The 60,948-nt window shown below is 31.1% G+C and overlaps 3 protein-coding genes, 1 non-coding gene and 1 pseudogene across 15 annotated transcripts; 4 read left to right on the top strand and 1 right to left on the bottom strand.

Moving 5' to 3' along the window:
* The first annotated feature begins 17,804 nt into the window (after window positions 1-17,804).
* Window positions 17,805-20,131, top strand: LOC137821684 (GATA transcription factor 21). The gene is made up of 3 exons (XM_068626395.2): window positions 17,805-18,605; window positions 18,861-19,241; window positions 19,589-20,131. Exons 1-3 carry the CDS (start codon window positions 18,432-18,434, stop codon window positions 19,952-19,954), a joined length of 921 nt encoding a protein of 306 aa, XP_068482496.1. The 5' UTR covers window positions 17,805-18,431; the 3' UTR covers window positions 19,955-20,131.
* A 4,245-nt stretch (window positions 20,132-24,376) lies between these two features.
* Window positions 24,377-29,312, top strand: LOC137821374 (uncharacterized). 10 transcript variants are annotated; one of them, XR_016515272.1, is made up of 12 exons: window positions 24,377-24,659; window positions 24,748-24,795; window positions 24,890-24,941; window positions 25,021-25,094; window positions 25,187-25,314; window positions 25,736-25,862; window positions 26,015-26,163; window positions 26,275-26,579; window positions 26,672-26,824; window positions 28,019-28,144; window positions 28,367-28,434; window positions 28,894-29,312. XR_016515272.1 is itself a non-coding variant. In XM_068625927.2 (12 exons), the coding sequence occupies exons 1-12, from the start codon at window positions 24,635-24,637 to the stop codon at window positions 28,946-28,948; spliced, it is 1,320 nt and encodes a 439-aa protein (XP_068482028.1). In that variant the 5' UTR covers window positions 24,377-24,634; the 3' UTR covers window positions 28,949-29,312. The 10 variants fall into 10 exon arrangements, 8 of the variants coding, with proteins under 8 accessions (XP_068482028.1, XP_068482030.1, XP_068482034.1 ...); XR_016515271.1 differs by having other exon boundaries at window positions 28,944-29,312; XM_068625927.2 differs by having other exon boundaries at window positions 26,265-26,579.
* Window positions 29,313-31,756: 2,444 nt separating this feature from the next.
* On the top strand, window positions 31,757-38,081 carry LOC137822779 (uncharacterized; annotated as a pseudogene). The gene is made up of 2 exons (XR_016515273.1): window positions 31,757-32,343; window positions 37,567-38,081. The product of XR_016515273.1 is annotated as an uncharacterized LOC137822779 (transcript).
* An 829-nt stretch (window positions 38,082-38,910) lies between these two features.
* Window positions 38,911-44,349, bottom strand: LOC137822778 (vesicle transport protein GOT1). 2 transcript variants are annotated; one of them, XM_068627774.2, is made up of 8 exons: window positions 43,949-44,312; window positions 41,547-41,754; window positions 41,259-41,343; window positions 40,217-40,308; window positions 40,029-40,109; window positions 39,830-39,927; window positions 39,671-39,752; window positions 38,911-39,408 (listed from the first exon to the last, which is right to left on the bottom strand). In XM_068627774.2, exons 3-8 carry the CDS (start codon window positions 41,287-41,289, stop codon window positions 39,370-39,372), a joined length of 423 nt encoding a protein of 140 aa, XP_068483875.1. In that variant the 5' UTR covers window positions 41,290-41,343; window positions 41,547-41,754; window positions 43,949-44,312; the 3' UTR covers window positions 38,911-39,369. The 2 variants fall into 2 exon arrangements, with proteins under 2 accessions (XP_068483875.1, XP_068483874.1); XM_068627773.2 differs by lacking the exon at window positions 41,547-41,754 and having other exon boundaries at window positions 43,949-44,349.
* Window positions 44,350-52,972: 8,623 nt separating this feature from the next.
* On the top strand, window positions 52,973-59,607 carry LOC137822780 (uncharacterized). Its single transcript, XR_016515274.1, has 7 exons — window positions 52,973-53,098; window positions 53,386-53,501; window positions 55,549-55,860; window positions 55,956-56,607; window positions 56,702-56,901; window positions 57,271-57,512; window positions 58,141-59,607. It is a non-coding gene; the product is annotated as an uncharacterized LOC137822780 (transcript).
* Window positions 59,608-60,948: the final 1,341 nt, after the last annotated feature.

The following is a 60,948-nucleotide window of genomic DNA, read 5'->3' on the forward strand; positions in this document are numbered from 1 at the left end:
AAATGGTCTCATTACTCAAGAGTGTCCGCTTGAAAATACAAACCTATTATTTCTACCCTTAATATCCATGGATACCCACAAAATGGTTTTTTATTTAAAAATTACTTAAAAATATAAAGACAAATTAAATTATTATCTTAGAGTATAATCGAAATAAAAGTGTTTAATGAAATATTAGTACAAATATGTTTTTTAAAAAATATATAAATTTAAACAAAAATATGTTTAAACATATTTTTAATTTCGTAAATTTCATAAATTTATATAAAATCCAAACTCTAAACCATTATTTAAATGTTAATGTTAATAACTTTAATAATAACAAAACTCACTAACAATAACCAAAGAATATATATATATAGGATTTTATGATACCTATAATGTACTAAATGGAAAAGTAATAAGATTGATGGGTTAAAAAAATGATTATGTTAAACTGAACTCTAACCCAAACACACCAATGTGACAACAAATCTTAAGATTCGGAGAGAAAAAGCAACTACCACCCATTTGGATTTGAGGAAAGAGACTTTTTAAACCATAATAAATGAAGGTTTAAGCTTTCATTAAAAAAATGATATTGTGTATTTATTTTAAGATCATGGTATCCCGTTTAATTACACTTTATTTTTATGTAAGATCTATTAAGCAAATATATGTACTGTTAGCTCTCCAAGATATAGATATTAAGAAAGGAATGGTTAAATATAGATGTTTTTTTTTTAGTTTTTAGCAGATTTTTGGATGTTGATTTGGATAATTAAAATTTGATATAGAATTAGTCTACATATTAGGCTATAGAAAGATTATCAAAATTTAAAAGGTTATAAAATGATTCAATCTAAACCCTAAAAAAAATCATGATTTCATGATTTCCATTTTGTAGAAATAAGTCTATGTAAGCTTAACCTATTTGATATTATGTGACATGATTTTAATTAATTTTTTTATCAGTGATAAAAAAAAAATCATGGTTTCCATTTTGTAGAAATAAGTCTATGTAAGCTTAATCTATTTGATATTATGGGACATGATTTTAATTATATAGATGTGAGATTTAGATATGCAAATTGATGTTTAAACCATATTTTGGATATTATTTTAAAAGAGAATATTTGTACCATATTTTGGATATTATTTTAAAAGAGAATATTTATGAAAAAAAAAAGCAAGTTGCAAAGGTGAGTGAGTGAATGAGGATGAGGATGAGAATAAGATGAGATTGCCACGTTTGTGAAGGAAGTATCCACTTTGATAGCTCATATTAATGCAAATGATAAACCCTAACATCTATCTTACACTTCTCTTTTCTCTTGATAGAGATAGCAAGATAAAGTGTATGTGATCCTTTAATTATCTATTTATATATAATTTTTTAAATTTTGATAAAAGAAAGTCCTCTCAAACTTTTCATTGATATTCTTTTGTACCAAACATCATTTCCTCAAATGATCCTAGTCACCACTCATCTTTTCTAAGACTAAAAAGCTGTCGGAAACTCCCTCTCTAGTGTTACTCACCTTTTCTCATAACATTCTAAATTAACCTTTCTCATACACTATTCCTTTATGGTATATATACAATTTCTTTCTCATGCTTTAATCAGGAAAGTAAATAACATTTCATAATAAAAAGTTAAAAACCCTTTATATCTTTATATATACTTCTTTATATTTCACTACAAATAATGATTAAATTAGAGAATATTCTATAGATTAAAAATGTTATTGATTTCTAAATTAGTTTCTACTATTGATAAATAATTTATAAATTGGTATCTAATTAGCTACCAAGATTTTAATCACCAATTATTTAGATTCTAAATTTAGTAGCAAAAAACTCGGTAGTTAATTAGATACCAATTTAGAAACTTTTTATAAATAATAGAAACAAATTTAGAAACCAATAATTTTTTAATCTTTAAAATGGTCTCTAATTTAATCACTATAACATCTAATTATTTTTTGTCTCTAAAATTAATTTTTATTTAATAATTTTTTTTTAATGTTTTTCAGGAATAATTTTATCTAAATTATTAATTATTAATGAATTCTTAGTATTCATTTGTTCATTTGGATAGAGATAGATACAATATCACAGGTTAGATTTGACTTTATTGGGTAAAACAATCGTCCACTAATTTTATTACAGTATTGAGAGATAGAAGAAAAACAAATTAGAACAATTTATTTTACCATCAATAAATACATAATGTTATAGGAAGAGTTGAAAGAGGGGTTTAGACAATAACGTTGAACAATTGATTAATTTCCGTTTATGGTGTTTTTTTAATGTTTAGATTTTGATTCTTAACCAAAAATTATTAGTAAAAGATTATTCGACATTTAAATAAATATTTAATATTTTGGTGTAATTAATGTTGTAATAATTATGTATCCTTACCTGATTGTTACACCTATTTATATATCAGATACCTCACATAAAGCGATTAACATTTTATATTACTTAATTACGGTATGATTTACAGATAAATTATGATGAAAGTTTAAACTCTAAAACAAACAATATTTTAAATACAATAATTAACTCTAATAATATTATTTTGTGGAAAAGTTAGTATTAACAAGTACAAATCCAATAAAAAATGATAATTTTATCCAAGGATATGTTATTAGTGATTATATGTGTACTATATTATATTGTCTGTTTCTGCTTTATTTCTTTCTATATATACATCTTTTTTTTGTCCAAAGAATTTAGGCTCACGTGAGCATATTTTGATTGTTTGATCCTTTGTGTCTTTGATCGATGTTTCCCAATTTGACATCATCGTAAAAGATTAAATAACCCCACACCTACGTCTCAAATTATTTAAAACAAAATTTGGATGCATTAATGCACAACCAATATTGGTTTATTTTACTTTTAATTTTTAAGCTAAAAGTTACTTCTAAAGCATCTTCATTAAAGTTTTAAATTAAATCAAATACTTCAATTCCTGCATATTTTATTACACTAGTGAAATTGCGTGTCAGAATGATGAGTCTCACTCAAGGATAAGCTTAAAATATGAGCCAAGATTATTGTACATGCTTTAATTTTTTAGCATATGCTTCAAATTGAAAATTATGTATTACTTACCTATCCGTTTTAAAATTTAGATCTATGATACAATTTATTTTTAAAAAATATTTCAGTAAAATGTATATAAATTATAATTATATTCCATTTTTAAAAATGTATACACACTAAAAAAAATCATTAAATAGAAATCAATTTTAGAGATAAAAAATAATTAGTTGCTTATAGTGACTAAATTAGAGATCATTTCAGAGACTAAATTTTTTTATTTATTTTTAAATTAGTTTCTATTATTGTTAAATGATTTCTAAACTGATATCTAATTAGATACCAAGGTTTTTGTTATCAAATTTAGAATCTAAATAATTGGTAGTTAAAACTTTGATAGTTAATTAGATACCAATTTAGAAACTATTTAACAATAATAGAAACTAATTTAAAAGAAAAAAAATTAGTCTATAAAATGGTCTATAATTTAGTCACTATAACAACTAATTATTTTTTGTTTCTAAAATTGATTTCTATTTGATGATTTTCTGGTTGTCACATAGAAAGTTTATATGTTTGATAGGATAAGATATCCACACTAAAAATTTACAATTAGGAAACAATATAATTGATAAATTGATAAAATAAATACAAATAAGAACTTTTTTTTTTTTTATCTTTGAAAGGATAATATATAGATACTAAATACCTCTATGTTTTTGTAATTACAAAACAATATGATTAATTAATAGTTATTTATCGTAAATAAGCTTGATTGGAATCAATCAAAATGTTTCTTAAAAGGAAAAATGATGTATATTTTTGTGTGTGTGAAATAATAGTAGTGAATAATTATGACTCCCTTTAAGGCTTAGCCCCACATATATATAATATCTAGAAGGCCTTATAAGTCTTATCCATTTGTTTTAAAATTGAAACGAGAGGACGAGATTCGTGAACACTACTTTGCAAACATTGAATCTTCAATCTTTCAAATGAAAACTTTATTCCTCAATGTGTAAGGCCAAAAACATTCACACATATATATTTTTTTCTTTATTATTGAGACCACCAAGTAAATATATTCTTATTGCTTCATTCATCTCAATACGCTACACTATTAATTATGATTCATGACTATGCAATTTGTGTTAAAAAATCACTTTCCCATACCCATGTTCAGTCCTAGAATATGTATGAAAAATCCCAAATAAAAAATAAAAGTATTATCTTTATTTTAAAATTTGAATACATATTCATCACATTTTTCTTATCTTATTCTTATTGACACTAAAACTCCAAATGACTCCATCCAAATAAATGTCATATATGTCAAGGGAATGAAAACAATTAAAATGACATTTATAGGTGGAACGTACATATCACAAAATAAAATAAAATTAAGTGAAACATATATTTTGCTGAAAGATTAGGAAATTTTATTATATTTATCTTTTATAGTTCACGAAATATACAGCGAATATTATCTTCATTAATTTATTTATCCAAACCATGTGAAAAGGATATATATAGGGTAATGTTTTCCCCATAATCATGTTAATTATTATTCTTTATATGAATTCCAATAATTTAATACATAGCATAACCATTGAAAACGATATTTGACTCCGTTGTTACGTGCTATTCTCCATAGAAAACTTACATAATAAAGTCTTCATTACATATATAAAAATGTTTCTTTCACTATCAAAACGTAAAGTTCCACTAAGCTTAAAATTAAAGCTAATCATGATTCAATGCATTGTAGAGTTTTCCGTGTTTGATATATCTGTTCTGTTTCGCGATTTGGATACTTTTATTTTTCTCTCATAAAATTGGTAAAGTTGAATACAGAGACAAAATGAACCAGACATAAAGCTTAAACAAATTAAGGAAGTCTCAATGTTATGATGTCCTTCAGGTAAAAGGAACACATACAAAGGTTGAAGTTCAACAAACGTACTTTTTCCTAGTTAAAGGGGCACCATCACCAACCATAAATTTTCATCAAATAACACTCTCACATACTATCATTACAAAAATATCAATATTATAAATATATCCCTATTTATATGTGTAAAAATATTACAGATTTCACTTCCACAAAGTATAATATAACAGTCTAATGTAAATTACTATAGTAATTTTTAGTATTGTCACCACATTAGAGTTTAACCATCAAATTTGAAAAGGATTGGTATGATTTCTCTCCGCTTAGGACATTGGAATATCGAACCGTAAATAAAGAAAGGCATGAGATAAAAGCAAACACATTGGTTATTCATCGTGAGATCCTAATTCTTGACTAGAGAGGACACCAAAGTCTTTTGTCCTTCTATCCCTTGGATAGATTTTAAGTATCATATAAGCAATTAATTTGGGTTTGAAAAAGTAGAATATGAACAAATAAAATGAGCAGCACATTATTAAAGATAATGGAGTGGGAGATTATGGTTTCAAACTGAAATAATTAGGTGCCAAAACAGATTCGACAGTGACATCATGCATTAAGAAAACTCCATGCACATTGGTTAGTGATATAGCCATTGACTCACGAACAATACTTTATTAGGTATTAGTTAAAGAATTGAACTTTGAACCAACATTAAACTTGTCCCTTTTTCTACTACCCATGCTTCCTTCCTTCAAGTCTTCATAATTATTGATCAATACCTTAGCGGATTAGTTAAGAACCGTCCTTTGTTTTTATTTTTGGTGAGTTGTATTCAACAAATGACACTTGTTTTCCTCATTCCCACACAACAAAAACTAAGTCCCCAACCAATCTTGACTAAAACTTTTCCCTCAATTTTTTGTTGCATTTTTAACACTTGTTAGCAAGCAAACCTACCATCATATCTCTCACCAAAGTATCAATAATTTTCCTTGCCAGAGAAAGTCGAGTGGTCCAAAGCTGAAAAATACAAAGATTTTTGCTGAATTTATGGGACCATGCCTCTGCCTTGGAATTTCATCAATAACCTCTTTTCTAGTCTCTGCCTCTGAAGCACTATTGATGGAAACCACCGATCAACTATAGGCAGTTTTCTATGTTTTGTTGCGTAAGAACCTCACTCACTCACTCACCCTTGTTGGTAATTGTGGCTCAAATTTTTTAGTTAACAAGTTTGCCTTCTAGTTTGGTCAATAAATTCAAAGTAACTTGTTTCTGTACATCCCCCAAAATCTCATCTGGTTTAATAGTTTAGGCTAAAACAGATAACCTTAATGATCATAATAATAATACCATCACACTTAAAGTGAGAACACAGTTAGTATACTAATAGGCCTAGGACTAAGTTAACTCTTACCAATTCAAAAAGTTGTAATTGAGACTATAGTATTGTGTTAAGTAACAAGTTTCAATTAAAGTAATATTATGCAGACCCTTTTGACTGTAATGCACAATCAATAAAACTGTAGTCATTCAAAGCCATTTATCCCAACTAACAGAAATTTCCATTACTTAAACTGAAGTCTGAACCATAATGGATTGATGTGATCTAAAGAAATTACAGCATCATGAGACAAACAAACTCTATCAGTTTTTGTTGGAGACCATATTTAACACGAATCAGATACACACACTCATCCACATCTCTTAGTTTATGTGTATCTTAATCTAATCAATTGTGTTATGATATTTGAAAAGGAGAAGCCATGCAAAAACTAGAAGCAGACAAAGGTAGCTTTCCTTTGCGAAATTGTCGGAAGATGAGGTGTGATGTTTAGTTACGACTTATCTGTAATGACTTAGATTCAATCCAAAAAACCATTATTTGAGCCACAAAACTTTAGAAAGAGAGGAATTTCGTTGTCACCACAAAAACACATCTAAACGAACTTTGCTGGCTTTTGCTGTGGCCATCTGCATAAACGGCTCCACGTCTTGTCATAATGGGGTTTCATACTTTGTTTTCCTAAGTAACTTTCATCATAATCCAATATAATAGTAACCAGCAAGATCAATTCACACTTCTAGATCAGACTTTATGCTATGTTTTTATTTATTTATTATGTTTTGTGGAATGATTGGGATAACACGGAAGTTCTTAAGGTTGAATCATGTTTAATTGTTTGCACTTACTTTTAATATACGCAAATATTTTTGTTTATTCTGGTTTGGTGGGAGTGTAGTAGGCAAACACATTTTTCATTCACCTTCTTATCTATTCCCTACCAATTATTATTATTATTATCTTGTTTGATACACAATTAATCTATTGTATAGCTTATTTTATTCATATGAAACATGCTTGTATTTTACCAATGATTTTTGTAAGTTGACTGAATAAAAAAATTAATTTCACCAGTGTTTAGCTGCTATTAACTCATGAATTGTATTTACAAACTTTGTATTAATTGTTCGAAAATATTGAGATTTTAATGAAAGGTGTATGAGAAATTTTGATGTTTGACTAGGTGGTGGTATTTATGATTGTGGGTTGGAAAAGAGAGTGGTGGGACAATGAATAAATTTGAGTTAGGTGATGAAGAGGAGTGAAGAGAAGTGTTGCAACTTGCAACATCCTATTCCCATCAAAAAGACCTCACAAGTCAACAAATAATAATGCACCATTGCAAGTTCTTATGAATCTTCTAATTTCTTATTTGCTACTTTCTAACATATCTTTGAAGTGGGTGCGGATTAGAAACCCAAACATTCTTCCACAACAAGCCTGATAGTGATTTGGGTTCATATCTATTCAAAGTTTGGGTATTTCTTCCTGCACCCCTAACTTTTCTTCCTGCACCCCTACATTCTATGAAATATCAGAATTATCTTTGATAATTTTAGGTGATTCTGGAATAGGAATTTCGTGAGAAACAGGTGTTTCTGGAATATGGTTCCATAAACAAAGTGTGTTTCCAGAATAGGAAATTTGGAAGACAAAAAACCATTTCAGAATATTTTTTTGGAAACACATTTTTTTAATTTTTAATTTTCAGAATGATAAATCTGAAATTCATAAAATTTGTTCCATAAAGTATGTTTTGGGAAAGAGTACTCTGGAAGTCACTTTTAAAAGGGATACAATGATCTTTTACGAAAAAAATGGGGTGCAGGAAGTGATTTGTTGGAGGTGTAGGGAGAAACACCCTCAAAGTTTTCTGAGTGCTGCAAGATATTAGGCCCAATATTTCATTCAATTTAGGTTGCACCTCTAAAGTTTCTTCCCCAATCCCATAACAGACAATTGTTTCCTCCACAATAAATTTAGATCACTGATACGAATTACCAAAATACCCTCTGTAGTTTTTCAAAATCCAACATATTTTTTGGATTTTGTTTTCTGAAATTATTTTTTGTGTAATTTTTAATTCTGAATTTTTAGATTTGAAATAAAGAATAATTTTAAAATTCAAAAAATTGATTGTATACAAATCTAAAATCATTGGGTGCGGAAGCAATTGCCCCGTAATATAAAAAAGAGCAAGGTGAACCTCCCACAATACTTTATCATCAATTTAGAATTATATTCTGGAATATAATTTGAGACACCTTTAAAATATTCAGACCATGACTATGTTATCTAATTTAATATTATCATATTTTAGATGATGTAATCTAAAATTATATTTTAAATTGCATAATTTTATTTTCAACATTATCCAAAAACAAGATTACATAATTCTATTTTGTATTGTCAATTTAGACTATTTTCTGGATTATATAATTTAAAAATATATTTTAAATTATGAAATTTTGTTTCAAATTATTCAATTTAAAATTATATTTTAGATTATATAATTTATAATATATTTCAAATATATCATGGTAAGAGCATATAGGTAATTTTTTATATTATGGGAGTGAGAGAGGAAATAAGAAATAACTTTCTTTATGAACGTAACCGCGTAGTGATTGGAGTGAAATCGTAACAAGGTAGTCGTACTGGAAGGTGAAGGTGTGACTGAATCACCTTCTTTCTAGGGAGAGTTAATGTTTGTTGGGTAGTTTGATACTGCTTCACACAAAAAAAGAAGCGAGTTATGTCTGAATCAAATTTGGAGATGAGAGTCTTCTTTCGTTTTTGAAGACTTTAGGCAATTTATTCTTGTACTCCTACATTTTTTTTCTGCACCCCACAATTTTTTAAATCTCGAAATTGAACTTCACCATTTTTTTTAAATCGGGATCTGGGAGTGTGTAATGGATTTGTCAATCCGGAAGTGAATCATGTTGCTTTCCAGATTAGGGGGTGTTCCATAAGCAAAATTTGTACAAATTGTTGATTTTCAAATTGCTGAATCTGGAAGTCTAATTTCTATTACGAATTGGGGGATCCAGAATTATTTTTCAATTATGGATTTTTGAATCTAGAATGCATATTTTGAATTACAGATTGGCGAATCCGAAATGGTTTTTTTTCTCAATTATGGATGCTCTGCATTTTTTTTGTTTTGGATTAACACTGTCATTCGTGTACTACTAGAAGCACCAATCCGGGAGGTTACCGGACGCGCCAATCTGAAATTTTACCAGAAGCGCCAATCCAAAAATTTACCGAATTTCATAATCCAGAATAAAAAAATAAATATACAATTTTATATTAGGAACAATTTTATCTTTTACACAATATTGTAGGGTACAGGAAGAAAAATATAAGAATGCAATAAGAAAAATGTAGGAATGCAATAAGAAAATGCTGCTTTATTGGGCTTCCACCCTACTTGATAACTTTTCTTTTTGGACTTTATGTCTGCTCTTTAAATTATGGACAAAATAAAACAATGGGTAATTCTTCCCGACAGTAGAAGTAAAATAACAGTTTTATCCTTTTCTTCGTGTCTTCCATTAAACACCTCTCTTCTTCTTCTCAGTCACAGTAACTTCCACCTCCAACGCTACCATTGTAGCAGCCCTCACCTTCAACATCACCACCATAACAATCCCCACCCTCTAACGTTACTGTTATAACACCTCCCACTTTCAGTGTCTCCGCCACAACAAGAAATAAAAAAAACCTCACTCACCTTTGTCGCTTAAGTACAAACTGTGACAATAACAGTAGAAGTGGAAGGTGTTGTACCAGTGATGCTAGAGATGACGGACGAGGTACTATGAAACTGGCATAGAAGTGGAAGTTCCTACAGGAAATTATGTTTTTTTTTAAAAATGTTTTGACATTTCAAACAAAGAGTTAAGTTGATATTTGAAATAACAACAATCATATATCATATATAAAAAAAAAATATAAAAAACTAGATAAAAACTTTTATGTTAAAAAAATATACATAAATAAATTATATTTATTTATAAATAATTATAAAAATAGAGTATGAAAGCTTATTATACCACTATAAACTATAATTTGAAACATAGTTCTTTGATCAATTACCTATTTATATAAATCTAGAATCCAAAGTAATGGTGTCCCTAGGACGGAGTCACACGTTCATGTGTTGTCCCTTTCCCTTTCTTTCCATGTCCACTCATATCCCAAATATCACTATTTTTCAATCTTCCTACTTTAACAACTTTTTCTTACACCCTTCAGATTATGTTAATTAGTTATTTTTTTCATATTTATATTAAAAATTACACATCAATTATAAATAAGGATATTTTATAATATATATAATAAACTTAAAATTTATTTCCTAAATTTTTTTATATACATTGTTATTAAGTAAAAAGTATCTTTTATTTGAATGGTTAGCACAGTATTTTACCGTTTCATACCTCAGTCATACCCAGATATATAAGGAGAGAGAAATGGAGGGGGCCACAGACAGGAAATGAAAAGTACCAAAACTTTGGACTTACTTCGTATTATTACAGACACCAAAAAACGGTTTCATCACTGTCCCTTTCACCCATTGGAGTAGTGATTTACAACTCACATACTGAGCCTACTTCACTATCCTTCAAAATACCATATTATCAATTTCTTAACACATCTCAACATCATGCTTCAAATTAACAAAAATCTTCTCCCATCTTTCATACCTATCAAGAGATGCAAATTCTTTAAATTAGGTATGTCGAACGGTCAATACCATGTCTTGGTTTCCATAATTAAGTCGATTGAGAGTCCAATGTCCGTGTGGACTCATCCACACTTTTGGTTCAATTACGTTAAACAAGGTCAGTGAAGTTAAACGGTCATTAAGAACTAAGTAATACACCTCTAAGCACGATCCACCTCACTAATCTGACTCAACAAGGTATGCCCATTAAAAGAATATAAATAGCGCACATTCCAAGAAACAGGGACGTCATTTATTATTGTGCTCTGACAACTGAGTGTCGTACCCCTTTGCTAGCGTCGGAGTGCCTTCTGCAGGTATCTTTCCATTCAGGAGTAGCTGAGGTTGGAAGGAGTAGCAAGAAATTTGGAGAAAAAATCAACCGACCACTCGATAGAAAAGAAAAAGACGAATTCTCTCAATAGTTTTCTAGGTATCATCTTTCTAACAAGGAGAACATTGTGCATTTCACTGGCATTAAAATACAACACAAGAACTTTGTTGTGTTGTGCATAGCTCAATTTAGACTAACTAAAAACCTAATATGCAGACAAAATTACTAACTTTGAACATGCAGGGCATCAAGAAACAAGAGGCTTCAGTTCTTAAGGTACACGACTCCTCATTGTCAATATCATGATTGGAGAGAACTACACACAAGAGACACCAAATGCTACATGGTTGAATCAAGTTTTGCACACTAAAATCAACATTAAATACCAAAATCACACTTCATTTTGAATTGACACTTAATGGAATAAGATAAGGTCATTAACTGAACACCTATCCAAGAGGTCTTTTAGTCCAACAAGTTTATTTTATCCTAAATGAGAAAACCAATCAATTTAATATCATAAAGAAATTCATTTTAAATTTAATTCAATATTTTAAAATCGGTTCATATTTTTTTTAAATATTATCCTCAAATTTTGTTCAAGGTATTTGATCTTACTTGTTACTAAGATTGATGTATGAAGAATATAATCAGTTTATCTTAGGGTAAAATTAATACATCCCTGTATCTAACTTTGTACTTTTCCTTATGTGAAATACTTCCCCTGCCTGAGTACAAATTATTAACTTGTGTTCAGTAAAACAATTATTTACACAACGTATTTATACATTAATTTTACTTTTTAATTTTTTAAAATTTTAAAATTTTAATATTTTCTTCTCCAATAAATTGTCACTACAAGAAAATCATGGAATAAAAATCAATTTTAGAGACCAAAATAATTAGTTACTATAGTAACTAAATTAGAGACTATTTTAAAAATTAAAAAAAAAATTATAAATTAGTTTCTATCATTGTTAAATAGTTTATAAATTGGTATCTAATTAGGTACCAAAGTTTTCACTACCAATTATTTAGATTCTAAATTTGATAGCAAAAACCTTCATTGCTAATTAAATACAAATCTAGAAATCATTTAACAATAATAAAACTAATTTAGAAATCAATTTTTGTTTAATTTCTAAAATAGTCTATAATTTAGTCACTATTAAATAATTATTTTTTATCTATAAATTAATTTTTATTTAATAATTTTGTTGTTTATACCATACAATTTTGAGTATTTATTTCTTCATCTAACATCTTTTATTTCTCTTGTCTCTTTCAATTGTATAAAATATGAATTATTGTGCAAATATATTATTTCCCTAAACCATAAGTTTTCATGATGATAAAATATCAACTTATAATTTACCTTATTTATTAACCATATTCATCAACCTATTAATTGTTTTTAACTCGTAAATGTTAATTAAAAAAAAATACAAACTCAAGATTTATCTTTCTCCTTTTTCAATTTTATTCTAACTCAATCTTTTATATATATGTATATATTCTATAAGTGGATTTTTAATGTAATTATATTACAATATACAAAATTCAAAACCAAATCCCTTTGTTGTTAAGAAATACTTAAAGTCAGAAAAGGAGATCACCATTTTTTGTTTATTATTTGTTTTCTAGTCAGAAATGATGTATAAACATGAAAAAAAAAAGAAAAAAAAGGGTTATTATGGAGAGTTGATGTTAAAAGGTTGTGTCTGACATACCCCACAAGATTCAGAAAATCTTGTGGCGCAGGGACCATGCTTATGTATGATCAGAAGAAGGTGTTTTCATGCAACTCTTTCTCCTCACCCCACCATCACTACAACAAAACTAAATACACACAGAAAGACAACCAAATGCAACATCACCATTTTAATATCAATTTTCCCATATCATTCTTTCATCCCTTCCTTCATGCAATCTTCTTTTAATATATATATATATATATATATTAAGAAAATTAGAATGAATGTTTCGTTTCTGTAAACTATTATATATGGTTTTCTACTATATATTTTATTTATTGGAATGGTTAAATTTTTTATCTTTTACTATTCTTTATATTTATTTTCTTTTAATGATAATAATATAAATGGATAAATTAATGAAAAATAAATTGAATGTATAACAGACCAAATTATTACTAAAATAATATATTAATACTATTATATTTAATATTTGGTAATAACAGACCAAATTATATTAACTGACTAAATTATGCATCCTCCTTGTAGGATTGGGTTGTTGTTGTTAGTAATTGGTTTTTTTTACTCGGCTTGCTACAAATATATGGTTTAGTTGTTTTGATGTTATGTCTTGTATTGGTTTGTTGTGCTTGACACTTGGGTACGGTACTTCAACCTGTTGCCAAAGACTATGTTTTAGTTGTTAGATGTATTTAGTTGTTGGGTATATGTTCTTGATTGAGGGTGTGACATATTTGGTGGGGTGAGGTAACTGTATTTGTTGGGTTTTTGTATCTTGTCTGAAATTTTATCTTTGATCTGTAGTGTAGTGTCTGTCGGATTCCTGGTTGGCAGGGTACTAGAAAACTTGGTTTTGGGGTTTTGTACAAGGGTTGAGACACCCCTGAAGTGTCTCATTTTATTTTATTTATTCTTTGCTGATAAAAATAATAATAAAAAAATACTATTATATTTCAATCCAACACCTAAAAGAGGGAAAAAAGCAGGATTATTTTTATAGGATAAATGAACATTGTTGTAGGAGACATTCAATGTTTGCTTAAAAATAGACCTTGTAGATCAATTTAAGATTGATATTATATTATATATATATATATATAAATAAAAGATTGTTCTCTGTGGTAATAAAGAAGGTAGTTTACAGTCTTGTGGGGAGTGGGTTAATGATAGATGGGAGTGGAAGTTAATTTGGAGGAGAGGTCTGTTTGATCGGGAAATATGCCAGGAAGTCCAACTGTTACAAGAAGTCCAACTGTTAGTCTTGAAAGTCAACGGGCTGTACAGGTTGAACCACCCCTTAAGTGGTTCCTGTTATTCAACCTTTTTGCTGATAATATATATATATATATATATATATATATATATAAACTAAGATCTAAGTTTTTTGAAATTACAGGTTTATTTGCAAAAGAAAACTTGTATACATCTCCTACCAGAAAATCATTAAATAGAAATCAATTTAGAACTTTTTATCAATAATAAAAATTAATTTAAAAACCAATATTTTTTATATTCTTTAAAATGGTCTCTAATTTAATTACTATAGCAACTAATTATTTTTTATCTCTAAAATTATTTCTATTTAATGATTTTCTTATAATGATCCTAGAGCTCCATCTATAACTATCTATAGTTATATTCACCTACCTTGTAAAGGTTGTATTATCCTCCACAAAACAAAATAAAAATAAGAGTTATGAAATAATCTACCAATAGATATATATGTAGAGGATCAGCGGAGCGTGTACATTGTCTTCATCATTTGCTCCACCTACCTTCTTCTTCCATTTCTCATAATAAGATTTTCCATAACTTTGTTATTGCTACTCCACATACTTTCCATGAGATCATTAAATATATTTTTTATCAACAAGAAAAATTATAATAAATGTGATTCACTTTAGGGGCGATCTAACTCTCTTACAAAACAAAAGAGACATACAATTCAAACAAATTCTGACTGCCTACGTGTCACAACTAGCTAAAAAGCGACTTAAACTTCAAAAACCAACCTCGTCACCCTATCAGCAACTATTAATTGAGTATATACATACCAGGAGTTTTAGGCATCAATCAGAGAATGAGAAACTCGCTGAAAGGTACTTTTGACGAGATTCAAGACCAAACCTTAACCTGTGCCAAGGAGAAGACTTCAAAATAGTCTATCACTCATCCGTTGAATAAATAATTATTCTTATGTCTCCAAATCTCGTTTATCAACGCAATCCAAACATGACCTAAAATAAGATCAACTGAAGTGGTCGCATAAAGAATTTAAACCGTTCGAAATGTGACCCAGGAGAGAAAAGATTTACTGAATTCATTCCTAACCAAGCATAACAAATATTCCAAACTAGCTAAGCGACTCTGCAACTGAAGAATAGATGACTTGTCGACTCATCTGACACTCTACACAAACAACAAAGATTGCTCTCAACCTGAACCTCTCGTCTCTCCAGATTGACCTTGGTAGCAATCTTGTTTTCAATCACCCCAAACAGTGACATGAGCTGAAGGAAGAGCCTTAATCCTCTAGAAAAAGAATAAACCTGAATAACACTGAACATATAAAAATAGGCAACCAAAACACAATCCTAGACCAAGATAAGTGTGTCAAATTCCATACTAAGTTTACCCATAAATACTAACCATTATTGCTTTACCCCCACACCCTATCATACTTTGTTAAACAATTCACCTACTCAACTATATTCATTAACAAACTCCTAAGAAACTACACACTTTGTTGTGACACCATTAAAATACAAGGCCTATGACTTAGGAACCATCTGAATATGAAAAATGAGCATTGAGTACCTTATTAGTGATCAAGTCTAGGTCTTGTAAACTATGCAGTTTTGCCTGCATAATCTGCAAAATAGTGTCCTTCATCTTAGTTTTATTTTGTATTTTGTTGGTTTGTAATGCTTTTAGATTGTAAGTTAGGAGGTATGGTTTTGACAATTGTATAAGGGTTGAAACATCTCTGAAGTGTTTCATTTAATTTCATTTATTATTTGTTGACTAAAAAAAAGAGTCTAGACCTTGATTTGAACATTTGCAAATATTTCTTCAACATTTGTAACTACATCCCTTTCTTATTTACCTATAACTCAATAACTAATACCCCTCGACTCCTGCTTATCCAATAAAGATACAATTTTCGGTCTTTGCTTCTTGACATGTTCAAATGTTAAGATGTAGTAATTTGTTGGCCTTCCACTCATTATCCCATAAGAGTCATATAATTTAGAATAAATTATTTACTCTTATTTGTAAGGTAGACAATAATGTTGTAACTTCTCCCCAAAAGTAATTAGGCAATCCATCTCCTAACAACATGCACTTCACCCTCTCCAAAATGGTTTTGTTCATCCTCTCAGTTAGTCCATTTTGTTGTGGTGTATCTGCAACTGTCTTATGTCTCCTTATACTTTTTTTTCTAAAAAAAGTCAATAAACTCCAGTAAAACAAACTCCAATCCATTGCTTGTCTTAAATACTTTGAGTTTGGTTCCCTGTTGATTACTGATTATAGTGTGTCACTCCTTAAATCTTGAAAAGTTTTAGTCTTACTTTTCAAGATATAGATCCACACCCCCTTGAGTAATCGTTCATGATAATGAAGAAATAAGACCTTTTACCATGGGTTTGATCTCGTATTGAACCAAAGGTCTACATGAGCATACTGAACAATTTGTCAAAACATGCTTACTAGTCTCAAACTTCAGCCTTTTGATACTTTCTTAGTATGGAATGATCACATAACTCTAAAGTTACTCCATGAAAACCCTCTTATTTATGTGTCAAACCTCAGCTGTCACAACTTCAATCTTATATCATTTGACTAGCTATAAATACATAAATACATGCACAATCATTATTGAACACTCTAATATATAAAAATCCTTTTTTTTTTACCTTTTGACAACTATAAACACACCCTTTAGAATCATTATTATATCTTGTTCAATTTTTATTGTGAAACCCATAATATTTCTCCTGACATAATAATAATAATAATAGTGCAAACTTAAAACTTAATATAAAGAGTAAATCTCGCATACTAAAATTATTATAGAATTATAAAATGAGAAAACTAATTCATTCATTATCATAAGCTACAAGGTAAATCTACATTGCAATAACTGAAGTTTATACTTTCCTTTTACAAGGTTCTATCACTCAGGTCAAGAGAAAAAATCTTCAAAGAAAATAAAACTAGAAACTAGTCTAAAAATAACAGTCATATGGTTTTTATTTTAGACTTAACATTAATCTGACATGGTAAATGAAAGTTAATTTTTTTAAAATTATTATTAAATTCAATATTTTACAATTGATTAAATATTCTTCTCTTTAGGTTCATAAATGTCCTAATTTATTTCTTGAAGAGATGTTGGACACGGGTTAAGTTAGGATTCACTCTAGTGTAAGATAACTGTGCATTTTTTGTGCATATGTGTCCATAAATAAAAACTATACGATCATATAAAACATAGGGACTAAATGCATCAATGTTGACTAAAAGTTCAGAATCCCAAACATATATTTTTTTATAATTTATTTACTAATAATAACTATTTGTGATAAATTAAAAAACAAAATTGTCTGATGAATAATAAGAAATTATGATATTTAGAGTTATAATAATTGCTTACATCACAACCAATTCAAATTTCTGATATTCATTCGACATGTTCAAATGGATTTGAACCTACATAACTGACTGATTCTGTATCTTCATTTTACAAAGAGCAGATTCTATATATGTCAAACTCTTCTCAATAATAGTTAGTTATGTCCTAGGTGACAAAACTTATATATGTTTGGTGGAAAAACATTTGACTCATGCCACAAGTTTATTCTTGTGACCAAATTATTGTTAGTGATGTGTGACTACATTATCTCTAAATCATAATGTGTGGCTACCATATCTCTTCCATGGTTTAAAGGTTCATCCAGACAGTGGTAAAAAAGAAAACTGTGCAATTAGGGTTTTTGTCATACTGCTGGGGTCAGGCGAATAGCAATCCACACTCTCCTGAATCAGTTTGTCTTTTCGATTTGTCTGCTTTCTATGTTTCCAAGTCACGTGAATGTCTTATAGTGATAGCTCTAAGGTGGTGCTAGGCTGTAATATCAATCTTCTGTTGACGAGTTTTACCATGGCTCGTATACCAGAAACGTTCAGAATCAGAACCTTTTTGCCTTTTATTGCTTTTTTTTTTTTCTTCTTTCCTTTTTCTTCCTTTTCCTTCTCCGACTCTTTCTTTAATATAAACTGGACAAAAGTTAGGCTTTGCAGTGGCTCTGATCTTTTGCTCGCCCTTCTTTTTTTCTCTCTCTTGACTTGGTTTGTGTGCAGTGCATGAACCAATGATACCAACTTATCGTTATTCAGTGTCTTCTCCTATGCTTATAGATCTTAATGAAGAAGATCATACACACAAGCAACCCTCTTCTTTATCTACTTCTATTCTCTTCAACCCAGATCAAGATCAAGGAGGATTTTGCTATTGGGAATCAAAACACTTTCAAAGTGACGAAGAGGTATGAATCTATATACAGTTTTTATTTGTTGAAGCTAGAATATATTCTCTTATGTATACACATAGATACAACAAGAAGCTTGTTTCTTTGTTAGATCACCTATCTGAAGTGGTTATTTTGTATATATTGTTTATTAACAACAAGCTTAACTTTTCTTATTTATAGTTATACATATAGATAGAGTATTATAAGTAGAACATATCATATTGGTAATCTATATCTTTGTTTTGATGAATTTAATCATGTGATCTATAGGCCCAGAAGATTGTTCCTTCCAGTGGATCATGGGATCATCCAGTAGAAAAGATTGAAAACAGAAGTGATCTGAAGCTGAGAGTTTGGAAGAAAGAAGAAGGCTGTGACAATCTTAAAGGTGAAGATAGTTCAACGATGTCTTCAAAAATGAGAATGGTGCGGAAAATGATAGTTTCAGATGAAACAGATTCTGATATAGCAGACATCTCCAGCTCTAAGCAGATCAAGTATAAAAAGAAAAACCCAGAACTGTCACCACTAGTCACTGATGATAGTAACTGTAATTCTTCTTCAAACCAGAACAGTGTCCCTCTTAGGGTTTGTGTTGATTGCCACACTACTAAGACCCCTCTCTGGAGGAGTGGACCAAAAGGTCCAAAGGTACATATTTTCTCTATTTCCCTCTTCAAACCTCTAACAACATTCTTTGCATGTAACTTTCTCTAAGCTTTTTCCATAACTGTGTTCAATCATAACTAAACTTTCTATGATGTACAACCAAGAAAATACATATACTCTTTAATTTGGTTAGAAACTAAAAAATTGACAGTTATTCTAGTAATGCAAGTTTTTTTTTTTATCACATAAGAAAAACTTCAGTTTCAGGTGATCAACCCATATAAAAAATTGACAGTTATAGTAGTAATGCAAGTAGAATACTTTGAATTAAACAATGGATCTTAAGAAAAACAAATAATTGATGTTGAAATTTTAATTTGGTGTTACAGTCACTTTGCAATGCTTGTGGAATTCGACAAAGGAAGGAAAGGCGCGCCATTGCTGCAGCTGCAACTACAGCAAATGGAAGCAACAGGTTGAAGGCTGAGAAATCTGAAATGAAGAAGGGGAAGAAGTTGCATAGCAAAGGGAAAAAGTCCAAAACTGAGGGTGCACCAGCACTGTTGAAAAAGAAGCGTAAACCTGCCAAGAATAGAAAGAGGTTTCGTGCATTTGAGGATTTGACAGTAAGATTGAGCAACAACTCGGCTGTTCAACAAGTTTTCCCTCAGGATGAAAAAGAGGCTGCAATCTTGCTCATGGCTTTGTCTCATGGATTACTTCATGGCTTCCCCTCAGATCTTTATATCACTTAGATTTATGAAAATGTTCAGTGTTAGTGAGGTTAGTACGGGAACTGATAACATGATGATGAGGTGTGGTTTTCTCTAGTTATTTTTTTTTTATATGATGGATTTTGAGCAAGAAGACAAATACAAAATAAAAGTGTAATGTGTTCCAATAATTTGATTCATCATGAACTCTTACTTTTAGTTTATTTTGTTATGGTGAAGTTACTATATGAGGAGTGACTAAGATTTCAAGCTTAAAAGTTCCTAACAGTTAAAGGTGACGTTTAACGACATTGTTATGGCAGGCTGCAAGATCTTCAGATGAGAAATCAACAGATTTATTTTGCTCCCTTTCTCTTCTAACGTTATCTTCGAAGTTTTCAATTTCATATTCAGCTAACAGATTTCTCAATGACAGTGAAAATTCATGTTTGGGTACAACTTTCTGTGTCCCATGAGACCTTTAGAGGATTGAACTTCAGATTAGGACTTCTGTCTGCATTCAAAATTAATGTCAGTAGTCTTGACTTTAGAGGAAGAACAGTACTTAACAGAAAGTTTCTTATGTTTACCACAAATATGAATCTTTACTTTACAAATAAACTATATTATCTATCACTTAGGAACTAAAAAGAACAAGTTGGTCATTGTTATTTTTATATGAACAAGTTCAGGTTACACCAACAATGTAATTATATCAAAATTAAATTAGATAAATCCTACATTAGTTTGAGATGTGTTTAAGATGAATAATGTATAACTACAAAGAATTATAAACCTTTTTTTTTATTAAATGATAGTTTATGATCTACTGTTGCCAAATCCCTTTTGAAAGACTCATGGTAATTGGTTAAAACAATAAATTATGTAATATATATGAAATATCAAAATATTACAAGAAAATCATCAAATTATAGTTAATTTTAAATATTAAAATAATTAGTTACTATTGGACTAAATTAAAGACTATTTTAAAGACTAAAAAAAATTATTGATATCAATAGTAGTTTCAATTATTAATAAAAATTTATAAAATAGTTTTTAATTTGGTATCTAACCATTAGTTACCAAAGTTTTATCTACTAATATTTTATATTCTAAATAGAGACTAATTGAGACCAATTTAAAAATTATTTTATAATTTTTTATTAATAATAGAAACCACTTTAAATAAAAATATTTTTTTAATATAGTGACTAATTATTTTAGTTTCTAATTTTGGTTGCTATTTAAAGAATTTCTTGTAGTGCAATTTAAGAAAATAAAATAATTAGTACTAGAAACATATATGTAAGGATTTTAAAGCTAACAACTATTTTCTCAGAAACAAACATAGCCTCTAAAAACCTATTTTAATCCTAATATTTTCATTTTTAGCTTATAAAGTAATATTTAGTGATAATGACCGAAAAAAATCACTTTAAAATGTTATAGATTTAAGAGTAATACATTTCTTACAACTAAAATAAATCATAATTATAATTGTAGATATTCATAGACAACTTAAAAAAAATTAGAAGTCATTTAATTTTTTTAATTAGAAGATTTATTATGTAAAAATCTTATAAGGAACACTTAGATAAAAAAATTATTCTACTTTAAATAGGTTTTATACACTACAAGAAAATCATTAAATAATAACTAAATTTATAGATAAAAAATAATTAGTCTCTAAATTATAATTTAGAGACTAAAAAATTATTCGTATCTAAAGTGGTTTCTATTATTAATAAAAAAATTATAAAATAGTTTCTAAATTTGTATCTAAATTGGCTACCTAAATTTTAGCGACTAATAGTTTAGATTCTAAATTAGTCTCTAAAAGACTAATAGAAACTAATTTAGAATATAAAGTAGTAAGTAGTTAAAATCTTGGTAGCTAATGGTTAGATATCAATTTTAAAACCGTTTTATAAAATTTTTATTAAGAATAAAAATTACTTTAGATACCAATAGTTTTTTTAGTTTATAAAATGATCTCTAATTTAATTAAATAGTAACTAATTATTTTGGTATATAAAATTAGTTTATATTTAATAATTTTCTTGTAATAAGTTTATAATTTATAATTTTGTTATTTACCCTTCAACTTTTTACACCATAAAATATTTTAATTATTTAACATTTTTATTGTTAAGATTTATAGTCTTGTATAAGATTCAATTATTAATTTAAGACCTGAATCTTAATTACATTCCTTTTTGAAAATATCTACATTGAGATATTTAATTGAAATACTTTTTTTATAGATTAACACCAAGATTATAGATAAGAGTACATTCTTGATTTGAAACTTCACCATGTCATATTACTTTTCTAAAATGGGAGTTTCTTAAAAGATCTAAATTATAAGTGTTGTTGTCATAGTGTAATGTTTGAAAATATTGTGTTATCAAGATGAAGGAGCTTTGTAGAAGTCTCACAGGATAAATAATTTTTTATTTAGCAAGCATTAAAGTTTTGTTGTAGTTTTGAGACGAGTAAATAAGAGTTATTATATCCATGGGGAATTATTGATCAATGTAATATCCTAATAAAATAGTAAATGTAAGTTTTGTTTGATTATAAACTTTAAGTAAAACAAAATATAATAGTTAAAACTATTTAAGTAATATACATTTTATAGAATAAAAAATAAATTAATAATTTTAAGGATTTATGAACAAGTAAAACATCTCCTATCAAATATTTATGTAACATAATTCTAAAAGTCCTTTATTACAATTCTTTGTTAATAAATTCTAAGAATATTTATTGAATATGTTTTTTTATATGTAGCAAATATTCTATCATTAAATATCATGTTATAACAATCAATGTATTAAGATTCATATTTAATTATTAAATATTTCTTCTATCGCACGGAAATAGATGTTATGATGGATATTAATATATTTAGTATTAATCACAAAAAATCACAAGAAACACTTTCCAAAGTTTTTTATTTAAGATTCTAAGGCATGCTTTTGAATTATTCAATAACTCAGTTTTAAATAATTAGATAATTTTAAATATTAAAAAAAAATATTAAAGAGACAAGATATGTATTATAGCTTAAGTTTCGTATCTCATTTGAGCGTCAATAGTCATTCAAACGTGATGCTTGTTTAAAAATGTTAATATTGCTTGAGTGAATGTTGAACAAGATGACTTGTTAACATAAATTCAAACTAATTTTTCTATCTATTATTTGAACATGAGTACTTTACTAAAGTAGGGATAAAATTTATGTGTCATAACTACAATTAAAAAATAAAAAAAGTTAACATTTCAAATATCATGAAAAAAGGTATGGTATAAAAATATAACTCCAAGTCAAAGAACATTTTGGATTAATAGATACAATTTTTTCTAGAACATTTTGGAACTCGAATGGAGAGGTTACTAGGTCTCTTATATTTCTCTTTTAATTGTTTCAAAATATGTTTCCATTGCAATGTGAAGGCAAACACTAATGGTCAATTAACTCAATATTCAAAGTCAAAATTGAATTAATCAAGTAATTATTTTCATAATTTTGTACTAATGTTTAAAAGATATGCAGAAGTTGTTAAAAAACAACTTTGTGTTTGTTTGGTTTTTTACCATTTGGGGATTTAGGGATTGGTCAATGTCTAACCAAATACGTTGTGAAGGAGCATTATAAGTCTAAAGTTTAAGCTCTAGGTAACAATAAGTCAATATGTTGGTCATAAGGCACCATCCCTAGTAGGTTTAGGGAGTTAACAAGAATGATGATTTTGTTACTGAAACTTGGTTAAAAGACAACTCTGTGTTTGTTTGAATTTTGTATTATCCTAAACTTAGGGATCAGTTAATGTCTGACCAAGTACATGATTTTGTTTGATTTCTATGTTACATAATAAAGTTTAATTCACACACTTTGCTTCAGTTTAGAGGGGAAACCTCCATGATTCTTGTTTCATTAGTTGCAGCTGATCTCGTTTTCTTGCTATGGGAAACATGAGAGACTGAGTGGAGATTCATGGGAGGAGGAACAGCAAAAAAGTTAGGGAGAGAAAGGGTAAGCTGTGTTAAAAGTTAAAATCCCTCTTGAACCCATCACAGTTTTGTACCTGTCACAAATTTGAAGTGCCATTTTGTGACTACATGCTTCAGTTATTTGTATTTCGTTTCTTAACAGTTTATATCATGACAGTAATACACTCTCAAACACTCATTTCAACACAATTTTACTTTTATAAAACCATGAGTCCTATTGAATAAATGAGTGTCATTCCTTTATTACTGAACCAACATGAATGTTAACAACCAAGTATGTAAGAGAAACACTGTTAAAAAGTATGGAAATTTTTATTGACAAGCTTGTTTCAGTCATAAAATTTTAGTTTTTATATAAAATAATAAAAAAACTCTCATTTTGAATAGTAAAAGGAGAATAAAGGGCTTACAAATTAACAAACAAGACAAAATGGGATTTTTTCTATCAAGCTTATATGGCTAATAAATATTTCTAAGGTTGCAAGGACCACACAAGCTGTTTTCATTGGATTCTAACCATATCCATTCTTCCATCACTTAACCGACAGAGTCAATGAACACAATGCTTTGCTTCAGCACTCAACCTAGATCGGAGTCTAGAGTTGAGAATAGTGACTAGTGTCAAGCAAATCTCTCTCTTTCTTTCTCTCTTGTTCTGTTAACTTAATAAGTTACTGTATTTACTGAATTCTTCTTCCTGCAATGCCAGGAACCATCATGGTTTCAGGTACTAGCTTTCATTTAGAGTAGTAAAGCAATATTTCAAGCATTGAATCCGAGGTGGTTTTTTCTAACTTCTCTGTTCTTTTTTACAGTACTGGAATTCATGGATCTTCCATTATCTTCAACAACATCCATAAGGGGTATGCTCTTGCTTTTGAATTTGTTGCTATCTCTCTCCCCTTAAGCACATTCCTAAGGCCAATTATAACAAAGTTCAGTGGTGAATGCATGCAGCTTCATTGGGGAGAATAGAGTACCAAGTGAATGACAAGGAAAACTTATCTTTGTAAGATTGTATACCTTGTTTATGTGATATGGGGCCATAACAGTTTCAAGGTTATAATCTGCTCTGTTGTATTGTTCAGCCCCTTAACTAGCATCCGTGATGATTTGATTTTCAAAATTCAGGATGCTGAGGGGAATGAAATATCACGAACAGGTTTTTTTTTCAGTACACATCCTATTTGAATTGGCCTTTTCAAAATCAGACACGGAAAGTTCTTCTAATGGGAACTAAAAAACAAATGGCAGGTATTCAGATAAAGTTGATATTAGAAAAAGGTGTTTTGGAAGACAAATTTCCACTTGGGGGTGGCCATCTGCGTTTGAAGTTGCAATTCATCCTTAGTGATGAAGAGCGAGACAGAATTCGTTCATTGGTACTCATTCATTTTTCGTACACAGTTTGGAATGCACTATGCTTATGAACTTTCTTCAGCATTTCATATTAAATGCCTCAGTCAGTTATTGCTTTGGTACTAATTATATCCTAATTATGATTGTTGTTGGGCCTGTGATGTAATCTATTATCAAACTATCCATGAATATTTAGTTTCATATCCTAAATGTCTAAATGTTTACTTTCTTACATGAGGAGATGTGTTAAAAATGCACAAATATCATCTTGTAAGTCAATTTCAAAGAGTTGAGTTATATCTAAATCCACATTCTAGAAAGATAACCACATGTTAACACACATATTTTGCAATCTTTGAATGTTATTAACTTGTAGAGACAGTATTTGAGGTTGTGGTTATTAGTGTTCCTCCAAATTAACTTGTCACATATTTACTTCTGCAGAGACAATCTGCATTAAAGAAAAAACATGATGAGCTTCTTAGTAGTGGCCGAAGAGGAGCAGAAAGCAACAGCAGAGCTGTTCTTGGCAATGCTGCATTACCCTTCCGCAGAAATGATGAGGTCTCAGGTTTGATCTTACTTAGCTGATTAAAGAAGCCATGAAAACTGAAAGCAGAAATGCAATAATAAGAGGATTTAGTGAGTAAAATATACAGAAACTTAGTAGTTATTATGAATGACATCCTACATTCCCTCAAAGGCTCTTTCCTGATGTTTTAGGTGCTCCATCTTCTCAAGAATCACCAAAGAAAAACCTTCAACAAGAAGCCGTTTCTCGATTGCAAGATCTGGCAGGTTCACGTGAAGAGAAGGAATCTGATACTAGAAATGTAGCTGGGACTCAGCTTGACCAGAAACAGCTAAAGCCAGTTAAGGATTAACTGATTTGCTTGAGTCTATTTTTATCCCAACAAGGATACACTGGAAAATATACTGTTTTTTTGTTTAATGGTCATTTTACATGTTTTAGAACATTGCAGATGAATATAAGAAGTCCTCATCCACAAAACCTGTGTCAGAAACTGTTACTTTTACTCAATCACAACACAAGGGTAAGAAGCCTGCTGATCAGTCACCATCTGAGAAACATCCTCAGAGAGCTATTGGTTCAGATAAAATTGCAATTTTGGTTGGCTCAGAAAAAAATGATGCCCCGGCTAGTAATCTGATACAACCAAATCAAGAGGAAGGTGGCCTTCAATATTCTGAGAAGAGAGCCTCACTTGGGAAAATTCCAAGTAATGTGAGGAAGATGATAAGTGCCTTTGAAGGTGGACCGGCTCAGGTATAGTCAAAGTTGTGCTTTAACAGTATCATCACCATATTATTGAAAACTCTTCAGCAAATGGAGTTCACATGGAACTTGTCTTAAAACAGGATACCAGATCTCAGATTAAACCACCTCCAACAAAACAGCAAGAAAGTTCAAATGAAAGAAGAGATTCATCCAAGACTCAGCATTTGGAGAGAGATAAGTCAAAGAAGACAGAGCCAGCAGACTTGAATGAAAGGGTGAAAAGTGCATCCCTGGTAAGAGACTTGAAACATGCCCCCACCATATATTGGAGAAAGATGAGAGTAAATTAACCTGCTTAATTATGTATCTCCTATTGAACAAACTTACTCAGCAGGCAAAAAATTCATAGTATATAAAGTACAATAGAAACATGTAAAGTGGAAGAGAAAAATAAATAAAACAATTACATTTCTTGTAAAGATGCATGAGAAACATTCAGATAACCATCTTTACAATCTATTCAGTTCCAAGCAAGATTCTGCATGCATAAAATAATAGGAAGAGAAAGGAGGGGAAATGTTCAGTGTTTCACCACAAAAATTTGATTCAGTGTTTTACCATGACAACAAATATTATTCTCTTTGAAAATTCTGGAGTCTGGATATTACCAAATGACTAAGAATGATTTTTTAACAACTAATAGTAAATTCATTAAGATAAAATCACCTCATTTAAATTATACTCTGTTTTGAAGCTTGGAACTTATCACTGTTTAGTTCTTAAAGGATGCAAGAATGTGTATTTAAATTGTTTTTGTCCTTAATTTCTAAACGATGTGAAACAATTGAGCGTACCGCAATAAGCTCCCAATCGAAGTCTAAGAATGGAGATTTGTCTTTAGATCCATTTTTCCATTCTTCCAAGATGAGGACTAAGAGGAACTAGGGTTCGTCTTCAGGAAAATGAAAAAGTGATTTTAAAACAAATCTCCGTTCTTCTTATATCTCAATTGGAGTTGTTCCAATATGAACAATAGTTTTACATCGGTTTAAAATCAAGATTACAGACACTTTAAATACATTTTCCTCCTTAACCTTTTTATACGTTTTTTAAAAACAAAACCATAATAAAACTATAAGCTTCCAAATCGACAATGTCTTCTAAATGAACAATATCTCAGATACAATAATTGTCACATATACCATAATTGAGTTTAATCATTGACTTTAATTTCAATATTGCTGATGTGAGACAGATATAGAAGTATATTTTGATACATTTTGGTTAATTATTGTCATTGTATGCAACCTTATTCTTACCCTTAGAAGATGCAACTTTACCTTTGCGCCAAGGCTCACCCTCAAGTGGATTTCAACGTATAAACTGGAAATTAGACTAATAGAATCAAATTATGTATTTTCTTCTTATATTTTTGTGAAATAGAATCAATTTGACTACATTATATTTTGTTTATTTTTGTATAACAGAAGGAAGCACATGTTGGAACTGGAAGTGAGGGGAGCAAGCATGAAAAGATAGTGGAAATCAAAGAGTCAGAGCCCAAGACCTCTGATAACAATGGAGATGAAAATTCTAGAGGACCATTTAATCAGGTTATTATCTACTTTCAATTAAGAAAATCTTTGTTGTCTAGCGTGAAAATTTTAATTTTAGACCTTGGAAGTGGTACTCCAGGTAAATTATCACTATTTTGATATTTGTATCACAGCTCCCGAGTAAGCAATGAGTTTCAATAAACAATGTTGCATTTATCTATTTTGTACCTCTATTTTACAATATGCTTATATGTCCTTTTCCACATCTTCACTTTTCAGGTAGTGAAAGTTGCAATCATTATAGGATTTGGATTACTTGTTCTACTAACCAGAAAAAGAAGAAAGAGGTATGAAAACTAGGCGATTTCTTAGCTATATTTCTTTTACTTTGATCCTGTTAATTATATCATGTTATGAACCTCTTAGTTTTATTCTATTTTACCCTGTTTGCTGGCACAATTTATGGATTTTGTTAAAGAAATCATGCTTCATAGCATATTACTGTGGTCTGGAGCAACCTTTTGTGACAATTGTTTCTAGTTATGCCAGCATACTCCAAATTGTTCTGCTTCTTCCTTTTGTATGTTGACAAATTCTAATAGAAATTAAGCAAGAATTATGGACTTAGATTTACAATCATCCTACATAGCTAGATGTAGATAATCTTAGCAAGGATCATAGATGTTTGAATCCTTCCTCTCTAACATCCATCTTGGCAAAAAGATGTGCACACTGAGTTTTTTTAAGAAATTATTGTCCATAATTCAGTAAGAACTTCTAAGTGCCTTTATCTCTGTATTATGTAGTAATGGAGAGAGGCAAAGGGATGATGTATTTAACTTTCTGAATTTACCAGAATGAAGAAGAAGAGTGCCTGAGAATCAGTTCAAGAAATATCAATTCTCAAATTCTTCATTTGTTGATATATCACAAGCATCTACAGGCTGCAATCAAGTCAAAAACTTGCAAGTTTCAGATAATGAGCCAAATTTAAAGCAATCGAATCCTGCTTGATGAACATCTTTCATATGGCATTGCTGAGAGAGGTGCATAGCAACTAAATGTTAAAAAATTGCAGCATAAACATTCATATTCAATTTCGTTGAGAGACTTAAAGGAAAGTTAGATTCATTTTCCACACGGATGGAGTAGATTTCAATTACTTTGTTCTTTTATTGAAAAAGATTCGCCTTGTTCATATTGAATGCTTATATATCTTTGCTCATTTTTATCATAGCATCCATAGTTAGAGGAATTTTTGGACACTCTTCTTCTTCTTTCAAAATTGCACCTATCTTCCTAAAATTTTCTCATGGCATCATCAAACTCTTTAATTTCTCTTCTTCTTCTTTTTTGTCTGTCTTCCATGTATAATTCTATTTTCAATTGTTCATTTTCAAACATCAAGTTTGTACAAGAGGAGAAGAAGATTTTGACATTGTATCTAAAAATATTTCACAAAAACAAGAACTAAACAAACAACAATTATATTTAATATTGATTCTCGAATTATTAATCATGAGAGTCATATCTTCCATGAAAAATTGTAAAAAAAATTATTTATAATGAGTTGGAAGTACATATTAAAAATATTTTTACTATAGTGTTTTTATTTTACTTATGTGAAATATTTACAATAGTATTTAAATAAAAAAAAAGGATGATTACTAGTTTTTTTATTTAATATAATTGTAAATATTCAACACTAAAATATGTATTGTACCGGTATGGACGAGGCTGGGACCCACCTGGCTGCCCGAGGCCGAGTCTACCTGACCGACACTTGGGGAACCTGGCTGAGGCTTAAGAGCTTTGGCCGAGAGGACGAGGCCGACGACCCACTTGGCCGAGACCTTAGAAGACTTGGCCGAGACGGCCGAAACCACGAGGATTAGGCCGGTGGCCGACCAATACCATGGGAACATGGCCGATGGCCGAACCATATTACAATTAACGTTCAAACCATCATCAAGAATTAGGTAATGCAACCCTAAGTGATATCCACCTCGATAAACGGACCCAACAAGGTAGGCCCATTAGAATAATATAAATAGCGCACATCCCAAGGAATAAGGTATGTCATTTATTACTGTTCACCTACCAGAGCACCATCACTCGCTTTACTGACTTGAGTGTCGGAGTGCTTTCGCAGGTACCCCCACCATCCGGTGTTCGCCCGACGACTGAGTGCCGAAGGAGAAGCAGGAGGACGAGAAGAATCCCAACTCATCACCCAGTCATCTGCCCGACCGAAGGAAGGAGAAGAAGACTATAATAGTTCTCTAGGTCTCATCTCCCTAGCAAGAACATGTATGATTTTCAATCCCATAGGATAATTATGTTGATGAATAATATTGTGAGAGTTATGAGATTATAGTATAATGAAGTTTCTCATGTTTTGTGTGATAGAGTTTCAAGTTTCTCATTATTTTACTATTATCTTGTTTTGTAAACCGGACCTAAACTAATCACACCAGTGAACCAGTTAAATAATGAGTGTAAAGAAACAAAATTACTCTGAAGAAAAATTAATAATTTTTTTGAAAAGTAGTCAAAATTAAGTAAAATTGGTCAAAACTAATAAAAAACTGATAATTAGAACAAGGTTATTTTAAAAAATAAAATGAATCCAAATTTTTTATTTTTTATTCTACATATAAATTTATTATTAATTTTTTTTAATGTAAGTAACATTTTATTTTAATCTTTATATAATTATAAATATTAAACACCTATAAATTTATGTTTTATTTTAGCGACAACACATATATACAATTTTTTATTTTTATTATTTATATATATCTATGTTTAATATATTAAAATTTGAATGAACAAGTTATTCGCACACTTATATTAATATTTGTACACTTATATTAATATTGATTATAAATTTATAGTTTATTTTAATAAATATAGATATATAAAAAGAGACGTAAATTATCTAATTACACCCACATATATTATAAAGAAAATATATCCAAAATTATAACATAGAAGAAATAAGTAGATTGGTATTAAAGATCTTTCATTTCCCTTTTCATTTAAAAGTCTGCATGTTTTAATATTTCTCAATGCTTGTGTATTTTATTTTGTAACATTTTCTAAAGCAATGTGATTTTCAAACTTCCGAATAGATTATATAAATCAGTATTCATTATTAAGTTATTTCTCAAGATGCCATTGATGAAATAATATAAAAACTAACTATTTTGTTCCCACACTTCTTGGTGTGTCCCACACTCCTCATGAAGAAATGGTGTTGAATTAGTGGTGGTTTTGTGGTTACCATGTTCCCACACACATTTTTCTTTCTTGTTCTTGCATTCACCTCAGAATATGGTTTAGCAGATGAAGTACAAGTAAGTTTAATCGTGTTCTAATCTAACACTAACTATGAATTAAACTTCTATTCTCAAAGTTTTCTTTTTTTCAGAAAAAGTAATAAAAAGAATCAATTCCCCTGTTCCTGTAATTTTTTTCATTTCAAGCTCAAGGATGTGTACTGGAGTCTATTTGTGCTTATCTTGAAATGGGTATGTTCAAGTTTTCTTCTTTTTAAAAAAAAAAGATAATAAAAAATAAAAGGGTGTTTTATGAATCAAGCATAAGGAAGAAAGAAACCCAATTCTTCCTTTTCTTTGATTTTTCATTTTAAAGCTGAGGAATGTGTACTGAAGTGTATGTGTAGATATATTTAGAGGGGTATGTGGAAGTTTTCATGATCTTTGGATATAGATTTTAGTTTCTGCATTTTCATAATCTTTTGTGTGCTTTGGTGATTCTAGTTTTGTTCGCCATGAACTTGGAGTTTCTTGGTAAAATCCCTTGGTTTAATGCTCAATTGAACCCATATTCGATGACTAATTCAGTTCCCACCAAACTTTAACTGAACAACATAAAGAAGAAGAATCAATAAATGAACCCAAACTGCCCTTCCTTTCATTGTTTCCTTGGGGAGAGAGTGCTGCAGACAAATTTCAAAGGCCATCTACTATCAATAAAGGGTTAAGGAGGAAGGCACAACGTCGGGGGAATGGTGTCGGAGAAGATGGTGAGGCTATACCTTTGCAGTTCCGGCCGTATGTGTGTAAGGTTCCATGGCATACAGGGGTTAGAGCATATCTTTCTCAGCTGTTCCCCAGATATGGACATTACTGTGGACCAAACTGGTCAAGTGGGAAGGATGGAGGATCTCTTGTTTGGGACAGGAGACCAATTGATTGGTTGGATTTCTGCTGTTACTGCCATGATATAGGGTATGATACTTATTAAAGGAAAAGAAAGAATAGGGTAAATCCCTTGTGTATATTGAACACATAGGGTTATGTTTATATAGGAAAAAGAAACATATGGGCTAAGCCCATTACATAAATATGAGATATCTAACAATATCTATAATATCTCATATTATCAAATAATATCTAATTATATCTAATAATATCTAACACTCCCCCTCAAGCTGGTGCATATAGATCATATGTACCCAGCTTGTTATAAATGTAATCAATCCTAGGTCCTCGTAAGGGTTTAGTAAAAATATCTGCTAATTGATTATTTGAATTAACAAACTCAGTCTTGATATCTCCTGATATAATCTTTTCTCGAATGAAATGACAATCAATCTCAATATGTTTTGTCCTTTCATGAAAAACTGGATTTGAGCTAATATGAAGAGCAGCCTGATTATCACATATCAGTGTCATTTGAGTAACCTCTCCAAATTGCAATTCTTTAAGTAACTGTTTAAGCCAAATAAGCTCACAAGTAGCCGAGGCCATAGCTCTATATTCTGCTTCTGCACTAGATCTTGCCACAACACTTTGTTTCTTGCTCTTCCAAGAGATCAAGTTATCACCAATGGAGACACAATAACCAGAAGTTGACCTTCTATCAGATGGAGATCCTGCCCAATCAGCATCTGAATAACAAACGACTTTAGTATGGTTATTATGACCATATAACAAACCTTTTCCAGGAGAGCCTTTAATGTACTTCACTATACGAATGACTGCATTCCAATGATCTTCACATGGAGAATTAAGAAATTGACTCACCACACTGACTGCAAAGGAAATATCAGGACGAGTAACAGTGAGATAGTTCAATCTTCCAACTAATCTCCTGTACTTCTCAGGATCTGAAAGAGGCTCCCCCTGATTGGGTAGAAGCTTGACGTTGGGATCCATGGGAGTATCAACAGATTTCGAATTCATCAACCCAATTTCCTCCAAAATATCTAATGCGTATTTTCTTTGAGAGATAACAATACCAGTATTGGATTGTGCTACCTCAATCCCCAAGAAATATCTGAGTTTGCCAAGATCTTTGGTCTGAAAGTGTTGACAAAGGTGTTGTTTTACTTGTGAGATGCCATGGTGATCACTGCCTGTAAGAACAATGTCATCAACATATACTACAAGATAGATACACCCAGCACTCGAGTGACGATAAAAAACTGAATGATCGCCTTCACTACGAGTCATACCAAATTGTTGAACAAAATTGCTAAATTTTCCAAACCAAGCCCTAGGAGACTGCTTGAGGCCATATAAGGATTTGCGAAGACGACATACCAATCCAGAAGACTCCCCCTGAGCAACAAAACCGGGAGGTTGCTCCATATAAATTTCTTCCTGCAAATCCCCATTAAGAAAAGCATTTTTAACATCCAGTTGATAAAGAGGCCATTGTTGAAGAGCAGCCATAGCTATGAATAAGCGAACAGAGGCCATCTTTGCTACTGGAGAAAAAGTATCACCATAGTCTAAACCAAAAATTTGGGTATAACCCTTAGCCACAAGACGAGCTTTGAGACGATCAATAGTACCATCAGGACCAACTTTGATAGCAAAAATCCACCTGCAACCAACAACAGATTTCCTAGATGGTAAAGGAACAAGTTCCCAAGTTCCATTATTCTGAAGCGCATTCATTTCATCAAGCATGGCCTGACGCCAACCAGGATGGGCTAAGGCATCACCTACAGATTTTGGAATGGATACAGAAGAAATAGACGAAAGGCAGGTATAAAAGGGTTGAGATAGTCTATGGTAACTCAAAGCAGTATAATGTGGAGAGGGATTACGAGTAGAACGTATACCTTTACGGATAGCAATAGGAAGATCAGGTTCAACAGTCGGAGGTTCAACTATAGGAGCCGGAGGGGGATGAGGTGTTGGCACCAGAATAGAGTCTGCTGATGGACGATGAGACGGTTGACGACGACTATACACCTGAAGAGTTGGCGGCGGTGGTGAATTGTTAGGTGCACTAGGCACAACAAGAGGAATATTAACTTGATTAGATGAAGAAATTGAAGGAGAAGGACAAGACTTAAAGTAAAGGGAAGATTCACTGAAGGTGACATCTGCTGAAATAAAATAACGGTTTAAAGACGGTGAGAAACATTTATATCCTTTTTGTGATCTAGTGAACCCTAAAAAGACACATTTGTGTGACTTAGGAGATAATTTATCAAGACCAGGACTAAAATTATGAACAAAACATGTGGACCCAAAAACTTTGGGAGGTAAAGAGTGGAGAGGGTCATGTGGAAATAAAATAGAATGAGGAATTTTGTTATCTAAAACTGAAGATGGCATGCGATTAATGAGATAACATGCACTAAGAACAGCATCACCCCAAAAACGCTGAGGAACATCACCATGGATTAAAATAGTACGAGTTGTTTCAACAAGATGTCTATTCTTGCGCTCAGCTACCCCATTTTGTTGAGGTGTATAAGCACATGAAGTTTGATGAAGAATACCATGAGAAGCCATAAAATTTTTAAAAGAATGAGAAAGATACTCACGTCCATTATCATTGCGCAAAATTCGGATGGAAATTCCAAATTGATTTTTAATTTCATTGTAAAATATTTGAAATATAGAAAACAACTCAGAACGGTTTTTCATTAAAAATACCCAAGTACATCTTGAATAATCATCAATAAAAGTAACAAAATACTGAAATCCTAAATTAGACTTAATACGACTTGGTCCCCAAATGTCAGAGTGAACTAAGGCAAAAGGAGATGAAGCACGTTGTGAGACACTACGAGGAAAAGAACTACGAATGTGTTTCCCTAACTGACACGACTCACACGATAAAGTAGACACATTAGACAAACTTGGAACAAGCTGTTGCATCTTGGCAAGACTAGGATGACCCAACCGAGCATGAATGAGAGATGGAGAATCCATAATTGCGCCAACATGTGCAGAGATCTGTAGTTGATAAAGTCCATGAGACTCACATCCGGTGCCAATCATCCGTCCCGAACTCCGGTCCTGTAAAGTAACAGAATCTTTGGTAAAAGAAATAACACAGTCAAGGGAACGAGTGAGACGACTAATGGATAATAAGTTAAATGGAGACCCAGGGACATAAAGAACATTATCAATAGATAAAGATGAAAAAAGATTAATAGTACCAACACCATGTGATGGTACCCTATATCCATTGGCCATGGTAACTGAAGGTAAATAACCCGTAGTAGATAGGGAAGAGAAAAAAGATTTATTACCAGTAATGTGATCAGTGGCACCTGAATCTAGAACCCAAGGGCCATGGGGAGTGGAGTGAGTGAGGCCAGCAAAAGATGTACCTGAATGTGCAACAGAAGCCGTGGAACTAGGGTTCTGACGATCCTCATACCATTTAAGAAATTCATTGAAAATAGCAGGCTGGCTTGGGGTATCAATTGAAGTATGGTCCATGGTAGAAGGTTGCACAGGGGCAATTTGAGCAACCGCAACAGATTTAGGAGGACGACCATGTAAGGCATAACATCTGTCAATTTTGTGGCCAAGTTTGCCACAATGGTCACACTTGTGACGCCCTTTGCCCGGCTTGTGAGGGCGAGTACGATCATTATGCTGAGATACTAAAGCAGAAGAGTCATCAACATGAGACGTTATATCAGCGGTGTGTTTACCTGGCACGCGCAAAAGGGTAGAACAAGTGGAAGTAAAATTGGGCACAATAGGAGATCCCAAAATTTGATCACGAACGTGAGAATAATCATCAGGAAGACCATGTAAACCCAATAACATGAAGAACTTGGATCTTTGTTCTAGTTCTTGAGAAGGAGTAGAGGCAGGAGGTAATAACTCATTAAAATCATGAAGAAGAGCATGAAGTTTACCTAGATATTCTGCCATTGTACCATCAAGACGTTTGGGAGCAACAATTGTGAGAAGATTTTGACACACACCATAAAGACGTTGAGTATCATTGGTGTATAATAATTTTGCTTGTTCCCAAACTTCTGAACATGTTTCATAGGTACGAAAAAATTGTTTTAAAGATGAGTGAATGGTCGATTTGATAACAATGCATAATTGAGCATCAATTTTCGACCAACGAACAACCTCATTTTCAGCAAGAGTAGGATGAGTAAGATGATCAACATAACCTTGACTCTTAAGCCATAATTTAATATCTGATGCCCAAGTGTCATAATTGGTTCCATCCAATTTGTCAATGGAAAGATGAACATTGACGTAATTAGTATAAATAGACGAATCCGGCATAATGACTGAAGAAGAAGCCATAGTGGCAGCGGAAGCGGAAGAAGCCATAAAAGATAAGGACAAATCCAGTCACCGGTTAATTGGCGGGAGCAACAAAGATGAAGGCTCCGACAGCGATTCCGGCGAGATTCCGGCGGCGTCTCCGGCGAAGGTCCGGCGAAGTTCCGGTGAAGGTCCGGCGGAGGTCCGGTGAAGGTCCGGCGAAGGTCCGGCGAAGGTCCGGCGAGACAGTGGGGGTAGTGGCTGGAAAATTCCAGTGAATAGTGGATTCACCAATAAAAATTGAACCCTAAACTCTAACCTTATGCTCTAGATACCATATTAAAGGAAAAGAAAGAATAGGGTAAATCCCTCGTGTATATTGAACACATAGGGTTATGTTTATATAGGAAAAAGAAACATATGGACTAAGCTCATTACATAAATATGAGATATCTAACAATATCTATAATATCTCATATTATCAAATAATATCTAATTATATCTAATAATATCTAACAATACTCATGATCAAGCTAAGCTGCTGAAGGCTGACTTGGCCTTTCTAGAGTGTTTGGAAAAGCAGCATGGGAGAACTAAAGGAGATCCTCATGTTGCTTTTCTTTACAAGACGATGTGTATTAATGGTACTCCTTGCACCAAATATTATTAGGATAATAGTCATGTTGTTCCTTAACTGCTTCTTTTGGTGCTGTTATCTAATCAAAATTTGAGTTCCATTCACCTCCACAATCAGCAGAATAAAGTTTAGCATTTAAGGGGGCGTTGGTTACTGAAATGAAGCCTTAATTTTGATTGGACCAAAATCACTTGAAGAACTAAACCTAAATTTTATCCATACTTATATTTCTTTATGGGTTAATAATGTTATGCTTTGTTGTTATAAGGAGAGGAGTTGCTTTAGAACATGTGTGCTGACTTTTTTTCCTCTGTGAATGACAGGTCTGAGGAATTTTCTGATACCATACAGAAGAAATATAGTGAATCTGCAGCACTTTGGGCAACCTTTGATTCAGTTTGGATGGCTAAGCAATTTGAGATGGAGTTGGAACTTTGAGAAAGCTTATGGATTGAGCTCAGTTGGGGGAAGTACCATGTCAGACATTATGAATTTCATCAATTTTTTAAAGTGTGCAGCCCTGAACCGTCACCAAGTTCCTTAAGTTTTAAACTTCTGTTTGCTAGAGTATGTTTCTTACTGTCATGGCTTCCACATTTTGTATAGACTATAGTGTACATAGCTTGTGTTGTAAATTGCTACCTCTGGTGTTGCATGACTACTTCTGTTATTATTGAAAATCATTAGGTTGTGAACTGTGAATTGTTACTTTGTTTGCTTATATTTGAAGACTAAGGTTATGCTAGGTGCAGCTATTGGCATGGGTTTGTATATACTATAATTGTTGGGATATTTTTTGTAATTAGAAAGAAGTAACAATATTTGGTTTCTCTCAAAATCGGATACTTCAGATACCTTTTTTAGTGCATTACAGACACCTGTATAAAAAACCTTGTATGAGATGAAACTTGTCAATTTGAATTGAATCAAAGGTCTTTTTTTGACTTAACAACATGATCCACCACAGCCTACCACAAATGTTGTCTATTCAAGGATTATTGGTAAGATGTTTGAATTCTTCACATCCTTTAAGAATAATACTTGAATCTTTGATATAGATCCTAAGAACTCCCATTACCAGTATATGGCTTGCTGTTTTGTATGAAAATCTCACATTAAATGATATTCTTATTGTCTCATAATTTGTTATTTGCCTATCAAATTACCTTTCTTCTTGCTTGCACTATAACTTTGGTCATCATATTCTGTTTGTCAGGACATATTCTTAGTTATGCTGTTAGGTAAAGGAATTTCTACTATTTTGGAGTTGCTAAAAAATATATGATAAAAATTCGGTCATCCGATTAATGTATGATTATGACATCAATGATTAGAACATCTTTCATTTAGGTATTTAAAAATATTGCCATCACAATTTTTAGTTTTGGATGTTTTGAATCTTCATTATGATATTTGTGAATTGGCTAATGAATCATTGTATTTTTTATGTACCAATTATGACTAAAAGTTTTTACCTTTTTACAGTAATTTATTATGATGTTTAGGATATTGTGAAGATCCCTGTATTTCTGAAGCTTGGTATTTTGAACATGAGACTCGTGCATTTTCACTTCACCAAAAAAGTGATCTTAAGAAAATGGAATCTAAGATTTGAAACATTATTCCAAGGCCTAACTAACATTGAATAGTCAAATAGATGGCATGGCAGCAGAATGAATTAGGAAGATATTTATATTCTACAGGCAATCCCAATTCTCCCTGGAGGAGTATATTACAAATAAAGAAATAAATAAAAATATGAAATCACAGTAATGCTGCGCTAACACCATTTGATATCATTTAAAATTGTTATATTCCTCTCACAAGTAGTAAACAAATGCCAAGTACAGAAACCTTTCCAAACTGATGTCATCTGATTAGAATAGTAATGCAGATGAAGTTAAAGAGCTGAGAACTCCGATGATCAATTGATTGATTTTCCAATAGCTTCACACTCAAAAAGGGACTACAAAGGAGTTGTAAAACGAATACAAAAACCTTTTTTTCTTTGAATAAAATCACTATAACATTTTTCTACCATCACAATTCGGACTCGGGTCTCCATATCAGTATTTTCTTTACACTGCGCTTCCTACCAGCTACATAATCTTCTAAAGTTCCACGTGCTACACAGGCACCCGTTTGCCTCTGTAGCGGTCCAATAACTGCAAGTTCACACAAAAAGCAGAGTTCAATCATTTCAGCATATTATGAAAACTAAGAAGTTCAGATCTACCACAGTTACTAAGATTTGTTCAAGACTTCATGAAAATCCAGTATTGATATGGTAACATGCTGAAGTATAAAATATGATGATAGGAAAAACACATTTCAGCACAAATGCTAAAACAAATAGCTTTAATAAATGGCATATATAAATACTTAAGCCATATGATGATAGGAAAAAGACATTTCAGCACAACTAACCGATCGAATGTATGGTTGTTGAAACAACCAACCAAGAACAGGGATCTTCTGAATGAAAACAGCCAGTGTAGGCCAGAAACCACTGCAAAATATCATTTCACCATAAGTCCAAAGCACAAAACATACTCAATAGAACAGGGTTTTTTTTTTTTACTAAACCTGAAGAGTACGATGAATCCATAAGACTCCACAATCATGCCCAGAATAGGCCACCCCAAGATAAGAATAAAGAATCCAATACCAAATGAAATGGTTCCCTACAGAACCAGTAAATATGTAAAAGGTTAGGGTTGAAAATGAACCATGAAGAGACATGGAATGACGAAAGAACTAGATGATAAATGTATAGCTAGTTTACCTTGAAATTACTACGTTTCATGAAGAATTGCATGGTGGATTTCAGTCCAATGGTCACGGATACTCCAGAAACAAAGAGGATCTGATTTGAGTGACAAGTGTAAAAAACGATATTATTAAGTTAAGCATAATCACACAGCTAGCAGAAAGATAAAAAATCATAAACATGAAATTTGTCATAACACTTACATTTCCCATTGCAAGCAATCCCTTGTCAAAGAGGAACATAACACCAAGGAATGAGAAAAATATGCCAAAGCCCGTTAATCCCAATCCAATCTCTGTTTAATGTGCCAATGCAAACATTAAATTTCAGAAAACATTAGAATATTAAAAAAAATATGCCAACAATATAATGTTCACATTTAATCTTGTCATTTTGTTAGTCAAGATTACAGAAAAAATATGCAAAAGCAAGGGCACTAATAAATGTTTTAAAAACTGATATCTAGAAAGATTTCTTGCTCAAAGATACTGAAGAAAATAGGTTCAGAGCTAGTATAGCTGTTTTAGCACTGTGCAAGACAATGTTGTCACTTCTACATCAAGAAAGGATTTCAATATAATATTTATACAAGTAATGACTATTTTAACTACGTGATTCAATTATCAAAAGAGCTTTCAAAATAGGCAAAATGCAAATATGTTTAATTTAGGCAGAAATCATGCTCTTTTTCTTTTCCTCTTATTTAACCGTTTGCTCCTATATGGACAAAAGCCACCATGCGCCCTGCATAATACATAAATACAACACATGGCCCACACTAAGCCAACTCCTCAAAGGAGCTTTGATTAAAAAAAAAGCAAAGATAAGAACTAATCACTTGGCACAAATTTTAAAAACTCTAGGCTTTATAAAAAAAGATAGAAGCATTATGTACATGCAAATTTGGACTTGCTAAAAGAACTTCGTTAACTCCAGAAAAAAATTATTGGTCTTTCACAAATTATATGATTTAAATCCTCTAACAAACTATTAATAAAACCATGAAATTGAAAAATAAATAGGATAGAGGAAGAGAAGAAACCAAGCAATTTAGCACAATCCTAATATAAATCAGAATCATTTCGACCAGAGAGCATTTCTTCAAAATAAATTAATTCAACTACTAATTTATTTACGAAATTATTGCAAACTCTAATAACCTCTACCCGCATACTTGCATACTAAAGACATAAAACCAAGTCATATGATAACATTAGTGCCAGCAAAAACATCAAATTCACTTACTCTTTCTATCATTCATTTCAAAGGAAACCATTTTATACCCCAATGATTGAGACGTCCAAATGTCTTGCTTTCACTGGAACAATTGCTGGAAGAAAATACGTCAGTTAATAAAAATCAAATGAAATGCATACAAATATTCTCCTCAACTAGTTTGACTAAAGAACATACAGCAATATCATAGCCAACATAAATCTCAATCAAAGGAAAAATTCCAGGAGAATCGAGAGACAAGTATGAAAAATCTTAAAATATAATGTGCAATTTTGGTCCTTGGAAAATAGGGTTTACATTAATTTTCCGAGTGGATGCCTTTTTCATCCCCCAAATCACTTTATCTCTCTTCCTCCTTGAACCAAAGGTTCTCTAGTAGCACCCATACGGAAGCCATAATCACACCCATTCTCCAATCAGCACTTTTTCATACACTTACAGAAATACATCCTTAGTCACTTTGAAGCACTTGTAGCAGGCATAACATACACACACATGCCTGGGTCTGAGAAAATTAAGAAAGCAAACAAATTCATTCTGTACAAGTTTCAACAGTTAACAGTTTGACAAAAACACAATAGAAAATTTCCCCATAGAGACCATCAAGGCTCTGACATCCCTCCATAGCCCATACCAATGGTCAGAAAATCATAATTCCTGTAACCTAAACAAAAATCACTTGACTGATAAGTACAGCAAATCATTAATACCAAAACTCCATTGTTCAAAATCCAAAACTAACTCCAGCAACTACTCCAAAGACAATCATCATTCATTAAGGAGCTTAACCCAAAAATCTTTAAATCATTTATACCTGGTAGCAACTAGTAAACACAATTCCCAAATCAGAAATAGCAACTGTCCCCTCACCAAAATATACAAGAACACCAAACACCTCCTTCCAAATATCCATAAAAAGCATAAATGACCATTCAAACTCAGCACACCCCTACAATCTGCTATCACGCATCATTTCCTTCCAAACTCAGGTACACAGCAATCTACCAATTACTGAACCAATTTTGAAACAGAATCCCACATGCCCAGCAATAGCTGTCAACACTCGCAATCAACCCTGTAATGTCTGATACCCTACGAATGGGATTTCACAGACCAGAAACTTAATAATCCTAGCAGAATCCATTCCCTTATCTGCTGCTAAAACCTTTCCCACAGTCTTGCCTGAAGCCCTTGACGCCCTGCACCATGACTGACCTCAAAATAGAAGACAAAATGCTACGAATTTGGCAATTACAGTACGTTTCTTATTTTGGGGGCAAAAGCCCTAAGATTTTGATCTTGCAGGTTTTTTTTAGTATTGGCAAAGGAATTATGTTTTATTTCTAATTTTAGAGGATGAATTTTTCAATGGTGACAGCCATGTGGATGAATGAGGCATAAATGTGCCACAACAGCTCTTAACATGTCATTTAGAACTCTGTTAATTGCCATCCTAAACAGAAGGACCTATGCAATGCAATCAGCTAGTTTCTCTGTTTCAAGAATTAATAAAATAAAAATAAGTCGTAATAGTTTAATCCCTTGCACAGATACATGGCCAATCAACATGAATTAATGAAACCAAAATATAGTCAACTCAAATACATAAACTAGTTTTACCAGGTAATTAATAGCATGCTACACCATCACTATAGCCGAAAGGAGTGGCCCTAAGCGGCTATGGGATTCAAATTGCAAAACAATTTTTTATAGTAGCTTTCCACACACTATATCGGCAATACCATGATGTAGGCATCATAAACCCAATTTTACCTTGGAAACAATGTTCCTTCGCTCTATCCAGGACTTATTATTTCCGTGTCCTGTTCTTTTTTCTTTTAGACTTCGTACTTCACATTCTGCTAATCTTTTTCTAATGTGATATGTTCTTTTTCTATTAACTTCACCATCATCTTTCAAATTTTTTTACTTCCTTACTATGTGTTTTTATTGTTCATAGATCAATTGGTGATTGTGTGTGCAAAGTGGCATATTATTCATAACGAAATTCTTTAATTTTGGATTCCTTTTTGGTGTTTAAGAATTTCTACCAGTGGAATAAGTTATTTAGTTTGTATTATAATGTTAAAAATAGCAGTAATTCTGCTTCCCACTCTCCCACTACAACATTTTCGGGGCTAGCCACAGAGCACCACTTCCCAGGATTAAAAACTATGCTATTGTCGATCTCTATCAAGTTCAAAGAACTTAAAATTTGCATAATCAGTACCGTTACACAAATTAAACTGCATCAATTTAAAGTCAGTACAAATGCAAAAGATAAACAGAAAAAAAAAATGAAAAATCAAACAAGAAAACAGCAAAACTTAATCACCAAAGATCACACTAGTCCAATCCTATACAAAATTTACTTGCCACTGTCCCATTCTAATTAACCAAATTCAACAAAAAAACAACGGTTGAGAACACAAACAAATAACACGGTTTAGCGACTCGTTTCGAATTTCTCCATCTTCGAAAAACGCAAACACGTCCATGCCGCGAACTCTTGCTAGTTAGAGAGAGAGAGAGAGAGAGAGAGAGAGAGAAGTGCTCCAAATTCAAAGTTAAGATTGATCCGAACAGAAAATACTATGACGCGTTTGGATCTCACATCGCATCGTAGTTTCAGCCAAAAAAAGAAAGGGATCCAGCGACAGGAACAGAACAATCTTCAGATTCAAAGAAAAAGTGATTACCTGTTAACCTAGCTCGGAGTCGCCGGGAAGAGGTGGTGATCGGCGGCGGCTACGGCGGGGAAGTTGCGGTTGGACGGCGAAGATGGAAGTGGTTTTATGGAGAGAAGCCAGAATTGAATAGCAACTTTTAGTCTTCTCTGTGAAGAAATGAAGCTTTACTAACTATTTTATTTTTGTGTAACTTCCAGGCAAAGACTCTGAAGTGGATTGAATTACATTAAAATTAACTTACATCTAAATCTTTTATATTATTAATTAAATTAATTAATTAGAAAATTATTCAAGGTGTTAGAACTAATTATTATATTTAATTTCTTTTTAATTTGGATGATTTTTTTAAGATACAAAATGTTATTTTATTATTAACTAATTCTGAGCCATGACTTGATATTGGAGAGGATAACAAATTCAAATCATTTTCGTTACTTCATGTCATCATCCTGTTATCTATTCCTTCTCTCTCATAATAATAATTCTATACTAATAATAACCATAAATATACTGTTTTTTGAAATAATTTTTTTAATCATTTTTATTAAGACACTACTGAGTAAATTATTCATAAATAAAAAAATAATAATATTTTATTTAAAAGTAAAAAATATAAATTAAACTTAATTATTTTTTAATCCCTATATTAATAATAAAAAATCAATTTCATTTTGAATTTTAAAAAGTTTAATGTGATTTTTACTTTTTTTAAAATTTAATTTGATCCCAAATTTCTTTTATAAAAGTTTTTATGTTGGACATCACTATACAACTTGATATTGATATCTCAGTTAGACTCACACTTAACAACAATCATTTAATATTATTAAAAATAAAATACGAAAAAAGGAACTAGACTAAAAACTCATATGTTAACAAAAAAGATACATAGGTAGACTATACTTATTCATACAAAATTCTAAGAACAGACTAGGTGAAAACCTATTATACTAATGAAATGATTCTTTATGAATAAATCATAAATTAACCAACTTATGAAAAGTATTCAATCAATTGCGAAACATTCATGGAACATTAGTCATAGCAGTAAACGCGACACAAACCAAGGCAGAATCGCATTCAAGTTAGAGATTAGTAAGCCTCATCTTTTGAGCTTCCTCCGTATCATGTATAACTCCATAAAACTCAGCATAAAACTCAGCAACCATGACACTCTGAACTTCAAGAAATGCAGAGAAAGCACCAATAAACTCTCTCATACTCCCCACAAAAAATACCTCCACAAGTAACAAGACCAGGATATCCCCACAAGTGTTAATTTTAACCCAGCCTGGTGAAGGGAACTTCCATCTAACAGAAAGATGACGAAGAACTTTACCAGTACGAGTATTAATACCAAAAAACTTAATCACATTGAAATCCAACATATCATTCTTCATTGAAGCTTTAGACGAATTTCTCACTAGATAAGTAACAACAATCATCTGTCATCACATGAAAAAGATATTATTAAAAAAGAAAAAAAAATATGGAGGAACTAGACTAAAACTCATATATTAACAAAAATGATACACAGGTAGACTATATTTATTCATAAAGAATTTTAAAAATAGACTAGATGGAAACCTATTATACCAATGAAATGATTTTTTATAAATAAATCTTAAATTAGTCAACTTATCAGCACATGCATTCCCTTTATAAAAAATATGAGTAACCATAAACCTGATTTCCCCATAGTAATTAAGACAATTACTTCATCGATTATTAAGCATCCACAGAACATTAGTTCTATCAGTAAACGTAACACAAACCAAGGAAGAATCACATTTAAGTCAAACAAGTCTCATCTTTTGAGTTTACTCCTTAGCATGTATAACTCCATAAAACTCAACAATCATAGCATTTCGAACTTCAAGAAACACAAAGAAAGCACCAATAAACTTTTTCATACTCCCATGAAAAATACTTCCACAAGTAGCAAGACCTTTAAAAATAATTCAAGTGATTTTAATTTTTTTAAAACGATTAATTGTAATAACAATAAATATAATTTAACATGTATTAGCATAATTATTGAAGTGAATATATTTTAATAAAAAAAATATGAAATATTTTAGAAAAAAAAGATATATAATGAATTTTTAAAAAATTTCAAAAAAAAATTGTTTTTTAATCTTTAATATATAAACTTAAAAGATAATTAAACCTATAAATTAATTTAAATTTTTTGTAAAAAGTCTAAAATTGTATTCATTATGAAACAAAAGTGTCATAAGATTTAGTGATGGTTATTCAGGATTGGAAATATAAATTTTTTTTATCTCTTTTGGTGCAATTATAAATATAGAAATATAATCTTTTTTATCTCTTTTGATGCAATTATAGATAAAAAAATATGGTTTAAGGTCTTAAACTATTAAAGTGTAGCAATTAGAGTTGGTAATGTCTATCCATTTGAATTATGATGGTTCATGGTGTGAAATTTATTAAAGTGTACTAAGTAAAGTTGGGTATGCCTATTCATTTAAATTAGTATTAATATAAATTCAAACTAAAAAAAATGTTTCTCTTTACTTTTCACATCTTAAATTAATACGTCACTTCTTATACAAATCCCTCCTATTATACAAGGTTATTCGCAGCCATAAAAATATAATTAAAAGTATATTTTATAAACAATACTATAACCACTAAATTATTTATTATTGAAAATCGAGACCAAATAAGCAAATAAGTTATTGGTATCGAAATTGGGAAACGTAGTTACGTGCTAAAATAAGCAAATAAGTTTTTGGTATCAAAGTTGGAGTTGTGGAACACATTTGGAGAATAAGTTGGATCTTTGGATCAAAGGTGAACTTGAAAAACCTCTGTGGTGGCAACAATAGAACGTGGAAGCTGGATGTGGAATAAGAAGTGTGCAAAGAAAAGATAAAATAAATAGTTGAATAATGTCTGATTAAGATATTCATATGCAATTTTTCACAAATCCATTTCAACATACTCTATTCTTTATAAAGTTAGATAACAAATCAATAACATGTAGTCTAATGGAGTTGAGAATAAAGAAAGATTTATACTTAATGTTTTCATACTGGTTTTTCTATAAATCAATATTACATTTAGTTCTTAATCAACTTGGTAATGTTTCACTAGGCATATTATCGCTATAAATAAAAAAATGGATATTCTTTGGACAACAATTACTCTTTACTAAACAACACAAATATTATTTGGAACACACCACTTGTAGCTAAGACTGAGTATTCCTTAAAACATAGTTATTCCTAGCTAAGACTGAGTATTCTATGGATACAGTCACTTTTGGGCAAGACTGAGTATTATTTGGAACGTAGTCATTCTTGGTGGTAACTTTTTATCTTGGATAAGAAAAGGCAAGGAACCATAGTGTTTTCTACAATTGAATCCAATCAAAAGTTGTTTATCATAACTTATATGGATTAAAAACCAACTAGAAGATTATAACTTTTATGAAGATAACATTATTATATTATGTGACAATAATGTTGCAAGTAGTCTCTCAAAGAACCTTATATTCCACTATAGGGCAAGACATATTGCAATCAAACATCACTTTGTCAAAGACCATGTGATGGATTCCTTAATGTAAAATTCAATTTCAATCGGTGGAATGAAGGAGTAGTGGTAGAAGCTGGAAGGAATAGAGGTGTTTAAGTGAGTAATAGTGGTGGAAAGGTAATTCTATGGGAGAGGTTCAACCAACTCGTAAAGGAAGATGCCTAGGAAGGAATCAAAATTAGAAGAGTTATCCTAAGGAAACTCAAGAACAAGTGAGAAGCAATTTGTGCATAGAAACTCTACTCATTCAAAAGTGAAAATTACACGGAGATGAGGGTCATATTTATAGGAGTTGGGGTTGGACCTTGGAGAGCCGAAAGGAGAGGGAAATTTAAATTTGAATCATCATATGTTCTCCTAAAGAAATGGTGCATAGAGTGGATCAAGTACCACTTTTTCACTCATGTTTTCACATTTGAACATACGCTTAATGTGTAGCATGAACCTCTTGTTCATGTCATGGTCGACCTAGGGTTTTCTTTGAGCTTCAATGAGTCCAATTGAAACATTAGCAAGACTTAACCCTAGCAAGACTACATAGCTCAAATACAAGCATAAATGCCTTACACTACTTGACCCAAATACAAACTCAAATATCTTAGACTACTTGGCCCAAATACAAACCTATTTATTCATATTCTATACATTTTATTACACACTAGAGATGAATAGAGTAGTTTGGACCTAATGAGGTCAGTTGAATCCTAGTCGTCTTGGATCCTTCTGGCCATAACTCTAGTTATTAGTCTTTTGGCTTGGGGTCTTCCATCACCATGTTCAAAAGGGGACCATGAATTTATAATTTGTATTTATAAAATATTAGTTAGCTAATATTTTTACAAAACCACTAAATGAAGAAGGATTAAATCATTTACGAAGTTTATTGGGCATGAAATTTGTTGAAGAATTACTAGTATCATGCATAAAATGTCTATAGGTTTTCATGTTTTCTAGACAATCTAGGTGCATCACATGCATATGATGAGCATCTTATATCGTGAATGTGAAACATTATGAGTTACATTTTGTTACCTAGTGTCTCTAAATGTGAAGAAATTATTGTTTTACCAAGTCGTTATAAAGGTAAATCAATGTTAAGATTCAAGGATCCATGTTTATTGTTCTTTAGCTTCTCATACTTGAGCATTCACTGTAAGATTACTTCATGTGCTGAACGAATTGACTATTTTTGCTCAATCTTGTTTTGTTGTTTTTATGCCATTTTCTAAGAGATTTTTGCATATTTTTTTTTCTTTTCTACTTATTCCTTCAGTGCAATTTCCTTTAGAGCGATTTAGCATGCTTTCCCATTCATTTTTATACATTTACTATACAAAATGCATGTTAATTGACCTATGATTTCTGCTATATTTTAGCCCTATCAACGATCTAATTTACTTTTATCATAATTGATCAATCTAAGCACATATTAAAGTTGTAATAGTATAGAGTTTTTATACACAAAAACAACTATATTGGATAAGTTTAAATTCGGTTAAATAAGTTTAACCTTTGCAGTTAACATCTAAAGCACTATTTTATAAATACGGAAACAAATAATTTCAACAATGCTTGAAAAGTCTATATTAAGAATTGACAAATGTGAAGCAATCCTTTCATAAAATATCGATGCACACATTCTATCAAGTATTCTTGCATATTTCCTTGTTTATGGCATAATATTTATAAGGAATTGCAAACTTCTATACTTGTATTTGAATTCGAAATCAAAGCTATGACAAGTCATATCTAAGCAAAAGGATCAATATCAAGAACAAAAGGATTCTATCTCTGAAGATTACACAAGCAATGTTCATATTTTGAAAAACATATATAAAGGACAAATATGTTAGTCATTCAATACACAAAAATATAAGAAAGCTTATCAAGAATTACAAGTTATACAATATTCTAAGTTTGAGTGTAATTTGTTCTTCATGAGAAATATTAAATATTGTGTATTCACCCTATGAAGTAATTAACATTTGAAACATGTATCTATATAAATAATAAATAATACAAATCTTGACCACTTCAAAGACAACTTTTTAATACGTGTCGCCCTCACCAAATTTTGCAAAAAAAAAATTCAAAAATATAATACCCAAAATAGAAAAAAAAAGCCTCAATTCAATCACGGCACGTGGACCAATTATAATACGCCACCTAGTGCTTAATAAAGGTCCCATTTTTCTCCCTCCCTCCGAAACCCTCATACCTCTCAAACCCAATTTCTCTCTCCAAAACTCTCACTTTTTTTTTTGCTCTTAACACACCTCTCTCAACCTTACTTTTATCCTCTCTACGCAGCTCTCTCAACCTTACCATTATTGCCTTTCACAATTTCGGCAACTGCACAGTCTCTGCTCCTTTGAATATCACCATTACAAATTATTTTTTTTTTGTATTTTTGAAATGGCGCATAGTTTTGAATTTTTAAATGGCAATGATGATGGGTTTTCAAAATATATATATATATATATATAGGTTGTTCTTCATTTAGCCATTCATTGATTTCATTTCACTTTTTTCTTTTTCATTCTCCATGGACCATGTAATTTTTTATACCGTTCATCTCATTTTATCATTTCATTTAACAGTCCTTCCCAATTTGTTTTCTTCATCTAATTTACGGTTTATTTCTAGCTTTGTGATATTTTTTTTATAATTTGTGTTTGGTTTTTATGCATTTATATCATTTTTATTGTTAGTTTTGCAGTTGTTCTTCCATCTGTTCATTTAATTTGTGTTATTTCGCTATTTTCCATTTTGTTCATCTCATTTACGGTTTATTTATGGCTTCGTGATATTTTTTTTTTATCATTTCAATTCGATCTTTTATGCATCTATATCATCATTTTTATTCGTTTTCCAATTTTGTTCTTCATTTTCCAGTTTTCTTCTACAATTTGTTCATCTAAATTGTGTTTCCATCTAAACCAACACGTTTTCCATTTTCTCTTAATTGTTCGGTTTTTTATGCATTTATATCATTTTTATCGTTCGTTCTCTACTTTTGTTCTGCCATTTGTTCATCTAATTTGTGTTATTTCACCATTTTCATCATTTTTAAGTTTGTATTGTGATATTTTTTTTTTATCATTTATGTTCGGATTTTTATGCATTTATATCATTTTTATCCTTCGTTTTCCAATTTTCTTTTGCAATTTGATCATCTAATTTGTGTTTCCATTTGTATCATTTTGTTTTCCATTTTCTCTTTATCATTTCTGTTCAGTTATCAAATAAATTGTTATTATGTCCATTTTGTTAATCTCATTTAGGGTTTATTTATGACTTTGTCATATTTTTTCTTCTTCATCTAATTTGTGCATTTGATCCAACTTTGAAAGGATGTTTTTGTTTTCATCCATTTATGTTATTTAATTATTATTATTTAATCCGAGCAGAGTGATTACCTTTTTGCATTATGTGTTATGAATGTCATTATGACATGTTATTATTGTTTTATGTTTTCAATGGTTCATTTCCAATTCCAATATCATCATTAATTACGTGTAATGATGATTTTTTATTCTTACTTGTTCATGTCATATTTATCCATTTTGCTGAATTGGACCCTATAATTAGTAATAAAAATTCTTATTTTTACTCCTTCATGTCAGTCCCTTTTAATTTAATATATTAATATTTTAATATATATTTGTAATTTAATTTTTTTAATATTTAATATATTTAATTTGATTAATTTCATATATTTTAATATATTAATATTAATATATTTAATTTAATTAGTAATATATATATTGGTAATTAGTAATTCGTAATATATTTTAGTAATTAGTAAATAGTAATTACTACTATATATAATTTCGGTTCATTTTTGTGATATTTTTTTTCATTTATATTCGGTTTTTTATGCATTTATATAATTTTTTTTGTTGCTAGTAGAGTCATTTTTAAAAAGATATTTATTGCATTAATGTTTATATACCCTCTTTCTGTTGAGTTCATGTCCAAATCTGTTTAATATTTAGTATAATATGTATTACAATTATACTTTAAGGTTCACCGATTTTAACTACCATTGTAGTGTGATTTAATGGAGTACTTAGCATAATTTTATTTTACGTGTCTAACTTCAAATTGAAGTTTTTGTACTTGTGCACAACATTTTGATTTCAAGGTAACAATTGAAATAGTTGCAAAAGCCGAAGTCATGTATTCAATATGCAATAATTTGTCATTTTCTTTATGTAGTTATATTTTGTTATTTGAATCCAGTTGGCATAATTTGTTTTGTCCAACTCCATAATCATATTTTCGTAGAGAAACGCATATTACTTCAAGTTGCAGGTAAGCATAAGTCGGTGTCAGTGTATTGGTTTGTTGAAAAAAGACACTTTCTGTTGGTGATAGGAATATGATTAAGTTCATTTCTTTTAGGAATTTTTTAATTTATTTATTCATTCATGTACAATTAATATGTTGTAGAAGATAAATCTGATGTAATTTCTATGTAATATGTAATGTAATTATATTTTGTTATTTTAAATTTTAAATCGTAGTTGACATAGTTTGTTGTGTCCAACTCCACATAATTTGTACATTATAGTGAATTTGTAGTGAATTATACTCATTTTTACAAGGTATACAATCTTCATTTTCCTCGTACAATTTTTAGTAACTACACTTTAAACATAATTTAAATTTAAATAAATCAAGATTTTCAAACCATAACATATGTCATGGAATAGAATAAAGACTGCTAAATCATAACAAAGTTAATGTCTTTTATTTTCATTCCATTTGATTTTATAAACACATTATAAACTATAATATTAACAAATTAATCTATAAAATAAAATATTAATAGTAATTAAAATTAATATTAACTCGAGTTATAAGAAAAAATTTTAATTTCAAAAAGGTAAATTCTATTGCACTCAATCATTAAAGTACTTCAGAAGGCTTAATAAACTTGACCAAAAATTGTACCATGTACAATATATTATTTCCAACTTAAATACTATTCTAAAATAAATAATATTTCTAAAAGTTTCAAAATCTTAAATAAATACAAAATGTAAATTATATAATATTTTACTTAAATAAAAATATGAAATAAATTAAATTTTTACATTATTTAAAATCCTAAACAATCTGATGACAGTTCATTGTCCTTACAATTCCTAGGTACAAGAAGGAAAAAATAGTATTTATTCTGTACACCACTAGGACTCACCACACCAATAAAAAATACAACGATAAGAGATAGAGAGAGAAAGAAAGATAGAAATAAACACATTGAATTGAATTGAATTGAAAAATGTTTTTTTCTTACATTCAACTCTATCTTACAAATATTAATATTTTCATTTTTTTAATTTTAAAAATTATTTTAATATTTTATATTTTGCTCATTAATTTATTTATTTTTTTTAATTTTTTTTATTACCAATATTAATATTTTGTTAGGAATAAAATGGAGCATAATTTAAAAATATCATCACTCAATAATCTCTTCTTAAACCGCGCAACAAACTTTCTCTCTATTTCTCTCTCTCCTAACCGAAACCCTAACAAAGAGCTTCTTCATTCCTCTCTCGATTTCAATCCTCCCTTCCTACACAGGTCAGTTTTATTTAGCTCTGTTTATTCGTTTGTTTATTTATGTATTTACTTTGTTTAATTGAATTTTTGCTTCGCGAAGCTTCGATTATTGTTTCTCTTAATCATGGAATTGATTGGTTCTTGTACGATTGGTCTGTCATTTAGTTTTCAGTTTTTCTTTCGAAAAGTATGAATATAATGATATTAATTTGAATGGAGGCTATGGTGGTCTGTGATCAGTTTACTTGCTAACTATTCCATGAATCATTGAAGTGAACAATTTATAATTGTATAATTTATTTTTGCAGGATTGATGTGATTTGAGTCTGGTTAGTCAAGAAATAATTGATGGATGATGTTAATAGAAATGGATAAAATGTCTGCTCCTTCATCGAGGGAGCGTGCTCAACGCCTCTATGAAAAGGTATTACCATCTTTACCCTTTCTTTTGTGGCAATTCACTTTGAGGGAGACTTTAAAAGATTGAGGAACAAGCAATGCGATTTAAATTGCTGCGATGCTTTATTGGTGTAAATTTTGTATAATCTGGTTAACTTTATTGATTAAAATGCCTCGCTTGGTATTGCAGTTTATTTTCAATTTAAAACTTTAATGTTTTGCTAAAATATTGATTGTTAATCCTTCTCTCAGGTATTTTGTAATGATTTTAAAATTTAGATTTTATGAAGTTGAAATTCGCTTGCTTACTGACTCGGTAAATCTCTTTTTCGCAATAGTTCTTCTATGATAAAATTGGCCATGGGAAAAGGCCATTATAAAATAAACTGGCATTAAGTAATAAATGTCTACATTTTGGAACCAATCATTGAATTGAACTGCAACTCCAGTGATTTTTTTTCAATGTCAAGCTCCTCACTGTTAAGCCTAAATAAATAAATATATTAATTAAGAATTCTTAATGTTCTTTGACTGTGAATTGCTGAAGATGAAAATGAATAACTATACATTGAAACAAAAAATTCGCTGAATTTTTTACCTAACCTCCAGAACCTTCCACTCACTTGGGACGCCCTCTCAAACCCTAACCGTGGCCCAAATTTCACAAGCCCAAGCCACAGCCGTGCCCTTTCACACTTTGAGGACAAAGTCGAGTGTCCAGGGGATGGCATTGTTAGAGAAGAGCCCAATGAAATAGGATGAGGGACTACCTAATGAAATAGGGTAGTACTTGTAGTAACAGTAATGGGCTCCAGTATAGCCCAATTTTTGTAACCTAAAACATCACTATAAGGTTATTTGTGGAAATAAAGGGGCAGAGAACCTTTTACTCTAGTATTATTTTCCTGAGTATTGGTTAGCATTGTAGCTATGGTAGTTTACCCTATCAAGTAGTCACTAGGCACTACTACAGTATTTCAACTTGCATTATTTGTCATTTATCACTTGTGGAGTTATCAATTATGTATGGAGTTTAGGTATTGAATTTTTTATGTTTATTAATTTATGATTATCAATTAAGAATATATTTGAAGGAACACCTGTGAGAGAAGAATGAGAAGGATTAGCTAATTTGTAGAAGTTAATGTCTATTAGTTTTCTCAGAATCTGAATTTTAACTCGTATATAGGCTAAATTTTAGTTTATGCAGAAGTTAATTTCAGCTTTCCCAACTTTCCTTCTCATTTCTCTTTCTTGGATGTGCTTGTAGAGAAGTTTTCTCCAAACAGGACTCTATTTATTAATTAAGCATGTGGTGTGTTATACGGTTTTCTCCCGTCTGATTTATGCTATGTTATATGCATAATGCATATTAATATTAGTTTTATATATCTTGTAGATGATTTACGATTCTGTATCCAGTTCCTGAGTCTGAATAGAATCTTGAGTTTGACTGCTTAAATAGCTACTCTATGTTCAGCCGTACTTTTGGCAGTGCATGTTAAATTCCATTCCTCCATCTCTCTCTTTGTATTGCTGCTTTTGTTGTTCATATTGTTATTATTATGTTAATTATGCTGTAGATTGATGACAGACTCCATATGTAGACTATGAATTTTGATTTAAAGACAAGTATGTCTTTAATTTTGACTGTATTTTTTAGCATTTGTATAGCATGGTAGCATCTTTTTAGGTTGCTCTTGGATAGTAAAGTTGTAAAATAATATATTAATTGATTTTCAGTTAAATAACTGTTTGTATGTAAGTTTAAAGGTAATTAAGTGAATTGAAAGTTATATTTTATATGGTTTTGGCACCTAATATTATTAGAAGTATTTGGGTCTGCTAGTGTGTGTTTGTGTGTGATTGAAGTAGTAGTTTCACTCTTTCCTCCTATTCTTGCAATTTGAATTTATCTGGCTTCCATTTAATCCAGTTCTTCCTCCAATCCTTGCTTTCCTTTAAAAAGAATTTACAATCATGAAATTCATGGCAACCTTTCCATCAACTGTACTTCCATTTTACAATTTAAAATATTGTCACAATGATAGTGTCTTCAACTGTTCTTGCAGTTTCTTTAAACAGGAAAAATTCATTTAGTGTTGGTATACCATGGCCAGATGGGATGCAATCTTATCTCTTCCAGTACAAAATCCTCCCACATTGGAAATTTCTTCTCTTGACCTAGTGTGGTCAAAAGTGGAAGGTTGGCATGATAAATTAGATAGAGTTGCTCTAATCCCATTTGCTAGAGTTGATGATTTTGTGAGGGGTGAATCCAATAATAAAGAATGTCCTACAAGATTTCATGTTGAAGCAAGGCGTCGACGGTCTCCATCAACACCTTTCAAGCAAAAGGTTGATGGCATACTAGAGTACATTTTGTAAGTTGTAATTGTCTTCATTGGGAATCATTTCTTCGTTGTTATTGTTTTTTGCATTCTACTGCAATGTAGAGTTTAATACCAACTCAATGTAGGTATTGGTGTTCCTTTGGTCCTGACGACCATAGAAAAGGTGGCATTGTCCGACCAAGTCGTACTACATATGTTCCGAAGAAGAAAAATGCAGGTAGACCAAATACCAAGAGAGGTTGTACTTGTCACTTTATTGTGAAGCGCCTTATAGCTGAACCTTCAGTTGCCCTAATCATATATAATGATGATAAGCATGTGGACAAAAAGGGTTTTCCATGCCATGGTCCTCAGGACAAGAAGGCTGCTGGAACACGTGCTATGTTTGCTCCATATATCTCAGAAGAGCTCCGTCTTCGGGTGTTATCTCTTCTATACGTTGGAGTCTCTGTGGAAACCATTATGCAGAGACACAATGAATCTGTTGAGAGACAAGGTGGTCCATCTAACCGTGATGACCTTTTGACCCACCGTTATGTTCGTCGACAAGAGAGGGCAATCCGTCGTTCTACATATGAGCTAGATGCTGATGATGCTGTCAGTATAAGCATGTGGGTCGAAAGTCACCAAAATCAGGTTTTTTTCTACGAAGATTTCTCTGATTCAGATCCATTTACTCTGGGCATTCAAACAGAGTGGCAATTGCAACAATTGATTAGATTTGGAAACCGAGGTCTGCTTGCCTCAGATTCAAGATTTGGTACAAATAACTTACAGGTTTGTTACTTTCATTTTTCCTTGATTTGAAGTAACCAAAAACATATTTGCTTTGATTTTCTAAAAGCAAGCATGCTGGTAAATTTTTTTTCAGTATCCCATTCATAGTCTTCTAGTGTTCAACTCAGACAAGAAAGCCATTCCAGTGGCATGGATAATAGCACCAAGGTTTTCAAGTTTGGATGCACATCGATGGATGAGGGCTCTTTACAATAGAGTTCACACCAAAGATCCTACTTGGAAGTTGGCTGGCTTCATAGTAGATGATCCACTGTATGATATTCTAGCAATCAGGTTGGTTCAAAATTTATCTGCTATTTGCTTCTGTTAAAGGTAGTATTATTTTAATGTTGAATAAGTACAGAAATGCATTGCAAACTTTTATTTTTCTGGTGACGTACTCCTGTGTTGTGCTTTCTTTCTTCAAACCAAAATTAATCTTTTCATCTTTTCAAATGTTTTTGGTGCTGTGGCTTATTATTGTAAAAAATCAAACTGTGTGCTTGTTTGGAAAACAATTGAATTTGGAAAATAATTTCTCTTAGAAAGTGTCTTTGATGCTGGTAAGGACCTTATAGGGTTGTGCTTTACCGCATCAGTTCAAGGAATTGATTTTATCACAACCTCTGTGCTAACAAGTATGTATATTCTATATTTTTTCAGGGATGTGTTTCAGTGTACAGTAATGATAAGTTTCTGGCGGATTCGTCATTTGTGGCATAAAAACTTAGTAAAGTGCTTGAAATCTGATATGCAAATAAAGATATCCAGACGGCTTGGGTGGATAGTGGATAATATTTGCCGCCTTCAAGGAAACATGTCACTCTTTGAAGAATTCATGCAAGAGTTTATTGATGAATCCAAATTTATGGACTATTTCAAGTCCACCTGGCATCCTAGAATAGGTTAGTAATAACTAAATAGTGGAATGCAATTTATTTTCTAATGAAATTGAAAAATAACAATATGCCCACAATCTATTCTAACTGTTCTTGCTCTTACTAGATTTATGCCCTATAAAGGAATACAATGTCAGCACTTACTTTGATACTAGTCTGTTCTCTAATTAGATATGTTAAAGATTTTGTTACTATGACGACAAAGAGTTGGTCAACTTGATTGATGCCAATATATTATAGTGATGAATATTATCAATCATCAAATGTATGAAAATTGATTTGATCATGTTCTGATATTTACGTAATTTTAGTGGTAGAATATGTTTAAAAAACTATATGTGCGATAATGTGATGTTAAGGCTTCTTATCCGAATATGTGCATGGTCTCTTACTGGCTTAATCTTGTTGGGTGGGCAAAACCACTGCATATTATATACTTATTAACTGATTGCGACTGTTGCTGTTTGTTTTGTTCTACTTATTATATTTGGAGCATGCTATTTACTGACTATTTGTCTGTCAATATAATGTCAATCAGGTTAGGATAAAATCATATTTTTATGGGATATTTTTATATTATGAATTTTGTTATTGTAACTGTGTACATTGAAATTACTTTGTCCCTTTGATGTAGGTGCATGGATCAATGCACTTCAAACTCTTCCTCTTGCTAGCCAGGAGTCTTGTGCAGCAATGGAACTTTATCACAACCAATTGAAGATTAGGCTGTTGAATGAGAAAGAAATTGGTCTTTATCAGCGGGCCGATTGGTTGGTCGACAAGTTGGGTACAAAAGTCCACTCTTATTTCTGGTTAGATGAGTACTCAGGAAAAGATGATTTTGCACGATACTGGAAAAATGAATGGATGAGTGGTTTGACATCATGGCGCAAAGCACTGAAGATTCCAGACTCTGATGTCTCGATAGAAGATGGATGTGCTAAGGTTACTGATCAGGATGATCGAGATAAAGCTTTTGTTGTATGGAATACTGGTTCAATGTTGAGCATTTGTGATTGTAGTTGGGCACAAGATGGCAACCTTTGTGAGCATATCTTGAAAGCTCTCAGTATCTGCCGAAAGAGAGGGTCCGTTTTACCATCTGTCACCTTATTTCAGTATCACCAGGCACTGAATAATATGCTGCATTGCCCCCCTTTTGATTCTTTAATTCGTGATCATGCGGTGTCATTGGCAGTTTCAGTTCAGAAGCAGTTAAATACTCTACTGGATAAAGAGAGTGTCCAGACTGTCGCGAATCCTATGGAGGAACGGATTGGTATTGATATTCCACTGGAAAGTTTCAGGGTTGTCTCTGGTAACCGGGGTCAGGACTTAGTTATTAAGAAGCATGTCACCAATGATGTTTTATCTTTGGATGGTGGTGAGGATAGACATGATTCAAATGAAGCCCCTGGATGTGCTAGTGCAATGCATGATATCGCCGATCAGGGTGAGGATAGAGTTATCACTAGAAATGGCGAACGTTCTGAGAGTGCTGGAGTGGACACTTTGTCTGCTGACATGGATGTTGATCCACCATCAACTTGTGATCCTGTCTTGCACCCTGTTAATGATACTGTTCCAAGTTACACGTTGCAAGAGAACAAAGAGTGGGGCTTGGCTACAACAGAAAATGAGATTTCAGCTTCCGAAAGTGGTGCTTTTTCTAATGATAAGATTGAAGATAATATAATTTAGATAAAGGTAGCAAAGATTGTGCTATGGATGTGGATCCCCCAACCTTGGCCACACACTCATCAACAACACAGGATGTGAAGCATTGTGAAACACATGAAAAAGGTGTCAATGGGGTTCTTAGAGCAATTTCTTGCACGGAGGATTCTGATAGGCACTTGAGCCCCTCATCAACTGTTGCAATTGATATGGGTGAAAATTCAGGTACCATCAAGGAGGATGTGAGTTTGGGTTCAAATACCTGAAATTAAATCATGAATTAGAACACATAATGACAATTTAGAGATATAAATTTTGATACACACTCTGTAAATATTTTTCGTTGTTAAGTAATTAGGAAACCATTACTACAGAAGTCAATAATTTTTTAATTATATGTCAAAAGTCAATTTCAAATTTTTAATTATGACAACCCATAATTGAGTGACAATGTATAGAACTTATTCTAGTAGTGTATTTCAATTGTGAGATTAAAAATATTTTTTTTATAGATTAAAATTTACTCATGTATAAACTAAAATTAGCATAAAAAAAGTTGAATAAGAAAACTTATGCAAATCATTTTGGTCAAAGCAGGGAAGGCTGGCATTGGAGGAATTGGAGATCAATAAGTCACTGTCCTCTTTTGTAGAGCTTATGCCACTTTTCCATCTTTACTAATAGCTTTGTAAGTGTATTTTTCAATTAGTTCATTTTAAATTTTCTATATTTTAAAATAATTGAAAAAAACAATGAAATAAATCATTTCTGTGTAATATTTTCTAAAGCAATGTGATTTTCAAACTTCCGAAGAGGTTATATAAATCAGTATTCATTATTAAGTTATTTCCCAAGATGCCATTGATGAAATAATATAAAAACTAACTATTTTGTTCCCACACTTCTTGGTGGGTCCCACACTCCTCATGAAGAAATGGTGTTGAATTAGTGGTGGTTTTGTTGTTACCATGTTCCCACCCACATTTTTCTTTCTTGTTCTTGCATTCACCTCAGAATATGGTTTAACAGATGAAGTACAAGTAAGTTTAATCGTGTTCTAATCTAATACTAACTATGAATTAACCTTCTATTTTCAAAGTTTTCTTCTTTTTCAGAAAAAGTAATAAAAAGAATCAATTTCTCTGTTCCTGTATTTTTTTTTTTTCATTTCAAGCTGAGGGATGTGTACTGGAGTCTATTTGTGCATATCTTGAAATGGGTATGTTCAAGTTTTCTTCTTTTTAAAAAAAAGATAATAAAAAATAAAAGGGTGTTTTATGAATCAAGCATAAGGAAGAAAGAAACACAATTCTTCCTTTTCTTTGATTTTTCATTTTAAAGCTGAGGAATGTGTACTGAAGTGTATGTGTAGATATATTTAAAGGGGTATGTGGAAGTTTTCATGATCTTTGGATATAGTTTTTAGTTTCTGCATTTTCATAATCTGTTGAATTGAAGACTGTCCAATGCTCCATTAAACAGAGTATCATTCAAATTCATTAACTTTTACTGGGAAAATCTTTGATTTGTTGGGATGTGTCCAATTTAGCTCTAGTTCTGTTGCAAAAGGTAGTTTCAGAATTTAATACACACCAAGTATACTTAGTATATTCTTTTGGAAAAACTAAAATTGTTTGATTTGTAATGATTTTTGTACTCTCAATCAATTAGAAATCGCCCTAGATATGTTTTTTTAAAACAATTATTGCAAAAATTAACAATTTATTATGCATGTGATGTATGATTAGGTGGCTGATAACAAATT

This window comes from Phaseolus vulgaris, chromosome 9, assembly GCF_051622355.1.
Source record: "Phaseolus vulgaris cultivar YP4 chromosome 9, ASM5162235v1, whole genome shotgun sequence".
Lineage (NCBI taxonomy): Eukaryota > Viridiplantae > Streptophyta > Magnoliopsida > Fabales > Fabaceae > Phaseolus > Phaseolus vulgaris.

Excerpts from the sequence above, each read along its gene's own strand:
- LOC137821684 (XM_068626395.2), top strand. The coding sequence starts at position 18,432 with ATGATACCAACTTATCGTTATTCAGTGTCTTCTCCTATGCTTATAGAT. Across the intron at positions 18,606-18,860 it reads ACTTTCAAAGTGACGAAGAG|GCCCAGAAGATTGTTCCTTC; the intron begins GTATGAATCTAT and ends TGTGATCTATAG. Across the intron at positions 19,242-19,588 it reads GTGGACCAAAAGGTCCAAAG|TCACTTTGCAATGCTTGTGG; the intron begins GTACATATTTTC and ends TTGGTGTTACAG.
- LOC137821374 (XM_068625927.2), top strand. The coding sequence starts at position 24,635 with ATGCCAGGAACCATCATGGTTTCAG. Across the intron at positions 24,942-25,020 it reads GACAAGGAAAACTTATCTTT|CCCCTTAACTAGCATCCGTG; the intron begins GTAAGATTGTAT and ends TGTATTGTTCAG. Across the intron at positions 26,580-26,671 it reads TTGAAGGTGGACCGGCTCAG|GATACCAGATCTCAGATTAA; the intron begins GTATAGTCAAAG and ends GTCTTAAAACAG.
- LOC137822778 (XM_068627773.2), bottom strand. The coding sequence starts at position 41,289 with ATGGTTTCCTTTGAAATGAATGATAGAAAGA. Across the intron at positions 39,753-39,829 it reads GGATTCATCGTACTCTTCAG|TGGTTTCTGGCCTACACTGG; the intron begins GTTTAGTAAAAA and ends GATATTTTGCAG. Across the intron at positions 39,409-39,670 it reads AACAACCATACATTCGATCG|TTATTGGACCGCTACAGAGG; the intron begins GTTAGTTGTGCT and ends GTGAACTTGCAG.